The 60,948-nt window shown below is 44.5% G+C and overlaps 1 protein-coding gene across 5 annotated transcripts; it reads left to right on the forward strand.

Moving 5' to 3' along the window:
* Positions 1-45,498: 45,498 nt before the first annotated feature.
* On the forward strand, positions 45,499-59,758 carry LOC121273237 (ADP-ribosylation factor 3-like). 5 transcript variants are annotated; one of them, XM_041180258.1, is made up of 7 exons: positions 45,548-45,575; positions 47,444-47,525; positions 49,458-49,531; positions 51,628-51,822; positions 52,596-52,706; positions 53,834-53,958; positions 55,812-56,516. In XM_041180258.1, exons 4-7 carry the CDS (start codon positions 51,678-51,680, stop codon positions 55,968-55,970), a joined length of 540 nt encoding a protein of 179 aa, XP_041036192.1. In that variant the 5' UTR covers positions 45,548-45,575; positions 47,444-47,525; positions 49,458-49,531; positions 51,628-51,677; the 3' UTR covers positions 55,971-56,516. The 5 variants fall into 5 exon arrangements, with proteins under 5 accessions (XP_041036196.1, XP_041036191.1, XP_041036195.1 ...); XM_041180262.1 differs by lacking the exons at positions 47,444-47,525; positions 55,812-56,516 and adding an exon at positions 59,618-59,758 and having other exon boundaries at positions 45,499-45,575; XM_041180257.1 differs by lacking the exon at positions 47,444-47,525 and having other exon boundaries at positions 45,499-45,575.
* The last annotated feature ends 1,190 nt before the right edge of the window (positions 59,759-60,948 follow it).

The raw sequence follows: 60,948 nt of genomic DNA on the forward strand, positions 1-60,948 counted from the left end.
CTACAACCACACCACCCCCCTACACTTCTCACTCTCTTTTTATATATACCCCTCCCCCCCCCCCCCCCTACACACACACACACCTTAAACCAGCTTATATTTCAACTCTTTCTTGGACTCGAACTCAAGTTCTGTCGAAGGGTCATGAGGACTCGAAACGTCAACTCTTTTCTTCTCCGCCGATGCTGCCAGACCTGCTGAGTTTTTCCAGGTAATTCTGTTTTTGTTTTGGATTTCCAGCATCCACAGTTTTTTTGTTTTTATATTCAAGGCTGCGTTGGACAGTGTGTTGATCTGCGAGGGAGTCGAGGGTTATGGGGGTTGGTGGGGGGTGGGGTGCGGGTGAGGGCAGGAAAGTGGAGTTACCACCGCAATCAGATCAGCCATGACCTTGTTGAATGGCGGAGCAGGACTCGAGGGGCCGAATGGCCCACTCCTGCTCCTAATTCGCCTGATCGTATGATTTTCTAACGGCAAATGATTGGGTTGCAAGGAGCAGCAAAACAACTCTATGCTAAACTACCTATTTTATACAATAATGGGTATTTTTCATTGGTTTGCGGTAAGTAATTAAGCAGCATTATTTAAATGAACTGATTTATGGCTTGAAGGGTCAGGAAATAAAGGAATTGGTGGTTTAATCAGTATTGCTGGGGATAAATGGCTCCACACAGTGGTGATAAGCTGGGTATAGACAGTTCCATCCTTTTACTAATGGCTTTACGAGCGAATGATTTCATGTACGACGAAGAATGAAAAAGCTGCTTTCTTTGGTCGGGACGGATGTTCAGTGTTCTCCCCTTTTATCTCTGGAAACAAGATGTGGGATGTGTCGAGAGGTTCTGGTGCAAAAATCCTTCGCTCCCGTGACCAAAACAAAACAGAAAGGTGACAGTTCTGATGGCCAGTCCCTCTGAAACAGGTCGGCGGACAGGATTCCAGTGTCTCGTTACGCTGGGAGCGGTGTAAAACAAATTTTGCCAACAATTTTTTTTTTTCAAAAGAAAAAGCCCACGTCAAAAGACTTGTCCAACAGTTCGGACACATTCGCTGATGGAACGGGAGCTGCTAAACAAACCTGTCATTTTATATTAATACAAAGGCTGAACTCAGCGCTCCCACAAGGATGAAGCCACTTGGGTACGGTGGGAGCCAGTTTGCACCATACTTTGGAATGGCGAGGTCTGAAATCTGAGGAGTGAGGCGATTTGTTTGCCCTCTAAGGTTATGTCTTGATTGACAAGGGGGGTCGGAGGGTATCGGGGTGGGGAGGGGGGTATAGACAAGGAAAGTGGAGTTACCACCACAATCAGATCAGCCATCATCTTATCAAATGGTGGAGCAGCCTAGAGGGGCTGAATGGCCTACTGCTGCTCCTAATTCACATGTTCGTATTGGACTGGCTCCCATCCCTGACTTTTATTGACAGCATTTTATACGTCTTTAGTTTGAAATGTCTAAAGATCTCCTCTTCCCTTGATGAGTCAGTTAAGCAACAAGACACTTAGGTGTGTATGTAGCTGGCAAACAAATAACGGGTGAGATGATTTCAAGGACCTACATTTCCTGCATCGCCCTTCTAGTTAGCCAATAGTTTTATGTCTTCTAAAGACACTGGACCTGATTTTCGCCCTCACTGCCGGTGGAACAGGCAGTAGGAGGATGAAAATCCCTGCACAGGGCTTCCCACCCTGTTCCCTCTGCTTCTACGACTCCCATATTGGTTGGGGGGGGGGGCTTATTGGAAGCCAGGGATCTGTCAGAAATGGGCAGACCCCTCATTAGCTCCTATAGATTGGTGTCCCATGTGGCCAATAGGACCCTGGTGCAATGCTGATGTTCCAATAGGCAGAGAATATGCTGCGCTCACTGTGCCCATTGCTACTTGGCACTGAGTGGCCTAACCATCAGTCCTTAAAGGGCTGCTGCAGGCTGCTCAAATATCATTTTTAAAAAAAAAGGTTTGTGAATGATTTTTGTGGAATTAGGATGAGAATTAATGCTCCTTTTGGCCTCACAACATTCAACTCCCTTCCTGAGGGCCAACGCTGCTGCCCTCCCCAACACCCCCAAATGCCAGGATTGCCACTCCCCTGTTTTACCTTGTGCTCAAATGTCTGTGCCCTTCTCAGTTGCCTCTTCTAGCCCTGCAACTTGGCCCCAACTTTAATTCCCCCAACTCCTCTGACTCTGGCCTCTTTTGTGCACCTATCTCCTCCCTTTCCCCTGCCATTGGTGGCAGCGCCTTGAATTGTATAGGCCTCAGACTCTGCAATTCCTTCTTTTAGCCTCTCTGCCTCTCCACTTGCCTCTTCTTGGTTAAGACCTTCCACAAAACCTACCTCTTTGACTCATCCTTTTAGCTCACCCTTCCTAATATAAATACATTTAGCGGGGAATCTGGACACACTCATGAGGGAGAAAGGATTAGAAGGATATAGAATCATCAAAAGATTGCAACACAGAAGGAGGCCATTCAGCCCATTGGGTCAATACCAGCTCTCTGCAAGAACAGCTCTCCTAGTCCAACTGTCCTGCTTTTCCCCGTAACCCTGCAATTTTTTTTCTCTTCAGATAATGATCGAATTCCATTTTGAAAGCTACAATTGAATCTGCCTCCACTACACTCTCAGGCAGTGCATTTCAGACCCTAACCACTCACTGTGCAAAAATCTTTTTCCTCGTGTCACTTTTGTTTCTTTCGTCGTTCACCTTTAATCTGTGCCCTCTGGTTCTCGATCCTTCTGCCAATGGGAACAGTTTCTCCCTATCTACTCTGTCCAGACCCCTCCTGATGAACAGCCCCAGCTTCTCCAATCTATCCATGTAACTGAAGTCCCTCATCCCTGGAACCATTCTCCTGAATCTTCTGCAGTCTGCCTAATGCCTTCACATGTTGCTGATAGGGTTAGAGGAAAAGGAATGGGAGGAGACTCATGTGGAGTATAAATGCCAGCATAGAGCTGTTGGAACGAGTAGCCTGTTTCTATGTTGTTAATTTTATATAATTAAATGTAATATTTTCTTCTCTGACTCATTGTTTTTATTAAGCCTCTGTGAAGTCTCCAGGGATGTTTGCCCACGTTAAAGGTGCTATATAAATGTAAGCTTTTCTTGTGTGATTTTCTTCAAACAAAGCATATATTTGACATTGATGCTGTATAGTACACCGTCCCTCCTCCTTTGGAGATTGCTTTCTTGCTGATGTTGCTTCATTGCAGGTGAGCCAAAGCAACGAGTATAACATTGAACTGGGGGCATCCAGTACTGTCCCGTGTACAGTCTGCAAAATGGGGGCAGGCACTGGATGTAGGGGGGAATGTGCTGTACAGCCACTTTGAAACGCTCCATCACACAGTAAGAGAGCATCTCCTTGACATCACATTAGTGGCCCCAATCCCTGTATTGTTGAATCTACCACTAATTTGAATGGGGCAAAGCCAGTCCATTAAATAGAGCAACTTACATTCGTGTACCACATTTCATGTGGTGAGACATTCCAAGGGAAACACAGAATGATCCAGCACAGAAAGAGACCATGCGGCGCATCGTACCTGTGCTGGCCCTTTGAAGGAGCTCTCCAATTAGTCCAGTTCCCCATTACCATACAAATTAGCCCTCGTCATATACATGTCCAATTGTCTTTTGAATATTCCAATGGAATCTATTTCCGGTACCCTTTGGGTGGCCAGTTCCAGGTCTTAACAACCCTCTCTGTGTGAAAAGCTTTCTCTTCACTTCCAGTCGAACTCTTTTGCCAATTATTTTAAGTCTATGACCTTTGGCTCCTAACCCAGAGGAACCAGTTGATATTTTCTCTATCAAAACTGAGGCGCTGTTTAAGCGGGAACCCATGCAGGCCAGCGAACACAGGGGTGACGGGTGGATAGCGCTTAGTGCAAGTTCGGACATGGGCTGCAGCATTTTGGAGGACAGGAGGTGGGAGACCAGCCAGGAGTGCATTAGATTAGGCAAGTTTGGAGGCATGGATGAGGGTTTCAGCAGCTGAGCTGAGGGAGTTGGGGGTGGGTCGAAGTCAGGCGATGTTATGGAAATAAGTGATCTTAGTGATGGTGCAGATGTGTGATCGGAAACTCATCTTGGGGTCGAATGTCACACCGTGAGTCTCGGACAAGATGAGCTCAGAGATGACATGAGGGGAAGTAGGAGAGGAACTAGAGAAAGATACAAGTTTAGGGCTAGGGCAGGGGGGAGCTTTCGAGGAAGTTTGGCCTGGTGGAAGAGAGGGACATGGCAGAGGCAGCGGATCAAAATCTTAGTGACAAAGAAATCTATGAGCTCCTCACATTTGCTATTGGAGGTTAGGGTGAAGGAGATGGGGATAGGGGTTTAAGAAGAAAGTTTGCAGTAGAAAAAAGAAGCTGAGGTTATCTTTGCATTCCAGGATGATCCTGCAACAGTGAGCAGTTTTAGCAGATAGAAACAGGGACCCAATAGTGAATTATGTGCTCCAGCCAGATCTGAGGTGATGGCTAAACCTGTTGTCGGCCTTTCTAGTCTACGTCCCTTGGACTTAAGACAGTGGAAATGACGGCCACATCAGTTGGGGGGGGGGGGAACAGCCAGGATGAGAGAGAGTAATGGTTATATTGGGGACTAGGACATCAAAGGTGAAGGGACAGGGGTGCAGTTGACCTGATTGGTCACTGCAGAAAAGCGGTGGTAAATAGTTTATTAACACTCAAACAGTAGAAAATAAAATAAGGTCAAGGGAGTACAGGGTGATGATGGCATCCTGGGATGTGGAAGATGCCTCTCACTGCTTTCTGCCAAGGCGGAAGTGGCCCCTGGAGCTCCTTGAGCTGTAGACAGGAAATGAGGAAACCTGCCCAGAGGAGGATGCGTGCCATCTAGTGGCCAGAATCAAGACCTTCATTCCCCAGCTGGGAAGGTTTAACCTTCCAGTATTTGGTCAGACTACTCCCTATATTATTACAATCTTATTTTGGCACTAGTGAGCTTTCCCATTTAAGTTTTGTCATTGGAATTTACATTGTCCATTTTTGGCTGGATTTTCTTCTTTCTTTTTAGTGTAAGGTTTTGGTGTGCATCCTTGCTTCATGTCACAATAAACATTTTGACTTCAATAGCTTGCTCCTTGAACAAATGCACTGCCTGATGGGGTACTGACCCACAGAGAGCACAAATGGTCAGGTACGATCCTCGATCTGTGCTAATCACCTGGTCTTGGCTAGGGAATGATGCAACTGGCTGCAGCATTCACAGGCTATCAGTTTTTTTTTCATAGGATGTGGGTGTCACTGGCCAGGCCAACATTTATTGCCCATCCCTAATTGCCGTTGAGAAGGTGGTGGTGAGCTGCCTTCTTGAACCGCTGCAGTCCATGTGGTGTCGGTACACCCACAGTGCTGTTAGAGAGGGAGCTCCAGGATTTTGACCCAGCGACAGTGAAGGAACAGCGATATATTTCCAAGTCAGGATGGTAAGTGGCTTGGAGGGGAACTTGCAGGTGGTGGTGTTCCCATGTGTCTGCTTCCCTTGTCCTTCTAGACGGTAGAGGTCGTGGGTTTGGAAGGTGCTGTCTAAGGAGCCTTGGTGAGTTGCTGCAGTGCATCTTGTAGATGGTACACACACTGCTGCCACTGTGCGTCGGTGATGGAGGGAGTGAATGTTTGTGGATATGGTGCCAATCAAGTGGGCTGCTTTGTCCTGGATGGTGTCAAGCTTCTCGTTGTTGGAGCTGCACTCATCCAAGCAAGTGGAGAGCATTCCATCACACTCCTGACTTGTGTCATGTAGATGGTGGACAGGCTTTGGAGAGTCAGGATGTGAGTTACTCACCGCAGAATTCCTAGCCTCTGACCTGCTCTTGTAGCCACAGTATTTAAATGGTTAGTCCAGTCCAGTTTCTGGTTAATGGTAACCCCAAGGATGTTGATAGTGGGGCATCCAATGAATGTCAAGGGGCGATGGTTAGATTCTCATTTGTTGGAGATGGTCATTGCTTGGCACTTGTGTGGCTTAAAGAAGTAGCTCGGGTTACTTGTGACTGTGATGTGAGGATGGGACTGGCCTCAACTGCGATGGCCCCTGGAGTTTAATAGCCACTTTGGAAGATTGTCCACTTGTGCGAGGCAAACAGCTGAAACCTGTGGTGAAATGTGAGCCAGAGCGAGTCAGCATCTGCAGCAGAGGAGGGAAGCAAACTGAAGACGAATGGAAGTCTCCTGATGAGATGTTGATGTGGCTTGAATGTTAATGCCGTCACATCATCTGACAGGTACAGCGTCTTTGACTGAAATATCATACCTTTTCGACATGATATCATCTGAATGACAAAAAGCTATCAGCCCACCAGGGATACATTACAAAGTGTGAGTGGGTCCTTCATTGAATTTGGGCTTGTGTGCACACTTGTGTCTGCCTCATTTGTGTTCACAATGGCCCCAAACCACCTTTGCCCTGAATGCCTCTTTGTAATCAACTCCTGACCAGTGCCCGTCCATTGTTGTCGACATCTATAAAGGCAGTAAGGGCACGTTGTACTCACAGGGTTAATAATTTTTAAGTCTAAATGTCTCCCTTTGAAGCTGAGAATGAGTAATGGAATACCATAAACATGACACATGGGCCCCAGGGGCTGTTACAGCTCTTCCAGCTGTTTGATCTTTCAGACTTACCTGTGGTTAGGATCAGACTTGCACAACTGTGGGAAAAGCCATCGCACAGACTGCTGGTTATGAAATACAAATTGCTTTTGATTATTAGAGGGGGGAAACAGGGGGGGCAAAAACGTGAAGCTCAGCCCTTTGTTTCCAGCCAGTTTGTTCTGCATTTTAATGCTTGCCTTCAGTTTTACAGGAAATTCACAGATCAGAATCTCCTTCCCTTTTGAATGGAGCATTCAGATTGTGTTAATGATTAAAACGAGTGCAGGAAGCACTGAGTGTACATTTAATTACATCAAACTGCACTATGTTGCTCATAGCGGCAGAGCTAATAGTTCTTTGATGGGGCTAATACCTTTCCGGGGAATGGTGTTATCTGCTGTACAAAATAGCCGCCTCCCAAGACCAGAATTAATTGTGTGTTAACTGTGTTTGACTGACCGATCGCCCAGTGCCCCATCCGTCTTCTATTGATGGACCCTTGTGTGCTCTGCTCTTCTCTGCTGATTCTGGGCTGTCAACTCATTCATTAAATCAAATGTATTAGGGAGAAGCTGTTACCACTGGCAGGAGCGTGGGTAACCCGCAGACACAGATTTCATACAATTGGCAAAAGATCCATTGGGGAAATGAGGAGGGACTTTTTTTGCACAGCGAGTTGCTGTGATCTGGAAGGCACTGCCTGTAAAGGCAGCGGAAGCAGATTCAGTCGGGACTTTCAAAAGGGAATTGGATAAATACTTGAAAAGGAGAAAATTGCAGAGCTACGGGGAAAGAGTCGAGCCAGTGGGATTAATTGGATGGCTCGTTCAAAGAGTCGGCACAGGCACAATAGGCTGAATGGCTTCCTTGTGTGTCATACCATTCAATTGCCTTCCTTTTAGCACTCCCACCTATTGCATCTTATCTCAAAGAATAGTTTTACAAGCATTAGGGTTTCCATACATTATAACATTTGGCTCATTATATTTCCATACTTTTTCCTTCTGGATGATGGCCACTGCATTCCAGTATTTGAAGCGCTTTGGGATGTCCTAAGGACACGATGAGGTATTTATGTAAATGGAAGCTCCTTTTCTCCTTCAACTGAAAATGACCTGAACTACAGCCTCAGATTCTGGAGAAAGCATTTTGAATTTTCTAACAGTGGGAGAAGTGCTGGCAGATGCAGAGATGGGGAAAATTTCAGATGATTAACTAAGATTATGAAAGAATCATATTGATATAACATCAAAGTACAACAAAGTCGTTATTCCCATTGCTATTTCTGGCGCTGCAACAACACTGGTTTATCTGAGCGTAATAACTTTTAATAATTATTATTTTGTGTATGTGGACTCCGAATTCTCTTCTTGTCAGAAGGTCATGGGTTCAAGTCCCACTCCAAATACTTGAGCAATAAAATCTAAGCTGGCAGCTCCAGTGCAGTACTGAGGGAGTGCTGCACTATCAGAGATACTGTCTTTCAGATGAGACATTGAACCAAGGCCTCTGTCTGCCCTCTTGGGTGGATGTAAAAGATCTCGTGGCACTATTTCGAAGAAGAGCAGGGGACCTCTCCCCTGGTGTCCTGGTCAATATTTATCCTTCGCTCAACATCACTAAAACAGATTATCTGGTCATTATCACATTGCTGTTTGTGGGAGCTTGCTGTGCACAAAATAGCTGCCACGTTTTCCACATTACAATAGTGACTGCACTTCAAAAGTATTTCATTGGCCATAAAGTGCTTTGAGACATCCAGTGGTCATGAACGGTGCTATATAAATGCCAGTCTTTCTTGATACACTAATATTCCCTAAATTTCTTTTATATTGAATTTATTTCCCTCAGGATTTCTCCCCTCTTCTCCAAAGAACTGGCAGCTCCCTCTGTTTATGGTAATCCTGCTTCCTGTGAATCCAGACCCACAGCAATGTGGTTGACTCTTAACCGCCCTCTGGAATGGCCTAGCAAGCCACTTAGTTGTCAATACCACTTTCTCAAGGGCAATTAGGGATGGGCAATAAATACTGACCTTACCAGCAATGCCCACACCCCATGAGCACATAAATGAAAATGTAAGCTTGGACAGTGAGCGCTGGTAGCCTATTTGGCTATGGTGTGAATCGCAACCTTTCCTCACCCAGAAAGGGCAGGTGGGGTGAGGGGGCTGCTGGGGGGCTGGGTGGCGGGCACTGAATAGTGATCAAGAGCATGAACCCTATCTTCTATCTTCTACCTTCCTGGGCTAAAGGAAAAGATTGCAAGCAGTTACAGCCCCCTCCCAGCCCCAACTACAGTGTCTTATGACTGGAAGGGACTGAACAGCTATCCATCATCCCTGACACAACATTGTCATGCCCAAGTGACGCAAGAACATTTTTGAAACATTAGAACACATTTCAATGTGATTTGTGTTACTGCATTGCAATACTCAGCACGCACAGGAGAATGAGTCGCCTAGAACTCTTTCAGGAAAGCAATGCCCATCTCAAAGTGTTTTGTTCAACAATGTGATGCCAGTTTAACGTTTGTTTTTGCATTGATTCAGGGCAATAGGGCGTTGGCAACCTCAGTCGTTAACCACAGAAACTGCCAGAGCACAAAGACAATCGCGATTTCATGTGAAATATTGGAACACATGGGTTGAAGTCAGTTTCATGAATTAACCGACTCTTTCTTGCACAAACAGCTGTGTCAATGCATCTCCAGTAGTGCATTCCTCTCATGCAGGCCAGCCTAGTAATCCGCTGAGTGGCATAATCTCTGCGCAAGTCCACTATGCCCTTTGGACAACTTGTCTTTCATAAACAGGAGCAGTTTTCCAATTGTTTTCAGTCCATGCGCAAGGCCTGATTTGCTACATGGAACATGCAATGTTATAATGACATGGTTTTCAAGCTTTTATGTTAATGGCGTTCCCTGCAAACATTGTCATGTTCACAGCCTATCCCAACTTCCAAATGATGGTGTCAGCTCCTCAAAGGAAAACCAACAATGATTGGAGAAAAGATTCACTGTCATGTAGCAACAGGTATAGGTGTAAGTCAATCAGTGCCGGATCCTCGAGGGAGCACACACGGTGAGACCAGCCTCAGACAGACTGGAATCGAATGACTCACCTGTGCCACAGTGCAATCGCCCTAATGTTGTAAAACTCAGAAGACGCTTGAGAGTCTCAACCTGCCTCTGAGGCAGAAAGTTGTGCATTCAAGTCACCATCCAGAGGCTCGAGCACATAATTCCAGGCCAACGCTCCCAGGGCTAAGGGAGTGCTGCACTGTCGGATGAGATGTTAAACTACAGCCCTATCTGCCCTCTCAGGTTGATGTAAAAGACCCTGTGGCACTATTCAAAAAAGATAGAAGACAGACCAATATTTAGCTCAAAATCAACACCTAGAAACAGATTATCTGGTCATTGGCTCATTGCTGTTTGCTCTGAGCTAATTGGCTACCACATTTCCTACTTCACATCAGTGACTACACTTCAAAAAGTATTTCACTGGTTGTAAAGTGCTGTAAGACACTATGAGATCATGAAAGGTGCAATAGAATGGAAACGCAAATTCTTTCTCACTGATACACATCTTGATAAATTACCTCCTTCACACTTTTCCCATGCCTAGGGACACACAAGGCAGACAAAGCACATGCTTATGTCTGTTTCCATAGCTAGTTTATTTTCCTGGAACAGGTCACTAGGCTGTCACCAGAGGTTCTGGAGTGAGGGGTGACACACTGCATCAGGCATGGCTGACCAGGGGACTCACCCACTCTTACCACCTGCCATAGACAGATTGGAAGTGTTTGCTGGTTGATAATCAACCTGTTTGGCTGCTATGAACACACCTTTCTTGGCTGACAAGTCCTGGAGTGGGGCTTGAAGCCAGAGCCTCTGGCTCAGAGGCAGGGATGCTACCCGGTACACCACAAGACTTCCCCTTTATGAATTATACTGACCATATACTTAAATATATGTACTCACCTCTGTACAAATCTGCACCCAATGATTTTAATGATCAGGCTTAATAATAGGAGACTCACTATGAAGAAAACAATTGCTTGCTTATTTGCCATTCCACAGTAAAAGATGAGATCAGAATATCACTCCTGTGATGCAAACAGATACACAAGGAAAAGTCAAAATATTTGAACTTATTCAAGGGACATGTTCAGTAAACACATACTTAGTGTCGATGAATATAGTGATAATTATTTACTTGCCAACCGACTGGGATTTCCTGGAGTGGTCCAAGTTGCTACCCTTGTTTCTCGCGTGATTGCAGGATGAAGATTCAGAATCTGGTGCTACCTGCACAAGGTTAATCCAGGGTGAAATGTGTCTGCCTAACATAGACTGACTTCTTTGAAAGTCTTTTCTGAAGTTTATTCTCGGGATGTGGGCATCACTGGCAAGGCTGGCATTTGCTGCCCATCCCTCGTTGCCCTTTTGAGATGTTGGCCGTAGGTCGTCTTCTTGAGTGGCTGCAGTCTATGAGGCATAGTTAGGGAGGGAGTTCCAGGATTTTGACCCAGTGGCGATGAAGGAACGGGTGTCCAAGTCCAGATGGTGTATGACTTGGAGGAGAACATGGAGTTGATGGTGTTCCTATCACAGGTCTGGCAGCATCTGTGGAACACAAGGACATAAGAAATAGGAGCAGGAGTAGACCACTCGGCCCCTCGAGCCTGCTCCACCATTCAATACGATCATGACTGATCTTGGGCTTCAACTCCATTTTCCCACCCGCTCCCCATATCCCTCAATTCCCCGTGAGACCAAACATCTGTCTGTCTCAGCCTTAAACGTGTTCAACGATGGAGCATCCACAGCCCTCTGAGGTAGAGAATTCCAAAGATTCATAACCCTTTGAGTGAAGCAATTTCTCCTCATCTCAGTCCTAAATGATCAGCCCCTTATCCTGAGACTGTGCCCCCATGTTCTAGATTCCCCAGCCAGGGGAAACAATCTCTCAGTATCTACTCTGTCAAACCCCTTCAGAATCTTGTAGGTTTCAATGGGATCATCTCTCATTCTTCTAAACTCCAGAGGGACAGGCCCAATCTACTCAGCCTCTCATCATAGGTCAAACCTCTCATCCCAGGGACCAATCCAGTGAATCTGCGAAGAGAGAAACAGAGTTAACGTTTCAGGTCAATGACCTTTCATCAGAACTCTGCAGGACGTTTTCATGGTAGGACACAGATCTGAAACGTTAACTCTTTTTTTTCTCTCCACAAGTGCTGCCTGACCTGCTGAGTATTCCCAGCATTTTCTGTTTATACACCCGCTGCCCTTGTCCTTCTAGATGGTAGAGGTCGTGGGTTTGGAAGGTGCTGTCGAAGGAGCCTTGGTGAGTTGTTGCAGTGCATCTTGTAAATGATACACACTGCTGCCACTGTGCATCGCGGGTGGAGGGAGCGAACGTTGAAGGAGATGTCTTTCCTCATATAAATTGTAAATCCTTATAAAGCAAGTAAACATAGTTTTGAAGGATAATCTGAATGTAACGGGTCTTTCCCTTTACTTACCTCCTTATACTAAATTGTTTTGGGATAATATTTCACTTTGTCCTGCATTGTGAAGCATTTCAGTTTTATAAATTGGTCTCCCCTTGCACAATGTGCCAATTTTTGCCTGGGTTTCTCCTTTGGTTACAAATGCAGAATCCCTGGATGCTTCAGGTGACATTATGTAGACAGTGTTGATCTGTGATTACAGACTTGGGGAAAGCCCAACTTTTTGTGTCAGTCCAGTTACTTTATCGTTTTCACTGATGATAAGCTCCATTATCTCAGACTTGCACCATCTGTGGCTAGGTGAACAGATGGGTTACCTCCTCCAAAATCTCCCCATTACTGTAGCTCTGAGCATCCCCACCCCCCAAGAGATGTGGGCCAAATTTCCCAGGGACTTCACATATGTTTATTGCAGAACAATTCACAATTATCATGAATGTAGCACTTTTGACAATCTTTCTCCTGGATTCAGTTATACTCTGCCGAACTTCCACACAATGGCTGAGTCCTCTTCCGACCCCTTCAACTCTTTTAACCTGCCCTTCTTCGTAGCAGGGTGTACCATTATTTTCCACCCCCTCCAGTATGGCCACATCATACAGTGGCTCGCCACCACCTTCACAAGGACATTTAGGGATGGGCAATAAATGTTGGCCTGGCCAACAACACCCACATCCCATGAACCATTGAAAAAATACAGAAAGATACCGGGTAATATGTCCAAATCTTTCAATAACTTGCTTAATGCATTTAAGTGGGCTTTGTTGTTGAAATCAATCTCTTGTTGAAATATTTTTCCCTGGTCTGCCAGTTGCAATTTTGAGGGCTGGTACTAAAAATATCCTAAAGACTCTTACGTTTCTATAGCGCTTTTTACCACCACCAGATGTCTCAAAGCACTTTCCAGCCAATGAAGTGCTTTTTGAAGTGTAGTCAGTGTTGTAAAGTAGGAAACATGGTAGCCAATATTGACACAGCAAGCTCCAACAAACCGTATCACCGGACTGGGTAATCTGTTAGTAGTGATGTTGATTGAGGGATAAATATGGGCCAGGGCATCGGGGAGAACTCCCCTGCTCTTCTTCAAAATAGTCATGGGATCTTTTACATCCACCTGAGCAGGGAGATGAGTTAAATGAAGTGTCTGTCATCATAGCAACAGGCACATGCAATACAGAATGGGACAACATGATAGGAAATGATTAATCACCACTCTGTGATATATTAAATTTATGATGTATGCCAGCTCCTTATTTGGGCATCCCTGTGACTCACGCTCATGCCAGCAGCTGCACACTTCTACCACTGGATGGAGCTTCGTAAGCTGCAGCTACCCAGAACTTTTTCTATCTGTAATTTGCTTTGTTTGTGTTCAAAACCAGGGGAGTCTCAGCCATGTCTTGTGAAAGACCTGGTGATGAGCAGGACTGAAGGTCGGAACGATTGGTCCAGATAAGAGCTGGTCAAATGCTGCGTCAAACGTGGCAAGATGTCAAGGGAAGCAACTCAAACCAATTTAGGGTGTGTAGAAAGAAGTCAAAGGCATTCTGGAGTATTACAGGATTAGCCTTTGGGGGATGAAAGGAGTTTTACAGTTTTTTTCCAGAATGTTAAAGGGATTGACTGGAGTCTATGATAACCTATGATTGGCCTTTTCTCATTCCATGTTGTCTTATATGCTGAAGACATAATTAGGGGCCTGGCTGACCCAGTGGGTCAGAATATGACCTTTCACCTCTGGGATGTGTTTTCCAATAGCTGAAACTTTCACCGGTTGCGTAAAGCAACAGGCGTCTGTTGACCTGCTCTCTGAGCCATTGCACCTTCCTCTGATAATAGGAACAGAGGCCGGAATCTCCTGTTCTGGAGTCTAAGGTCGGTGCGGTTGGGGAAGTGGGAGTGGTTCCGCTGGGGGAGGGATGGGGCAGGACAGCTGACCACACGCGATCTTGTGCTGTTCAGCTCATTACGTGAAAGGAACTCACTGACTCTCACAGTGCGGGGCAGGCAGGAAGTTGCCATCCCCCACCGTTACCTCATGGGGTCGAAGGCGCCATATTTAAAGGGCACACAAACAACCTGTACTATCCCTTCCAGCTTTACCCAGCCGCTGCTCCACACCTTCCCCAGTAACCCTTCCTGCCTTGGTCATCCTCTGAACAACTCGCACTGCCCCTACCTGGTCTCAAGTCTGGGTTGGCATTTACACACGCTCCCCAAAGAGGGCAATGCAGCAGTAACTGACCATTAATCATGGGAGAAGGCTACCTCGCCAGGGCACGCCCACCTTTCTTTCAGGTTCTCTTCCTGTAACGGCTGATCTCCAACAACAGGGTTCACACCAGGATGAAAATCTCGGAAGAAGAGGAGGCCATTCAGCCCCTTGAGTCTCTTCTGTCATTCAATTAGATCACAGTTGATCTGTATCTTCACTCCATCTACTGGCCTAAGTTACACAGCCCTTAATACCTTTTCCTAACAGTCCTAGTCTTCATCTTGATATTTTCAATTGACCCTCAGCCTTTGGAGCGAGTGAGCTCCAGACTTCCACGAGCCTTTGTGTGAAATGTTTCCTGACAACAGCCCATGGAAGGCCTGTCTTCAATTTTAAGGGTATGGCTCCCGTATTCCAGGCTGCCCATCCACCAGCATTTATCTCCTGTATGTAAGCTGTGGCTCAGTCAATAGCAAGCTTGCTTCTGAATCACAAAGATGGTGGGTTCAAGTCCCACTCCAGGGATGTGAACACAGAAATCAGGGCCGACGCTCTGGTGCAGTCTTGAGGGAATGCTACACTGTCAGAGGTGCTGTCTTTCAGATGAGACATTAAACTGAAGACCCATATGCCTGTTTCAGGTGCATGTAAAAGATCCCATGGCACTATTTCAAAGAAGAGTAGGGCAGTTCCTCCTGGTCAATATTTATCCCTTAATCAACCTCACAAAAACAGATTATCTGGTCAGTATCATATTGCTGTTTGTGGGAGCTTGCTGTGCACAAATTGGCTGCTGCATTTCCTACATTATAACAGTGATTGCACTTCAAAAGTATTTCATTGGCTGCAAAGCGCTGTGAGACATCTGGCGGTTGTGAAAGGCGCTATATAAATGCAAGTCTTTCTTTTTCTTATAGTCCTGGCACAGTATATATACATACAATGGAACATGCACACGCTCACTGTGTGCACATATGCATTCTGCATATAACTGTGTTACAAAAAGCAAAAGCTCAAATCACACAGCACATTATTGCAGTTTGGACCCTGTAGTGCAGGTTCCTTTTCCTCCATTTGTTGCAACTTGACTCCATTACATCACCTCGATTGAAACATTTGCTTTGAGGTTTTTTTTAAATACACCATTTATTATTGGATGCATTGTAAAAAAGTAATTGTAAGAGAACATTGCGAGCCAGTAACTTTGCTAATGCGAGTTCAGATGAAGTTTACAAACTGCTCAAGCCCTTGCACTGTTGGTCCTGATAATTGAAGTACTCAGTGTAGTGTGCTGGTTTCTGTTACCCTATATTTCCATGTTTGTATATACACAAGCGTATATGCAACACCCTCATAAGGAGAAGTACCTTCTTCAGTGCACAGTCTCATCATCTCTGCTCACAGAGCTCTGTTCCTTGCCTCCAAACAGGCATTACGAGATTACCAAGCACACTACTTGCTTCAGCCCCTGACTGACTGCTGAAAACATTAAATCCCACTTAATTACTACCCGGCCCCTGGCCGATAATGGAGTCTTCTTAGTTTACCTGAAATTGAGAGAGGGAAAGACAAGCGTTCAAACAATTTGACTTATGTGCAGCTCGCTCTGGCACTTCGTGTCCAAACAAGGAGAGTTGCAGCCTCCCAAGGTTACGTGCAGTGTCTAGGGAACAATGGAGCCCACTGTCTCAAGTTGACAATCTAGGGCAGCAGTGGAGCAGCACTGTGTAACAGCCATTGGCAAGACAGGTATGAGTGAGCAGTACCTTTTTCCTCAGGCTGGTGGAGAGCGTTCGTGCACTCTACCTGACCTGAGCTGCAGTCATTCCAAATGCTGATCAGAGAGAGCTGACAATGCCTTTAACGGGGTGGGTGGGGGGTGGTGGGGTGTGCTGCTACCTCTGCTCCCAAAGAGCAGGAGAACAAAAAAAAGCAGTTAAACATTAACAAGCAAAGCAACTCTGGAAAACAGATAAGCTGTGGAGTTCAGTGAATTCAGGACATTCCGGCTCTGAAATTCTGGTGCCTCCTCATTGTTAACATTAATCATGTATATTGTTCTGTACATCCTGCCTGTAATGGATGCCAATCGCATTCTGTTAGTGTCATAAGTTGAAACGTGTGCAGTTTAGAGTGTAAAATTCAAGGGTGCCATATTATTTTGAAGAATATATAGATCATTAATTTTATGCGATGAAGTGGAATCTTATTCAGTTTGCTTTTTTTTTCCTCTGTAAAAGTGATGCCAGGGAATAGGACTTGGATTCAGTGGATCGGATTCTCGCCTCTGAGCTGGGAGGTTGTGGGTTCAAGTCCCACTCCAGGGCCTGAGTGCAAAAATCTAGTCTAACATTCCTGAGCTGCATTTGGATGTGTTGTTAAACCAAGGCTCAATCTGCCCTCTCATGTGGATGTAGAAGGGCACAACATTTAAGAAGTATTTAGATGAGCATACAGGGCTACGGGCCAAGTGCTGAAAAATGGGATTAGAAGAGATAGGTGTTTGATGGCCAGCATGGACACAATGGGCCGAAGGGCCTGTTTCTGTGCTGTATAACTCTATGACTCTATGGCACCAAATTAAAGAAAAGCAGGGGAGGTCTCCCCCGTGTCCTAGACTATTTATTCCTCAATCATCATCACAGAAACAGATGATGTAGTCATTCAGAGAATGGTTACAGCACAGGAGGAGGCCATTCTGCCCTATGAGTCCATACTGGCTCTCTGCAAGAGCAATCCAGCTAATCCTTTTTCCCATGGCCCTGCATATTTTTCTCTTCAGGAGAAAATTTTTTCTCTTTTGAACGCCTCGATTGGATCATCCTCCAAGGCAGTACATTCCAGACCCTAACCACACCACAAAAAAATCCTTCCTCATCTCACCTCTGGTTCTTTAGTCATTTATGTTAAATATGCCTCCCCCCGGTTCTTGACCCCTTTGCCAAAGGGAATGCTTCCTCTCTCTCTCTCCTGTGATTAGCTCCCTCCTGATTTTGAACGCCTCTATCAAACCTCCTCTCAACCTGCTCTTCTCTAAGTAGAACAGCCCCACCTTCTCCAATCCGTCCACAGAACTGAAGTCTCTCATCCTTGGAAATATTCTTGTGAATCTTTTCTGCACCCTCTGTAATGCCTTCACATCCTCCCTAAAGTGTGGTGCCGCAGAACTGAACGCAATACTCCAGTTGAGGCTGAACCAGTGTTTTATAAAGGCTCATCATAACTTCCTTGCTTTTGCACCGTGTGGGCTGAATTATATGTGCCATCAGCGGGGTTGTGTTTCCTGTGGGGTGGGGGGGGGGGTATACATAAAATAGGGTGGGCACCCATCCCACCACCTCCTTGCCAGCCCCTGAGCTCACCCCCATAATACAGGGGGACCCGCCATATTTAAATGAATAATCAAGGGCCAATTAGCCTTGTTATCAAGCCTATAGACCCTGGTAATACACTGCCTGGGTCATAAAACGTTTGGCATGGGCAGCAGGGTGGGAAGCCTGATTTTCTTTTTTCACTGAAAAGCTGAAAGGGTGGGAAGGAAGGGGAGGGTCGCTTTTCGGGAGCTGCCCTTTGCTGATCGCTTTAGGACGGGTCGCCATGGAGCATGTGGGCTCAACACTGACGTGGTTTCCGGGGTGGGGGGTGGCATGCCATCCACCACCGATGCCACCCACCACCCATGCCATCTACCACCCATGCCACCCACACCACCCACCATCCATGCCATCCACCACCCATGCCATCCACCACCCATGCCATCCACCACCCATGCCACCCACCACCCATGCCATCCACCCTCCCCGGATTATTCAACCCTTTACTTCTATTTATAAAGCCCAGGATCCCAAATGCCCGTTTATCTATTTTCTCAGCCTGCCCTGCCACCTTCAATGATTTGTCTACATAAACCTCCTGCTCCTTCTGTTCCCGCACTCCCTTTAGAATTGCATCCTTCATTTTATATTGTCTCTCCTTGTTCTTCCTACCAAAATGAATCGCTTCACGCTTCTCTGCATGAAATTTCATTTGTCCACCCATTCCACCAGTCTGTGTCCTCTTGAGGTCTCTCACTATTCTTGTCATAGTTCACAATACTTCCAATTTTTATGTCGTCTACAAATTTTGTAACTGTGTTATGCTCACCCAAGACTAGGTTATTAATATATTAATATATCACAGGAAAAGCAGTACCAATGCCTGGGGAACTCCACCTTCCAACAGTCCGAGAAAGAAACATTTATCTCTACTCTCTGTTTCCAGTCAGTCAACTTTGCATTCATGCCACCACTGTCCCTTTTATTCCATATGCTTTAACTTTGCTGACAAGCCCATTAGATGGCACTTTACAGTCCATGTACACCACATCAACCCCATTACCCTCATTAGCACCTTGCTGTTTGTGGGAGCTTGCTATGTACAAATTGGCTGCCGTGTTTCGCACAGAACAACAGTGACTCCACTCCAAAAATACTTAATTGGACATAAAGTGCTTTGAGACATCCAGAGGTCATGGAAGGCGCCATACAAATGCAAGTCTTTCAGTAGCAGTAACTGATCCAATCCATGTCATTGATGAGACAATGTTGGCAGATTGCAAGTCATTGAAAACCGATTGAGTGATAATCAGCAGTTTAATATGAAATAAATACTGTTTCAGATTTGCTATATCCACCGTTAAATTTCAAATTGCCAATCTAAATTTTCTATACCATCTCAGCCATGCTTAATTCTACACAAAACTGCTCTCACCTGCTCCCACTTACAGCAATGTTACTTGGTAACCTAATAACACAGGCCACAATCCAAATAACATCTTGCTTAAGGGCTAATCTCAGAAGTGTTGCAACACCTTGCATCATGGAATGCTGGGATACAGCTGTCACACTGAGCTCCTCGTTTCATTACGTTACATTTAGCTTTTGCACTTTCCCCACAGGATGAGGGAGACATCGATTGGAAGCAAGAGTTTTATTCATTGGTGCCATTTTAATTGGGCTCTTCACTCGCTGTGTGGAAGCTCGGAGGACCCTGTTGCCTAGCAACATTCCCTTTCCACCTTTTGTTGGGAAGCAAGGAAAAAGAGAGGGAGCAATACAGTGGGGAAGTCCAAAACAAGCAGGCATTAACTTAAAATTACCCATTCGGGGGCAATGACAAGTAGTATTTCTCACACAAATGGTGATGGAAACCTGGAACTCTGTCCCTCAAAAAGCTGGCCTTTCTATGTATCCCAGCTCAGTTTTCATGGCATAGCCAGACAGATAGTGAACGATGTTGATCGGGAGCAGCATCTCTGCAGAAAGCAAGGAGAAGTAGGCTACAACTAGGCCCCAGGCCCCGTGATGAGTGCCACTGCTTGGAGCAGCCACCGTAAAGGCTCAATGGGGAAAGGCCACTGTCTAAGGCCCTCCTGGCATAGTACACTGAGGGCTGGAACCATGTAAAATCCCTCGGGCTGTATGCAGCAGAGAATGTTTGACGTGAAATGTAAAATTATATTGTAAATATAATGAAGTGTAGTGAGGTACCTCATGTGCTCTATCAAAATAAACTGACGTGTTTATTTAAGGCTTTCGGGGGGCATTGGAAGATTATTTAAAAAGAAACAACGTGCAGGGTTACAGGGAAAAGGCAGGAGACTGGCACTAAGTTAAAATGCTCAGAGAGCCAGTGCCAAATGGCCTCCTTCTACACTGTAACGATTCTGTGATTCTGTATTGCACTTTATGTAATGTCAAATTTGAACTGTTATGTACCTTTAAAAATTTCATGAATAAAGCATATTTTGATGAAGAAAAAGAGTGCCCTGGTGTACAGCTAATCTCTTTACCTTGGCAGCTGCACCCTTATCCCTTCGTTTCAGAGTTTAAAGTGGTTCTGGACTTTTGCTGAACTACACTGACTCCCAGATGAATGCATATCTGAAGACTTTTCCTTCAGGAACAACCATCGATTTTCTTTGTAGTTTTATTTTTACTTTACTGATGTCACTTCAAACAGGCTTTTGAAGTCCATTTTTTAAAAAAGCGGCGACTGTAATAGATACAAGAAGTAGACCAAGGTTGAAAGTAGGAATGGCTTTGGTGAAGAGGGGTTGTGGCAAATTGTGAATCCTCCTCGAGTTTAATGACCTCTGCTGCTCGACAAGATCATGACCACCGCCCTCTAAGAGCTTGTGGAGTTGTAATCAATCTCCTGTCCCATTTCCATTCCATTAGCTGCTGCAACATGAAAAATGTGGAGGAGTTTCCTTGAGGTTTTTTTTTCATGCTGCGCATTGGATGATCTTTTGGCACATTTCTGCTCGTTTTGGACCCGGTCCAGGGGCTCTTTATTGGTCACTGAATGATGGAAAGTCCCACAGGTTCTACAAACAGTTGTACTGATCTTCATCACCAAACTCCAGCTCTGCACTGTGTTATTCACAAGATTTAACATCTGTGCCAATCGGGCTAATGCCAAGAAAAGAGAGGTTAGCCTTTGCAATCTTCTTCATGATTTGTTTACACCAAAAAAACCAGAAAAAAACCCCAAGAGTAACTTTCCCATAAATGCGGCAAGAAAACAGATTACAGTTCCTTGTCTTTCTCTACCTTACATTTTCTTGAGGCAAATGAGAGGTTTTCATATTTTCCTTCGAGCAGGACTAGAGGCAGCTTTCACATTACTGATTTTCGTTTCTGGGGATGTTATTCTGATGCTTTTGACAAATTTTGAAGGAAAACAAGTTTGGAAGATGATTTGTCCTTCGAGTTAATTCTTGGCAGAGTGCACAGTATCAGAACCGCCCGTCAATATAGTTTTCAACTTGATTGACATGTGTCTGGGATTATTATGACTTCTGTTAAGTTATTTGGCTTGATGCACTCATTTGATGATTTATTGTATGTAAAATAATGTATATATATATATATATATATATATGTAAACACACATTGCAGTTGGCTCCATGCTTAGAGTTAGTTAACTGGATACATTGGGCGGAATTTCCCATTCCGGGACTAAATCCCATGGCAGGGGCGGGAACGGGGAGTGCTTCCCACCGCGGAGGCTGCTGGGAATTCGAGCGACCCTGCCCTCATTAATTGTGCAGTCGGGGGCTCCCTGATGTAGCGCGCGGCTGGATGGCGTGCGTCCCGCTGTCATATCCGGGCGCCATTTTTAAAAAGGCGCCGGGACGATAACTGACCCACCGTTGAAGTCAGGGCATTCACCTCCTGGAAGGTCCTGAAGATAGGAGATCCACGTCGTCGCTGCTCCACTCACCCACCGCTGCATGTGGTGGTCCCGAATCCAGTCGCTGCAGGCCTCCGTCTTCATGAGCTGCCCCAGGCCTTCATGCAGGTAAGTCCGACATTCGCACAGCACGTTAGTCCAGGCATATCCGTCATTTTGTGCTGGCAGGAAACCAACTTTCCGACTCCTGCCGCATTGTGCCCCACCGCCCCCCCCCCCCGCCCGACATTAAACCCACCCTGGAGTGTTGGGGGCGGGTGGGGTGACAGGAAAATTATGTCTATTATCTTGGAGGTAATAGGATTCAGTTGTCGAACGAAAAAATGCTTCACAGGGAGTAGGTGAAACCTGGATGAACTGGGCCTCAGTCCATAGTTCAGGATTGAAAAGAACAGGAGTGGAGACAGCGTAAGTCAAAGGGGCAACAGTTTTCGCGAAGCAGGGAAGACAGGGTGCCAAGGTTGGGTTTTAAAAGGCTGTAGATTGTGGAAAGTCGGGGAGCTTAGGAGTACTATAGTTCTCAGGTTCTGGGACAGAATGAATTAGAGTGGGGAGACAGTGCAACGAGTTTTTGGATTCATTGAATTTATAGTTCAGAGGGGCCATTCAGCCCATTGGTCTTCGATGCTGGTCAGCTGTTCAATTGAGGCTACCTAAACTTGTTCTCAAATTGGTATCTACTTCTTTATTAAATTGTCCCTGCTTCAAAGGCCTATTCTAATATTCCTCTATGTGGCAATGCCTTCCAACAGCCCTTTTTGCCCTTCTAATGATAAACTCCATCTTTACCTCCTTGCTGCTAAGTTGCCAACCAGTGGAAACAATTTTTCCCTATTTACCCTCAAGGTTTTCCATATCTTTGAAAATTTCTACATTTCAACCTCCAACATCTCTGTTCCTGTGCAAAGAGCCCCAATCTTTCAAGCTTTTCTCCGAATCAGTAATCTTTCATCCCTGGTATCATTCTAATGCTGTAGATTTAACACAGCGAGGGTAAATTCACTGATGCCAACAATCCCAGCAGGCGCTGCTACTGTAGGGAGCATGGGTCAGTGATGGAGTGCCAACATCACAGGGCTGATTTGTCCAGCCATCTTCCCTTTTAAACATGGCTCTTCGCTGAGAGCGGGATTGATAAATTCACTCTCCTGTTTAACAGCCAGAATGCAGGAAGGGCAGTGAATTAAAATGTCCAAGCAAAAGCTCTGTGAACCAACTCCCTGAGTCCCAAAGTGAAAACCCCACGATATTAGCTTAATCTCACAATCCAAGCATTGTGTGATCCTATCCAACTGCGAGCTACAAGTGAAATGTCTGTTGTCCAAGGGGCACTGACACCATAACATTCCATACAGTGTTTGACGACCCGTGTCTGTACTTAACTTTTTGGCTTTCAGTTCTGTCATTAACTTGATATTCATGGGGCCCTTTAAAGAAATGAATCTGCTATTGAGGTAAGTCTGATCCATACTGTTGGTGAGGGGAAAAACGTCTTCTAATCTCCTATCTTGCTGGGGCTTGTCCAAGTTGCACCTATGTCTTCCAGTTCTATGATCTGAATTTAAGTTAAATAACTGGCTTTCATCTATATTATCTCTACCTGTCAGATTTAAAATATCTAGATGATGTCACCTCTCAATCTCTTTATCAGCAGTGAAAACAAACTCAGTGCTCTGAATTTTTTCGATGACATCCACGTCTTTAGCTTCATTGGTTTCAGCATGGTGAAATGCTCTCTGCCCTTTCAGGCCCATCTTTTGTCCATTTTACCCCTGCAGTCCAGTTTGTGGCCTGTCAGTAAAGGCATGAGGCTAACTATTTCTTCCGTTAATATAAAGACTTTTAATCTTGCCCCTTAACATGGAGGAGGTGGATGCGCTGTAGTAATGTCACTGGGCTAGGCATCCAGAAGCCCAGGCTAATGCTCTGGGGACACAGGTTCAAATCCTGCCATGGAAATGGGTGGAATTTAAATTCAATTAATAAATCTGGAATTAAAAGCTAGTCTAATGGTGACTCGATTGTCGTAAAAACCCATCTGGTTCACTAACGCCCCTATAGGGGAAGGAAATGGGACCTACATGTGACTCCCGACCCACAGAAATGTGGTTGATTCTTAACTGTCCTCTGGAATGGCTTAGCAAGCCACTCAGTTGCATCGAAACGCTACAAAGTCTCAAAGGAATGAAACCAGACAAACCACCTGGCATCAACCTAGGCACCGGAAACGACAACAGTAAACTCAGCCCTGTCAACCCTGCAAAGTCCTCCTTATTAACATCTGGGGGCTAGTGTCAAAATTGGGAGAGTTGTCTCACAGGCTAGTCAAGCAACAGCCTGACATAGTCATTCTCACGGAATCATACCTGATGGACAATGTCCCAGACTCCACCCTCACCATCCTGGAATCCTGCAGAGGTGGTGGCACAGCTGTTTACATTCAGGAGGGAGTTGCCCTGGGGCAACATTGACTCCGGACCCCATGAAGTCTCATGGCATCAGGTCAAACATGGGCAAGGAAACCTCCTGCTGATTACCACGTACCACCCTCCCTCAGCTGATGAACCAGTGCTCCTCCATGTTGAACACCATTTGGAGGAAGCACTGAGGGTGGCAAGGGTGCAGAATGTACTCTGGGTGGGGGGGACTTCAATGTCCATCACCAAGAATGGCTCGGTAGCACCACCACTGACCGAACTGGCCAAGCCCCAAATGACATAGACTGGGTCTGCGGCAGGTGGTGAGGAACCAACAAGAGCGATAAACATACTTGACCTTGTCCCCACCAACCTGCCTGCCGTAGATGCATCTGTCCATGACAGTATCAGTAAGAGTGACCAATGTGCTGTACTTGTGGAGACAAAGTCCCGTCTGCACTTTGAGGATACCCTCCATCGTGTTGTTTGGCACTGCCGCCATGTTAAATGGGATAGATTTCAAACAGATCTAGCAACTCAAGACTGGGCAACCGTGAGGCACTGTGGGTCATCAGTAGCAGCAGAATTATACTCAAACACAATCTGTAACCAGATGGCCAAGCATATCCCCCACTCTATCATTACCATCAAGCCAGGGAGTCAACCCTGGTTCAATGAAGAGTGCAGGAGGGCATGCCAGGAGCAGTACCAGGTATACTAAAAATGAGGCGTCAACCTGGTGAAGCTATAACACAGGACTACTTGCGTACCAAACAGCATAAGCAGGAAGTGATAGACAGGGCTAAGTGATTCCACAACCAATGGATCAGACCTAAGCTCTGCAGTCCTGCCACATCCAGTCATGAATGGTGGTGGACAATTAAACAACTCACTGGAGGAGGAGGCTCCACAAATATTCCCATCCTCAATGATGGGGGAGCCCAGCACATCAGTGCAAAAAACAAGGCTGAAGCACTTCAACCAGAAGTACCGAATGGATGATCCATCTCGGCCTCCTCCGGAGATCCCAAGCATCACAGATGCCAATCTTCAGCCAATTGGATTCACTCCACGTGATATCAAGAAATGGCTGAAGGCACTGGATACTGCAAAGGCTATGGGCCCTGACAATATTCCGGCAATAGTACTGAATGTTTGTGCTCCAGAAATTGCCACTCTCCCAGCCAAGCTGTTCCAGTACAGCTACAACACTGGTACCTACCCTGCTATGTGGGAAGTTGCTCAGGTATGTCCTGTACACAAAAAGCAGGACAAATCCAACCCGACCAATTACCATCCCCTCAGTCTACTCTCAATCATCAGTAAAGTAATGGAAGGGGTCATCAACAGTGCTATCAAGCAGCACTTGCTTAGCAATAACCTGCTCACCGATGCTAAGTTTGAGTTCCACCAGGGCCACTCAGCTCCTGGCCTCATTAGAGCCTTGGTTCAAACATGGACAAAAGCTGAACTCAGAGGTGAGATGAGAGTGACTGCCCTTGACATCAAGGCAGCATTTGATCGAGTGTGGCATCAAGGAGCCCTAGCAAAACTGGAGTCAATGGGAATCGGGGGGAAAACTCTTCACTGGTTGGAGTCATACCTAGCACAAAGAAAGATGGTTGTGTTTGTTGGAGGTCAATCATCTCAGTTCCAGGACATCACTGCACGAGTTCCTCAGGGTAGTGTCCTAGGCCCAACCATCTTCAGCTGCTTCATCAATGACCTTTCTTTCATCATAAGGTCAGAAGTGGGGATGTTCACTGATGATTGCACAATGTTCAGCACCATTCACAACTCCTCAGATACTGAAGCAGTCCATGTCCAAATGCAGAAAAACCTGGCTTGGGCTGATGAGTGGCAAATAGCATTCATGTCACACAAGTGCCAGGCAATGACCATCTCCAACAAGAACGAATCCAACCATTGCCCCTTGGCGTTCAAAGGCATTACCATCACTGAACCCCCAACTTTCAACATCCTAGGGGTTAACATTGACCAGAAACTGAACTGGAGCAGGCATATAAATACTATGGCTACAAGAGCAGATCAGAGGCTTGGACTCCTGCAGTGAGTAACTCACCTCCTGACTCCCCAGAGCCTGTCCACCATCTACAAGGTGGGAGTATGATGGAATACTCCCCACTTGCCTGGATGAGTGCAGCTCCAACAACACTCAAGAAGCTTGACACCATCCAGGACAATGCAGCCCGCTTGATTGACACCCCATCCACAAACATTCACTCCCTCTACCACCAATGCACAGTAGCAGCAGCGTCTACAAGATGCACTGCAGCAACTCACCAAGGCTCCTTAGACAGTACCTTCCAAACCCACGTCCTCGACCATCGAGCAGGACAAGGGCAGCAGACGCATGGGAACACCACCACCTGGAAGTTCCCCTCCAAGTCACGCACCATCCTGACTTGGAAATATATCGCCATTTCTTCACTATCGCTGGGTCAAAACCCTGGAACTCCCTCCCTAGCAGCACTGTGGGTGTACTACACCACATGGACTGCAGTGGTTCAAGAAGGCAGCTCAACACCACTTTCTCAGGGGCAACTAGGGATGGGGAATAAATGTGTGCCTAGCCAACAATGCCCACATCCCAGGAACAAATAATAAAAACATGGGTTCAAATCCCCCCATGGCAACTAGTGGAATTTAAGTTCAATTAATAAATCTGGAATATAAAGCTCATCTCAGTAATGGTGACCATGACAACTACCGTCATTTGTCGTAAAAATCCATCTGATTTATTACCTTTAGGGAAGGAAATCTGCTCTCCTTACCTGGTCTGGCCTACATGTGACTCCAGACCCACAACAATGTGGTTGATTCTTAACTGCCCCCTGCTATGGCCCAGCAAGCCATTCACTTCAAGGGCATTTAGGGATGAGCAATAAACGCTGGCCTTGCCAGCAACGTCCACACCCCACGAAAGCAAAAAAGACATTCCTTCTCTGGCTACAAAGCTTTTTACTTGTAATTCCCTCTTTATCCTGAACAGGGCTATTTCATTCTTTCTCTTGGTAATATGTTTACCAACAGCTTTGTGCTCCACCCTCTGCATCTAGTTTATAGACTCATAGACACATAGGCGTTTACAGCACTGAAGGAGGCCATTTGGCCCATCGTGTCCGTGCCAGTCCACAAAGATCTGACTACACTAATCCCATTTTCCAGCGCTTGGCCCATAACCCTGGAGGCTATGGCAACACAAATGAGTACAGCTCCAGCATAACCTCCCTACTCTTGTATTCTACACCTCAGCTAATAAAGGTAAGTATCCCATATGCCTTCTTAACCACCTTATCTACCTGCCCTGCTACCTTCAGGGATCTGTGGATATACACACCAAGGTCCCCCTGATCTTCAGTACTTTCCAGGGTCCTACCATTCATAGTGTAATCCCTTGCCTTGTTAGCCCTCCCCAAGTGCATTAGCTCACACTTTTCCGGCTTGAATTCCATTTGCCACTGCTCTGCCCACCTAACCAGTCCATTGATATCCTCCTGCAGTTTACACTATCCTCCTCACTATTTACCACCCTGCCAATTTTCGTGTCATCTGAGAACTTCTTGATCATACCCCCTGTATTTAAGTCCAAATCATTTATGTACACCACAAACAGCAGGAGCCCCAACACCGAGCTCTGCGGGACCCCACTGGAAACAGATTTCCAGTCACAGAAACATCCCTCTACCATCACCCTCTGCTTCCTGCATCTCAGCCAATTTTGGATCCGACGTGCCACTTTGCCTTGGATCCCATGGGCTCTTACTTTCTTGACCAGTCTGCCATGAGGGACCTTATCAAAAGCCCTGCTAAAGTCCATCTAGACCACATCAAATGCATTGCCCTCAACAACACTCCTGGTTACCTCCTCAAAACATTTGATCAAATTTGTCAAACACAACCTTCCCTTAACAAATCCATGCTGACTATCCCTGATTAATCCGTGTCTCTCCAAGTGCAAATATATTCTGTCCCTCAGCATTCTTTCTAGTAACTTCCCCACCATTGAGGTTAGACTGACTGGCCTGTAATTTCCTGGTCTATCCCTTCCTCCCTTTTTTAATAGTGGCACAATGTTAGCAGTCCTCCAGTCCTCTGGCACCTTACCTGTGGCCAGAAAGGATTTGAAAATTACTGCCAGGGCCCCTGATACCTCTTCCCTTGCCTCCCTCAACAGCCTGGGATACATCTCATCCGAGCCTGCGGATTTATCTACTTTCAAGGCCGCTAAACCTGCTCGTACCCCTTCTCTCTCTGTTAAATTCCTCTAATATTTCACAGTCCTCCACCCTGAAGTCTATATTTGTGTCGTCCTTTTCCATTGTGAAGACCGACGCAAAGTATTCGTTGAGGACTGCACCCGTGTCTTCCGGGTCCAAACACACATTACCTTTACGGTCCCTAATTGGCCCTACTCTTTCCTTTGTTATTCTCTTGCTCTTTATATGTTTAAAAAACCCCTTTGGGTTTTCTTTTATTCTACCCACCAATGCTTTCTCATGAACTCTCTTAGCTTTCCTAATTTCCTTTTTAGGTTCCGTCCTGCACTTTTTATACTCCTCTCGGGACTCTGCCATATTGAGCCCTTGGTATTTGCCATGAGCTTCTCTTTTTTTCTTAATCTTAACCTTTATGTCCCTTGACATCCATGGTTCTCCAGACTTGGTCCCCCACTTTGTCTTTACGGGAACTATTTGCCCTGTACTCTTGCTATTTCCTCCTTGAATGTCTCCCATTTTCTCTGACACAGCTTTATCTGCAAGTAGCTGCTCCCCAGTCCACTTGGGCCAAATCGTAGTTCATCTTAGTGAAATTAGACTTTCCCCAGTTTAGAACTTTTATTCCCGGTCCAACCTTATCCTATTCCATAACTAATTCTGACTGAGTTATGGTCACTACATCCAAAATGCTCCCCTACTGATACGCCTTCCACTTGTTGGGCTTTCTACGTACTGACTAAAGAAGTTTTCCTGGATGCAACTTAACAATTTTGCTTCCTCCCTACCTTGCACCCTAAAACTATCCCAGTTAATATTTGGGTAGTTAAAATTCTCTATTATTAGAGGATTACTGCCTTATTCTTCTTACACTTCTCTCGATATTTGTTTACATATTTGATCCTCTATCTCTCCTTGACTACTTGGGGGCCTATAGGACGTACCCAACAGCGTGTTTGCCCCTTTTGTGTTTCTTACTTCTACCCATATGGCCTCATTTGATGATCCTTCCAAGATATCATCCCTCCTCACTGCTATAATTGATTCCTTGATCCATATTGCAACCCCCACCCCCCCCATCCCCCTCTCTATCTAGTCTGAATACCCTCTAACCAGGAATGTTGAGCTGCCAATCCTGCCCTTCTTTTAGACAAGTCTTGGTCATAGCTATGATATCACACTCCCACGTGCCTTTCTGTGTCCTCAGCCCGTCTGTCTTATTCCTCAGACTCCTTGCATTAAAATATATTCCATTTAGCCTTGCTAAACTCACTTCTTTCTTCTCTAACCTATGTTTCCTCTGCCTTCCAGACTCACTCACTAGCGTTTTAACTTCTAATTCCATCTCAGCTTCTCTTCCCTCTGAACTACTTTTCAAGATCCCATCCCCCTGCCAATTGTGTTTAAATCCGCCCCAACAGCATCAGCAAACTCCCCATGAGGATGTTGGTCCTGTTCCTGTTCAGATGTAACCCATCCGACCCGTACAGGTCCCACCTCCCCCAGAAACGGTCCCAATGCCCCAAGAATCTAAAGCCCTCCCTCCTGCATCATCTGCTCTATCCTTCTGTTCCTATACTCACTACTGTGTAGCACCGGGATTAATCCAGAGATTGCAACCTTTGAAATCCTGCTTTTCAGTTTCCTACCTAACTTCTTAAAGTCTGCTTGCAGGACCTCGTTTCTCTTTCTTCCTATGTCATTGGCCCCAACATGGACCACGACCTCTGGCTGTTCACCCTCCCCCTTCAGAATGCCCTGCAGCCGTTCCATGACATCCTCGACACTGACACCCAGGAGGCATCCTGGAGTCATGCCTATGGCTGCAGAAGCGCCATTTAATTGAATCCCAATTTCCAGCTCATGTTTTGAGCCAACAGCGTGGCTCCCACTCTCCTTAACTGCAGGTCTGTCTTCCTGTGTTGGTTAACAAGCCCCAGAAAAACTGCGTTATGTACAAAGTTAATCTACAAAAGCCAATTCCCTCCTACACACAAATGCACATCTCCATGTCTGCCATAAAGTGTCGCCGGGCAATGTGTTGTACATTTACTTTGGGCCCCTGACAAAACTTCACACAACATTACAACTGACCCTTGCATGCTTAGAGGGCACAGGTTACAGTTGCAACACACAATTGGCAGTTGTAACACGCTCGTCTCTTCAGAGGGCTTCACACACGAAAGCGCTGTTACACAATCAAGCCACACAATGTATGGGGGCTTAATGAAACACAGGATGGACTGAAGCTGCAGCTCAGGCCTGTCATGGTGCATGTGCTCCTCATAAACTTACAACATGCCAGTAGACAGATAGAATTCTGTTGGGCAGGGGTGTCAAGGGTTTCTCAACCAAGATGGGAAGACGGAGTTAAGATGCAGATCGGAAATGATTTAACGGAATGGTGGAACAGGCTCAAGGAGATGAATCACCTGCTCCTGTTCTTCCTATGTGAAGATTGCTGCTCTCAAAGCAGCACAAAACATCCCAATGCAAGGGAGCAGACCCAACAGGAGGAGGACTCGAAAATGATAAATCTTTCACACCAATTGAATGACCATTCTGCTGCTTCCCTCATTATGTTAACATCTCCTCCATGGCTTGGTCCAGAAAAATCATAGATGGGTTACAGCACAAAAGGAGGCCATTCAGCCCTTTGTGTCTGTGCTGGCCCTCTGTAAGAGTGACTCAGCTAGTCCCACTCCCCTGCCTTTTCCCCGTAACCCTGCAAATTTCTTTCTGTTCAGAAAATTATCCAATTCCCATTTGAAAGCCACGATTGAATCTGCCTCCTCCATGATCTCAGGCAGTGCATTCCAGATCCTAACTACTCATAGTGTAAAAAAGGTTTTCCCCATGTTGCCTTTGGTTCTTTTGCCAATCACCTTAAATCAGTGTCCTTTGGTTCTCGATCCTTCCACCAATGGGAAGAGTTTCTCTCTATCTACCCTGACTGTGATTTCGAACACCTCTATCAAATCTCCTCCTAATTTTCTCTAAGGAGAACAGCCCCAGCTTCTCCAAACTATCCCGATAACTGAGGTCTCTCATCCCTGGAACCATTCTCCTGATTCTCTTCTGTACTCTGTCTAAAGTCTTTACGTCCTTCCAAGGAATGTCCAGGATTGGACACACCACTCCAGTTGGGGCCAAACCAGTGTTTTATAAAGGTTTACCATAAAAACTTCAAACATGAACTTCTTTTGTTCCATCCCTCTTAACCTGGAATTTAACAGGTTTCCCTTGGATGCCAGGTTATAAAGGCTGGAATTACTGTCGGAATAGGCTTCCAGCCAAGCACTGTAACTTTGAATGAGTCTGCTTATGGTCCTCATTAGCATGTCAAACACATGCGTAATTAGGATCTTGCTCTAATGGATGTAAAGCCCCACCGAGAACACGATTGTGACATAGGTTCGCCCAGGGCCAATTTCTCAGTCACTAGTAATCCAGAGTCCCAGGCTAATACTCTGGAGACATGGGTTCTGATCTCACCATGGCATCTGATAGAATTTAAATTCAATTAATAAATCTAGAATATAGAGTGAATCTCAGTAATGGTGACCATGACAACTATCACCAATTGTTGTAAAAACCCATCTGGTTCACTAATGCCTTTTTGGGAAGGAAATCTGCCACCTTTACCTGGTCTGGCCTACAGACCCACAGCAGTGTGGTTGACTCTTAACTGCCCTCTGAAATGACCCAGCAAGCCACTCGGTTTAAGAGCAATTAGGGATGGGCAACAAATGCTGGCCTTGCCAGTGATGCCCACATCCCATGAAAGAATAAAGTGTAGCAATACTACTGATCAAAAATTCACTATAGCTGAATTGAAAATAGGCTTATAACTGGAATATGATGAGGTAAATTGAATTGACAGTGGTAACTACACAACCATTATATTCAGCCTATAGAAATTTTCCACATAATGCAAATAATTTATGGACTTTCAAAAGAAAATATTGGAACATAGGGGAGCTGGAAATCTCCCAAAGGAACTTTATTGTTCTATTTTTGTCAGCAGCAGAAGTCACTTCCTCTCATTATGAGAACAAAAATGCTGGAAACACACAGCAGACTAGGAAGTATCGGTGGAGGGAAAGAGAGAGAGAGGTGGGGGAGGGAGATAGACGAACAGAGTTGATTATTTCACCCCGCTCCTTAGATTCACTCAGTTCTGTGGAAGGGTCATGAGGACTCGAAACGTCAACTCTTTTCTTCTCCGCCGATGCTGCCAGACCTGCTGAGTTTTTCCAGGTAATTCTGTTTTTGTTTTGGATTTCCAGCGTCCACAGTTTTTTGTTTTTAGAACAGAGTTGATGACCTTTCATTAGAACAAAGCCGGCATCCACAGTATTTTGTTTTTATTTCTTCTGGCATTGATTTTTTTTTTAGAAGTTAAACTGAGGATTTGAGCACTGCTGTCGTCCTTAGCTGTGGATTTTTATTTGTGCAGGACAGCTGAATCCTAAACTAAATCCCTGAACAATGTGATAAAGCCAGCCGTTTATGCCCTCAGCTCTAGAATTCTATCTCCTCTCCTTCAAGGTGCTCCTTAAAAGCAACCCCTTTGCCACCTATCCCTAATGTCACCTTATGTGGCTTGGTGTTAAATCGTGCTTGGCAACGGTCCTGTGAAGTGCCCTGGGACATTTTTACTACACTAGTGGTGTTAAACAAGGTGCTGTTTCTGTTCACTGCTTCAGCTCCTCTGCTAAGGTAGTGGGAAGAATTGCAGCCTTATCATGACTGCCACTAATCCGGCTCAGCATAATTCTGTTTAACTCACCCATTTTGCAGAACCGTCCTTCAATGTAAAAGCTGTCCCTGGCAAATTAGGATAAGGCAGGCAGCATTTCCTGCTGGGTGTCGGAATCCTGATGTTGGGACCATATGTGGACGCTGATGCTAACGGCGTCCAATTGGCTAAAAGCAAAATACCACGGATGCTGGAAATCTGAAACAGAAACAGAAAATGCTGGAAAAACTCAGCAGGCCTGACAATATCTGTGGAGAGAGAAACAGAGTTAACATTTTGAGTCCTTGTGACCCTTCATCGCTCGGAAGAAGAGTCAGACGGACTCGAAACTTTAACTCTGTTTCTCTCTCCACAGATGCTGTCAGGTCTGCTGAGTTTTTCCAGCATGTTCTGTTTTTGTTTCAGTGTCCAATTGGCCCTCTTGCCTGCCCAATCTTCCCTGAGGCAGCCAATTAAAAGGCTGCACCTGGGAGCTCCGCACAATTCGGGATGGCAGTCAGGCTGCACAGGCGGGAGGGCCAATCAGAGCACCAAAGGGTGTGGGCATTAGCCTGTGTCTCTGGATTACTAGTCCAGCGGCATTACCACTATTCCACTGTCTCCCCACTGATAAATTCTTCATAATAATGCTATTAATTAATTATATATTTTTAAAAATTCATTCACGGGATGTGGGCTTCGCTGGCTGGGCCAGCATTAGTTGCCCTTGAGAAGGTGGTGGTGAGCTGCCTTCTTGAACCGCTGCAGTCCATGTGGTGTAGGTACACCCACAGTGCTGTTAGGGAGGGAGTTCCAGGATTTTGACTCAGCGACAGTGAAGGAGTAAATTAATTGGTTAATTTTGTCTGTAAGACCAGCACCAAGAGGTTTAATTGTGAGCTATAAATCTCAGACTGTCATTGTGTTCTCTCTCGCTCTGTTTATGACTTCATTTTATAAATTCCCCTATTTGCCAGGCTTCCCTTTGACAAGATGCATCACTATCTCCTGTTAACTTCAATGTAATTTGATTGAACTTGGAGTACCTTACAATCTGCCCCCGATACATGTTTACTTACCTGTAGGATTGACATCTGGAGACATCTGGTGGAGCTCTGTGGATCCTACACACTGTGCAGAATACACAAAGCTCTACAGTGCCTCACAGCATCAGTATTTTGGGGTCAATTTAATCTTGTCCTGACTAGTATAAAGAGGGTGACAATACAGTTAAAATGGCGGTGCATGGCACCCTGTCCTGGTTGCACCGCTGTTGCAGCTGTCACCAGTTTGAAAGAGGCCTACTGCTGGGGGTTGAAGCAGGCAACTGGTTCAAACAATAGGCCCCATTTAAAGTACAAATTGATGTTCTATGACTTAGATAGGCCCCTGAGTGCCATTTTAGGAGAGAACTCATTGGTTTGTGTATTGTGCAGTCTTTGACCGAATGGTGTGAAAAGAGGCCCAGCAAAAGTAGGTTTGAAGTTATTTTAGTGGACCTATAAAATCTGCTGTTGGCCACTTGGCGCTTCAAGCCTGCTCCACCACTCAACAAGATGGCTGATGTGTCTTCCTTTCCTGTCTATCCCCATATTCCTTAATTCCCCTTAGTAGCCTAAAATCTATCGATCTCTGTCTTATACTCAACATTGGGGCATCCACAGCCCTCTGGAGTGGAGAATTCCAATGATTTGCAAACCTTTGAGTGAAGAAATTCCTCTTCATCTCAGTCCTAAATGGCCAACTCCATATCCTAGGACTGTGGTTTCCCAGCCGGGGTGGAAACAACCTCTCGAAATCAACCCTGTGAAGTCTCCTAAGAATTTTATCTGTTTGAATGCGATCACCTCTTGTTATTCTAAACTCCAGATAATATAGGCCTAGTCCACTCAATCCCTTCTCATAGGAAAATCCCTTCATCCCAGGGATCAGTCTAGTGAAATCTTAGTATGTTCTTCCTTAGGTAAGGAGACCAAATTGTACATAGTATGATATTAGTAAGGCCCTATATAATTGCATTAAGACTTTACTCTTATACTCTGATTCTTTTCTTAATAAAGCTTAAGGCATTAGGTTAAAATCAGGGCACAAGAGAGTGACAATAGAGGATAGGAGCAATTCTTTTATCCAGATAACTGTTACAGTGTGGAATGATTCTGTTAGTATTCAGCAATTATGCTCCAACATTACTGATTCTTTCGAATTTGTTGTTAACAGTTTTACATCAATATGGCCTCTGCTTAATAAAATGCTTGGCACCCATTGTGCCACTGGAAGTCTTGGCTGGCGAAGAAATATTTGTGGCTGGAGTTCTAATATTCCATACCATGGGAGCTTGCACCCAATAATCTGATCTGAATCATCCCTCAGTGCAGGGGCACCAGGCAGAAGCTGAGCAGCTCCCCACGCAAAAGGTCAAAAATCGCACTAAGAAGTCTTCTAGGGAGGCTCTCCCGTGCCTCCTAGTGACTGGCAACAGAACAGCATCATCCTCCCATTGACGACAGGGTAGTGAGGCAACAGAAGGAGAACAGGAGAAAATATGAAAAACCTTAAATCGTGGGTTCTGGTTGAACTATTATTTGACAGCCACTTGGACCACACACGTCTCCTTTCTGTTTCAAGCGTTTGGACAAGTTTATTTGCCTTGCTGTAAATCTTACGACCTAGAAAACATAAGGGGCTTAAATCAGAGGTTATCCAAGATGCCCGGAGCTGCACATTCCACCATATTGAGTTCACTATAATTTTCATAATAATCAAGCTTCCCAACAGATTTTGAAAATTTAGATTTTAAACCACTCAAAAACATCCCCCCATGACGTGTCGAAGAGGTCATTGCAAGGAGAGCTCGCAGCTCCAATGTAGGATCTAAATGAAAGAAACAAAATGTGTGATTTTTCCACTGGGTTTGCAAATTGCAGCTGTAAATCCAGAGTTGTGCCAGTAATGAGACTGTTTTTAATGAAATATAAGCAAACTATAACTCAAAATTAGCTTTATAACTGTTTTCAAAAGGACAGTACATTGAAATGGATTTGTTATTCCAATAATTCACACCAAAACCAAGATGGAAGTAGAGGGGTAACATGTGAACAAAAAGGATATGGCGTAGGTTTGACCTCTGGCTTCCCACCTCTTGGTTCTGGGGTTTAATTCAGTGGCTGAAAATCTATTCTTTTTAATTAGTGTACCGGTCCAAAATGAGATGGAGGTTACATTCTAATATACAGGTACATGTAAAGGGAAAATGGATGTGTGGCATTGCCTGTGAATGGTGTTAAGATCTCCATAGAGGCTGATAACATTTAAAAAGAAATTTGAACTTCCAGTTAATAGTTGAAAGAATGACATGTCAAGATTTCACATTTTAAAACTTTTACTGTAATAAATGACTAAAAGCACTAGTGACTAAACACTATTTTTTTATAGGCAACTAATGCTTTCTCCTTTTATACCTATCACCCATTCTACTCTCCACAGAATTACAGCCCTTTTAGAAAATAGTCCACTGTTACTCCCAGCTTCCAATGGGTTCCACTATCTCTGTTTCACGAAGTAGTAACTTTGAGTGACTGTCTCCAGGCACTTTTCTCAGTTTTCGGAGTTTCTTAAATCTACCACCAGCAGTAAAGCCTGTTCTAATGATTCTTCTTCCCACTGATCATGCCAGAACAAATCTCCTGGAATCCTTAGATGGGCTGCAGGGTGCATCTCTACTAGAGACTGTCTCCCTCCTGCATCTGGCTGTGGTAGCTCACAAAACCAAATAGCTTTTTTCTCTCCGCTGACCACGCAGAACTTCTGCTGTCTGTCTGTGATATTCATTTAATTGTAGGGAAGCCTGTAAGCTTAAAAATAGCTTCCTCTGCCCTCTTCCCAATGGTAATGTGAAACACATTAATTAGCATTTCTACCCAGATACAAGGTTAACTGCCTTTGATCTATAGTCCCCTTCATCTTAGAAGTAAATGGATAATTTACAGCACAACTGACCACAGCCCAATACCAACAACAGCTTTCCAGGATTTTGGAAGACTCAGGGTCTACTCATGGTAAACTCAGGGACTGCTGCCATTGTCTCCCGATGTAAATACCTTGCATCTTCTTCTCAGTAAAACAATCTAAGCCTTCCTTTAATCTCTAACAATCAAAACACCCAGGCTTAGTGTTAGGCAGACTACAGGACAGGTCAAAAACAGAATTACCTGGAAAAACTCAGCAGGTCTGGCAGCATCAGCGGAGAAGAAAAGAGTTGATGTTTTGAGTCCTCATGACCCTTCAACAGAACTGAGTGAATCTTAGGAAAGGGGTGAAATATAAGCTGGTTTAAGGTGGTGGTGGGGGGGGAGAGAAGTTGTGGGGGTGTTGGTGTGGTTGTATGGACAAGCAAGCAGTGATAGGAGCAGATAATCAAAAGATGTCACAGACAAAAGAACAAAAGAACACAGAGGTGTTGAAGGTGGTGATATTATCTAAACGAATGTGCTAATTAAGAATGGATGGCAGGGCACTCAAGGTATAGCTCTAGTGGGGTTGGGGTGGAAAGGCTAGCAGGGCATAAAAGATTTAAAAATAATGGAAATAGGTGGGAAAAGAAAAATCTATATAAATTATTGGAAAAAACAAAAGGAAGGGGGAAGAAACAGAAAGGGGGTGGGGATGGAGGAGGGAGTTCAAGATCTAAAGTTGTTGAATTCAATATTCAGTCCGGAAGGCTGTAAAGACAGGTCATATGAGCCCCTTCATTTACCCTAAATTTCAAGCTAAGTCCCAAAATACAATGATCTTATAAACTTTGTAATTATAACAATAGGGGGAAATGCAATACAACTGGGAAAAGTTCCTCTGCATGCTATTTGGAGCAAAGCTGTAAATATATTCAGGGGGAATCTTCCACTCCCCATGTGGCGTTAACAAGGTGCTAATAGTAACTGGGTTTAAGTGGACAGGCTGAACATACAAATAAGGGCAGAGCTTTGTTCAAGAGGGTTATTAAGCTGTACTGTGCTTTCATAAATGCTTACTTGAAATCAGAATTCGCTTGTGCTAACATGCTGGAAATATCTTTTGATGGCAATCATGTGGACAAGAAGAGACTATTTTACTGACACTATGTATATATATATATATATATATATACACTGCAAGTTAGTAAGCATTGTGCCTTAGATATAGTTCAGTTTTTAGCACTTTCAACTTGGAGTCAGAATGTTTGTGGATTCAAGGCCCACACCAGGGCTTGCACACAAAAATCAAGGCTCACACTCCAGTGTAGTGCTGAGGGAGTGCTGCACTGTCAGAGGTGCCATTGTTTGGATGGCATGTTAAACTGAGACCTAGGCTTCCGTTTCAGATGGACATTGTGTGGCACTATATTAAAGAGGAGCAGGGGAGTTCTCCCTGGCCATATTTATCCTTCACTCAACATCACAAAAACAGATTATCTGGTCATTATCACATTGCTGTTTGTGGGAGCTTGCTCTGTTCCCTACATTACAACAGTGGCTGTCCACAACCCAATACCAACAACACCTTTCTGGGACTTTGGAGACCCTGGATCTATTCATGTTAAAGTCAGAGATGACTGCCCTGATCTCCAAGCGTAAATACCTTGCAACTTCTCCTTAGTAAAACAATCTAAGCTTTCTTTTGGTCTCCTTTGATCTCTAGCAACAGGGGCTGTACTTCATTGGCTGTAAAATGCTTTGGGGCATCTGGGGCAGAATTTTCCCCTTGTTGGGCAGGCCCGGGAAATGGTCTGCCACCCGCGATCAGGCCCCAACCACAATTTCACGTTGGCTGGCCAATTAACCGCCAGCCAGCATGAAACAGGAGGCAGGAGGAGCGCAAGCGCTGAAGTTTGCGCATGCGCAGAGGTGCGCTCACTGAAAGCTCCCTGAAGGCACAGAGCTGCCTCAGGGAGCTGAAGATTTTTAAAGTGAGAAAGAAGAATCTACAAATAATATAGACATGTCCCCACGTGTGACTCAATCACGTGAAGAGGGACATAATAAAAATGAGTTCAAGAAATGTTATTGTTTTTCTAAACTCTATTCAAAGCCTCATCCCGCCTGTGGATGAGGTTTCGATAAAAAGTGCCAAGGCTGCCTGGCCTATTCGCCCAACCGCCAATTATAAGGTTGGATGGGCAGCGAAAAATTCTGCTTAATTAGCTGCTTAAGGGCCTTAATAGGCCTCTTAATTGTTGTCAGGCACGCTGTCAACTCTCGCACGTGCCCGCTGGCTGAAATGTCCCATGAGTGCGCGATGACATCGGGACGCTCGCCCAGTGTCATCGTGAGCTATTTCACGCACGGGCATGTCAGGTGCCCGTCCGCATGCCGAGCTGGAATTCCTGGCCCTGGTGGTTGTGAAAGGCTCTTTAGAAATGTAAGTCTTTCTTTTTTGCTCCCCAAGGCTTCTCACACAGATGCATGAATCGACATCCTGGCTTTGACTGAAATCTGTGATGACACCTTTCTCCTTACCATGCCTCTCTGCCTGGATTAACTTTCCACAACAAGCATTGGCCAAATTGCCGTGGCAACAATGTTAAAATCAAGTCCATAAAGTAATTTCTTCTAAAAGCCTAGATTTATAAAATGGTCGTAAAATATCATTACATGACTAGCTACTTTTACATAAACTGGGGATCCTTTAATAAAGTATTCTACATCAAACACGGGAACTAACAATAGCTCGGTGCAGGCAGGTTCAATCAAGGCATTCGAAAGGGAATTAAACTGTTATTTGAGAAACATCTTCTCCCCAGCATCCCCCTCCATATAAACTCTCCTAGCTTGAACCGCATCCACTCCCTTGAGCTTCCAATCTCATTAGGGCCTCTATTTCCCCCAGTGTCTCAATCACAAACAAGACCGTCTGTAATGGCTCACATTCCCCTACCCATTTCCCACCCCACTCCCTCCTGTATCCATACTTCTCCCCTAAGTCCATTATAATTGCTGCCAACTTCCTCGTCTTTGTGCCTTCCATTTGCCATGACACTTCTTCAGCTGTCGGTCTGCTCAATGACCCCGACATCCACCTTTGATGTCCTTGTATACAGCCTTTAATCTCCCCCTCATGCTACCTCTGAGCTCATTGTGTCCACTGGACCCACTCACTGCCTGCTCCCTTGGCTCCTCCCCCCTCCCCCACTTTCCTATTACACTGCCAACCCCCTGACTTTCCTTCCTGGCCCCCATGTTAGCTGACAATGTAAATGCTTCTCGGGTATTGTTCCCAAGTCTTTCAAAACTACCAGCACTGCACCCCCTTAGAAAAAGGCCTCCTTCATTGCACTGTCCTTGCAAACTGCCATCCCATCTCCAATCCCACTTTCCTCTCCAAAGTCCTTGAATGTGGACATTTGGCCCACAACAATCTCTTCCATCAGCTTTCTACACTGGTCACAACACCATAATGACCTCCTATAACAGTCACAAATGGCATCCTCTGTGACTGTGAAACCTTTTCCCCCACTGACCCATTCCCTCCCTAAACATCTCTGCTCTTTAAGAGAAAAACGGAAAATGCTGGAAAAACTCAGCAGGTCTGAAAGCAACTGTGGAGAGAAAAACAGTTGACGTTTTGAGTCCATCTGACCCTCCTTCAGAGCTAAGAGCCCTCTGATATGGCCTAGCAAGCCACTCAGCAGCACCAAACAACTGCAGAAAGGTTGAAAAGGAATGAAACTGGCTTCGGCCTAGGCATTGGAAACAACTACAATGCACCGTGCCCTGTTGACCCAGCAAAGTCTTACCAACATCAGGGGATTGTGCCAAAATTGAGAGACCTGTCCCGCAGACTAGTCAAGCAATAGCCTGACATAGTCATCTCCTTCGACAGCACCTTTCAAACCCGTGATCTCTATCACCTAGAAGGACAAGGGCAGCAGATGCATCGGAACACCACCACCACCTGGAAGTTCCCCTCCAAGTCACTCACCATCCTGACTTGGAAATATATCGGCCGTTCCTTCACTGTCACTGGGCCCAAATCCTGGAACTCCCTACCTGACAGCTCTGTGGGTGTACCTACACTTCCTAGATACTTGAGGCAGGCCAGCACCAGAGAAGGAAAGCAAATCCTGCACTCCACAGCCCACTACCTCATGGGATCATACTGCCCCATGTGACCAAAGATCTGAGAGTTGAGAATCGGCCTGTTCAGTCACATAAAGATCCATGGCAGAAACTCAATCCTGAGTAGGTGTCATTCTCGAATCAAGGGACAGCCGATGATGATGTACCTACACAAGATGGTTCAAAAAAAGTGCCTGACCACCACCTTCTCAAGGGGCAATTATGGATGGGCAACAAATAAGGTTGCCTACTCTCTGGCTGGATGTATTCCAGGAGACCGCCCCACCCACTAAACAGTCTCTGGCTCCAATAATTTTATCACTAAGAAACAAAAGTGTTCAAAGGAATTGAAAAAAAAAGCACAATTTTGCTTTTAGAGCTTCTATGTTTTTTTTGTCTCCCAGAATTGCTCACAGTGGTGTCCTGGAGCTTAATTTTCCAATCCTGGAAACTCCAGGACAAAGCTGGAGGGCTGGCAACCCTAGCATTAAATGCTGGCCTAGCCAGAGATGCTCACATTTAGGGTTGCCAACTGTGATTAAATGTAAAACAAAAACAAAAATACCTGGAAAAACTCAGCAGGTCTGGCAGCATCTGCGGAGAGGAGCACAGTTAATGTTTCGAGTCCAAATGACCCTTCAACAAAACTAAGTAAAAATAGAAGAGAGGTGAAATATAAGCTGGTTTAAGGGGGGTGGGACAAGTAGAGCTGGATAGAGGGCCAGTGATAGGTGGCGATAACCAAAAGATGTCACAGACAAAAGGACAAAGAGGTGTTGAAGGTGGTGATATTATCTAAGGAATGTGCTAATTAAGGGTAGAAAGCAGGACAGGCAAGGTAAAGACCCATTCTAACCTGTCTCTCTCTGAACTTACTGCACTCCATTCTCTCAGGTCCAATCCTGACATTGTCATCAAACCCGCTGACAAGGGTGGTGCTGTTGTTGTCTGGCGCACTGACCTCTACCTCATGGAGGCTGAGCGTCAACTCACAGACACTTCCTCCTACCTCTCCCTGGACCATGACCCCACCACTGAACATCAAGCCATTGTTTCCAGGACTGTCACTGACCTCATCTCCTCTGGGGATCTTCCTCCCACAGCTTCCAACCTGATAGTCACCCAACCTCGGACGGCCCGCTTCTATCTCCTACCCAAAATCCACAAACAGAACTGCCCCGGTAGACCGATCGTCTCAGCTTGCTCCTGCCCCACAGAACTCATTTCTCGTTATCTTGACTCCCTTCTCTCTCCCCTTGTCCAGTCCCTTCCCACCTACATCCGTGATTCCTCTGACACCTTACGTCACATCAACAATTTCCAGTTCCCTGGCCCCAACCGCTTCCTCTTCACCATGGACGTCCAAACCCTCTACACCTCCATCCCCCATCAGGATGGTCTGAAGGCCCTTAGCTTCTTCCTTGAACAGAGGCCCGAACAATCCCCATCCACCACTACTCTCCTCCGTCTGGCTGAACTTGTTCTCACGCTGAACAATTTCTCCTTCAACTCCTCTCACTTCCTCCAAATAAAAGGTGTGGCTATGAGTACCCACATGGGCCCCAGCTATGCCTGTCTCTTTATGGGGTATGTGGAACATTCCTTGTTCCAGTCCTACTCCGGCCCCCTTCCACAACTCTTTCTCCGGTACATCGATGATTACTTCGGTGCTGCTTCATGCTCTCGTCGGGACTTAGAAAAATTTATTAATTTTGCTTCCAATCTCCACCCCTCCATCATTTTCACGTGGTCCATCTCTGACACTTCCCTTCCCTTCCTTGACCTCTCTGTCTCAATCTCTGGTGATAGACTATCCACCAATATCCATTACAAACCCACCGACTCCCACAGCTACCTCGACTACAGCTCCTCACACCCCACTTCCTGTAAGGACTCCATCCCATTCTCTCAGTTCCTTCGCCTCCGTCGCATCTGTTCCGATGATGCTACCTTCAAAAACAGTTCCTCTGACATGTCCTCCTTCTTCCTTAACCGAGGTTTTCCACCCACGGTCGTTGACAGGGCCCTCAACCATGTCCGGCCCATCTCCCGCGCATCCGCCCTCACGCCTTCTCCTCCCTCCCAGAAACATGATAGGGTCCCCCTTGTCCTCACTTATCAGCCCACCAGCCTCCGCATTCAAAGGATCATCCTCCGCCATTTCCGCCAACTCCAGCATGATGCCACCACCAAACACATCTTCCCTTCACCCCCCCTATCGGCATTCCGTAGGGATCGCTCCCTCCGGGACACCCTGGTCCATTCCTCCATCACCCCTACTCCTCAACCCTCTCCTGTGGCACCACCCCATGCCCACGCAAAAGATGCAACACCTGCCCCTTCACTTCCTCTCTCCTCACCGTCCAAGGGCCCAAACACTCCTTTCAAGTGAAGCAGCATTTCACTTGCATTTCCCCCAACTTAGTCTACTGCATTCGTTGTTCCCAATGTGGTCTCCTCTACATTGGAGAGACCAAACGTAAACTGGGCGTCCGCTTTGCAGAACACCTGCGGTCTGTCCGCAAGAATGACCCAAACCTCCCTGTCGCTTGCCATTTTAACACTCCACCCTGCTCTCTTGCCCACATGTCTGTCCTTGGCTTGCTGCATTGTTCCAGTGAAGCCCAACGCAAACTGGAGGAACAACACCTCATCTTCCGACTAGGCACTTTACAACCTTCCGGACTGAATATTGAATTCAACAACTTTAGGTCTTGAGCTCCCCCGTCCATCCCCACCCCCTTTCTGTTTCTCCCTTCCTTTTTTTTCCAATAAATTATATAGATTTTTCTTTTCCCACCTATTTCCATTATTTTTAAATATTTTAAAATCTTTTATGCTCCCTCCACCCCCACTAGAGCTATACTTTGAGTGCCCTACCATCCATTCTTAATTAGCACATTTGTTTAGTTAATATCACCAACTTTAACACCTATGTGTTCTTTTGTTCTATTGTTGTTGACATCTTTTGATGATCTGCTTCTATCACTGCTTGTTTGTCCCTACAACCACACCCACCCCCTCCACTTCTCTCTCTCTCTCTCTCTCTCCGCCCCCCCCCCCCCCCCCCCCCACACACACACACACACACACACACACCTTAAACCAGCTTATATTTCAACTCTTTCTTGGACTCGAACTCAAGTTCTGTCGAAGGGTCATGAGGACTCGAAACGTCAACTCTTGTCTTCTCCGCCGATGCTGCCAGACCTGCTGAGTTTTTCCAGGTAATTCTGTTTTTGTAAGGTAAAGATAGCCCTAGTGGGGGTGGGGTGGGGTGAAGGAATTGAAAAAGGCTAAAAGGTAGAGATAAAATAATGGATGGAAATACATTTAAAAATAATGGAAATAGGTGGGAAAAGAAAAATCTATATAAATTATTGGGAAAAAAGGGGGGATTGGAAAGGGGGTGGGGATGGAGGAGAGAGTTCATGATCTAAAATTGTTGAACTCAATATTCAGTCCGGAAGGCTATAAAGTGCCTAGTCGGAAGATGAGGTGCTGTTCCTCCAGTTTGCGTTGAGCTTCACTGGAACAATGCAGCAGGCCAAGGACGGACATGTGGGCATCAGAGCAGGGTGGAGTGTTGAAATGGCAAGCGACAGGGAGGTCTGGGTAATGCTTGCGGACAGACCAAAGGTGTTCTGCAAAGCGGTCACCCAGTCTGCGTTTGGTCTCTCCAATGTAGAGGAAACCGCATTGGGAGCAACGAATGCAGTAGACTAAGTTGAGGGAAGTGCAAGTGAAATGCTGCTTCACTTGAAAGGAGTGTTTGGGCCCTTGGACGGTGAGGAAAGGGGAAGTGAAGGGGCAGGTGTTGCACTTTCTGCGGTTGCATGGGAAGGTGCCGTGGGAGGGGGTTGAAGTGTAGGGGGTGATGGAGGAGTGGACCAGTGTGTCCCGGAGGGAACGATCCCTGCAGAATGCTGCCAGGGGGTGTGAAGGGAAGATGTGTTTGGTTAAATGTATTCCTGGAGGTTTCATCACATGATTTGCCCCCCAACTTCAGCCATTAGATAGCCAACACATCCATCCTTGTGAGGTACTGCCTTCCTACACCAATTGGAAAGCAAAAAGACTCATTACCCAATTGGATGATGCTTGACTGTCAGCCAAACAGGCTTTTTTACCGTTTTCAATATCTTTATTTCTGGTAAAGAGAAATGTTCAAAGTAAATTTAAAAAAGCAATATTTTTTAAGGTCCCTATGATATTTCTCCAGCAGTGTCTTGGGAGATTGGTCTTCAATTCCTGGAGACTCCAGGCCAATCCTGGAGGGGTTGGCAACTCACATTCCAGGGCCGATGACGGGAAAAATGCAGCGGGGAAAGAAAGAGTGACCTGTCACTGGGAATGACTGACAGGCAGCGGGCACGCCCCCTACGCGTGACGTCAGCGCGGCGTGACGTGAAGGGGCTCTAAATAGCTGGTCTCGCGCGGTTTGGAGGAAGCGAGAGTGACGTGTTTGCTGTGAGGAATGGGTGGTGAGTGAGGCTGGGGCTGAGGGAAGGGAGGAGGAGGGGGAAAAGCACGGTTAAAAGTGGTTTCCCCTTCCCTTCGGTTGAGTGCAGGACTGGGGTAGAGTAAAGATTCAGAGTTCAGATCGTCCGGTCCGCTTCTCTTTCTCCGCCCCCGCGCATTAGGGCCGTCGAGTGAACAGGGCGGGACTTTATCGGGCCGAGCGCGGCCTGTCCTGAGTGACTCCCTCGGGGAGGGAGGCGCTCTCTTATCCCCCCCCTCTCCGGGCTCCTACCCTAATCCTATCCATGGGCCCACTTTATAATTGACCTTTGGATGCACTCTGACTTGTTTTCTTCCCCCCATCTCATCTCTATTTTGGGTATGAGTGAATCATTCCTGTAGGACTTGATTTCATGAAGGCCTAGTTTTTTTTTGTGCTCACAACTACCGTCCTCCCTGGATGCTTAAAAGGAACCTGCAATGAAACTTTAAGGATAGCGCTGTTAAATGGCTGCTGGTTTGCACCCTCATTGTTTTTAGGTTTTGCACTTTTCTTTTGTCCCGATGCGATTTCAGGATTAGGCGATTCCTTTTTTAAAATTCCTTTTTCGTGCAAAAGTTCAAGGCGCCTGCTTTATGCTACGTGCTTCTTGGTTACTGGGGATTGGCTGCTCCCTTGTCCTAAGGTGATATTGCAGCTTTCTAATTTCGCATGCACACTGCTAGTGGAAGTGGTGCTCTCCATTTTGAGAGTGTGTATGTGTGCACCTCAAGAAAGCTGGCTGTTTCCTGCAGTGCAGTTGATTCTGAAAGATGTGGTTTCTAGTATCTGAAAGTTCAGACTGGAAGCCACTTGTAAACCTGCTCTGTAGCTTCTGTGGTCTTGTTTTAAGTTGGTATGAAATTGACCGTTAGTGAAAAACAATCCACATCTTTAAAAAGTGCGGTGATGGAGCAGTCACCTGTTGTCTCATTGTTTCCGTGATGGAGAATTTGCTGCTCGCAAGGTCACCAACATTTGAAAGTCATTTGTTCACTTTGGAGTATTTTTAAAAATTGCTTTTGTTGGAAGAATTATTAGGCTTTCAAGGCTGCAGTGAGTTGTTAGTTATTGAAGCTAACGCTTGTGATATTTTTAAAATAAATTTGATTGGTCTCTGCCTATCTGCTATTTGTAGACTGCACCAGCGGATATGTAATAGAATTTGAGGCTAGCTGATCATTGACCATGACTATTAGGCTCCTTTTTACTATCTGAAAGTTACTATACTTCAGTTTAAATATCGTAATTTTGGCTGAGTGTGTAAACTGGAGCTAGTAATCTCTTCTGAACAAGTGTTACAATGTCTTAAGGTTTGTTTTCTTGTGGAGTGTGTACTGAATGTCACCACCAGGCACAGTGACTGTGATGTACTATTAAGAGCGGTTTGTTATTTGGAGAGAATGCAGTTCTGAATAGTTCATTCATAATTGACTGCAGCATATTTGAGCAAGATCATTCAGTGAGAAAACACCTGTGATAAGAAACTGGAAGGGAACTCATTCTGTAGTTAAATTCATTTGTGTGCATCTAAGAAAATGAACTGAATGGGCCCAGATAAATTCTTCTTTAAATGTCTGTTTATTTATAATGTACTTGTTGCCTTCCTGTAAAGGAGGCTTATGCCAGTGTGCAATAGGGACTGTACTAGAAATCTTTCCAAGAGCTATCACAGGTACGATAGGCCAAAGGGTCACGTTCTGAGTTGTATCATTCTATAAAGCCTGTTGAAATCATTCTATTAGACAGGAAAGAAGTGCACACCAGCTATTTAAGTAGTGCAGTATTGCTTTTATTTGTAATAAGCTGAATTTTTTTTACCTGCTATTTTATTTTGCCCTGTTTCCGAAGCACGGCACGTTACGTTTAGATCAGATTAAGCGGAGCTGCCCTTCAAATAAACGGATATCAATTCTTCCCACCTAATGGACATGTAAGGAATGCATGTTTGGAAAAGCTTTAAATTGGCGCATGCTAGATACCATAGCTTGTGTACCTGTGCGACAGTAATTGTCTTTTTTTTCTGCAACTTTATTTTCAGATTATTAACATTTTTTTATCCTTATTCAAGAGAGGTTAGAGACTTAGGATTTTACACATCTGGCAAAGGGCATTGTGGTTCAATAAGCCACCCCAAGCGATGCTTACATTTGGTCCTTCATACAGTGATATATCTTTGAGAACTATTTGGATGCTGCAACTCAGCTGCTAACAGTTTGGTTAGAGAATGCAGAAGGAAGAAATAGGAACAAGAGAAATTGCAGGATGTAAAAAGAGGGAAGGAAATGAAACTTAAAATGTCGGATTGAGAAATGCGCATCTGAGATGAAGGGTTACATTTAAGTTGTAATGAAGGGTCATAGCCAAAACAGTAACATGTTTCATTCCGTTGCCCTGCAGTACTTTGATTCTAGATATCCGATGCTGAGTTTTACTTCTGGTTGATTGGCGTGCTGACTTCAATCAGATCTGTACATAAGACTCAAACTACTTGTGAAAACCCATATGGTGTAAATTACAAATCTCCTCTTGCTTGCTACTTGGATCTGACATAACTTGAACCTATTTTTATGTAGTACTATCCAACGCAGCCCTGAGTTTGCAAGGGGGACTGGACCTTTCTTTTATAGAGGAAAGTGGAACTATTTCAGAGAATGCTGTTGTCATTCTAAGATAACTATACTGCTTGGTACGGCATTTGGGGGAGGGGAGCCATGTAGGTGCAGGAAATGGTGGGGGAGGGGTAGTGGGCAGGGAAGTGCTTAAAGTATAATGTGAGTAGACCAGATGACACAGATGAGTACGAGAAGGTTGCATCTCAGATCACTAAGAGCCAAACTAGAAGCAGTCAGGATGACTGAGCATAAAACTTATTTGGGAAGGCTTTTGTAAACCATCTGGGGAACAGTGGCACCTCCTGAAGGGCTTCAAATGTGGGTGGTGTAGCATCTGTTCAAGCAATGGCAGGTATTCAAAATGAATTGAGGTGATTTATGTTGGTACAGAGTACTGAGGTGTCCAGGCATTGGAGAGAATGCAGTAAGGTTAACTAAATTGACGACTGTAGTCTAACGCTAGTTATGAGAGAGGCTGCACCCATGCGATCTCATTGACAATCCCAAAGGCTAGAGACAAAATCATCAAAATGTTAACTGTAATAGCAAATTCTGCAACAATTGTGGGCATAGCTTCAAACTTGGCAGGATGAAAGGACAGTTTAGATTTAACTTATACTGTACTGAAAGTTGTGGATGGCTTGTCCATGGAAGCAATGTGATTGCATCAGCAAGTTCAAGAAGGTTGACTATCTAGCAAAAAATGGTGTGAGCTATCATGGGGTTAGGCCATTTCCGAGCTACTGGGAGCATCCTTTTTTATTCATGTGCATTACAACATTAGTGCTTCCCCAAGTCTTGGTCAAATTGCAAAACTTGGAGCCATGAATGTAACCCCAAGGGTCATTAGATTTCAGATTGTGTGGGAATATTGTTGGGTAAATTAAGACTTTTTTAAATGGTACACAATTGCTTTTTAAAAAGTTACATTATGGCAGCTGTTGCTTTTTGCTGGAGTCATTGTTGTCCAGTCCAAAGCGAACTGTTAATTTCAGGATTTAGTGGTTTGAAATAGGCTGGCAAGTGCATACGGCCTCTGATTTTTAACAGTGCTCCCACTGAACAGTGAACAAAAATGTACTGAATGAGGTGGTGGATGGAAGAAGTCAGTGTGTGTGCATATGAATAAAATTACTATTTCAACAGTGACAGTTCCTAGAATTGCAGAAGCTGAAGAATAATGTTGCAGCATATTTCGCAGAATGCTGTGCTTTCTTTTGACACTTTTTTTTTGCTTGTTTTATTTGCAGTGGGTGAAATCTCTGACCAACTGTGTTGACATCGGACTTGGGTGAGCCTGTGCAGTGCACATCTGTATGTTTTTGTAAGTTTTTTTTTCACTCTTTCCTGTGAAACTTGCATTTAATGCCATTATTTTAACCCTGATATAATCTCCAAGGCAGTTGTGGTTAATGTGCTTGATTCCAAACTGAGAGCTGCGTTTAACCAGAAAGTTCAGTTTATTGGGATTTCTTTTTCAAAAGAGCAAGAGGTTGGCGGATTTAACCAAAATTCTAGTAGGTCAGCACAAATACACTTCAGGTAAGCTAGCCCACTGATTAGTGTAGGCTTTTGAGAGATTGAAGACCTGATGAGGGTTTTGGATTCAGCACCTTTGTAGCTTTCAGTTTCTGTATCTACGAATGCTTCTCAGTTCTGTAATGAGTAATACTTTCCAAATTTGAGCTCAACTGTCTTGATCAGCACGTTATTGCTGAATTGTTAGATCATGGTACCTATAGTTTGGAAGAATCTAGACTTTTTTGTATGCACTCTGCAAATGATTTGTATAAAATCCTATTAAGATCTGTCTCTGCACTTCTCTCAATGTTCAGGCAGGTTACAGTGTTGATGCATAGTTTCAAACCTAATTTATGTTAGAAAATTAACAGCTCCCAGGGAACAAGAATTGCACAAGGAGATGATGTGTCAGTAAACAGTCCCATCATATATGTAGTCAATATTGTGGAATGTGTATATTAAATAAATCCCAGCTATTGTGTGCCTTGTCATTCAGAACTCTGCTGTACAGAACCAGTTGAGAACCAAGTAGGTAACTGAAGGAGCTGAATGTTCTGTAAAAGTGGTGCTTTAGGGGCCATTAGTTCATTGAAGAGGAAATCAAGAAGTGATGGTCACCTTTCTTCTGTTTCCAACTTCTGTTTTTTGAAAAGGGATTTGGTTTTGTTTTCTGGATTACAGTCTCAAGGATGACTGCTTCTTCCAGTCTGATATTTACAACACTAACCATTTTCTGTTCTCCTTTTGAACAGAGAAAGTGAAAAGGAGATTTGATAGGAGTGTTCTTAAAATCATGAAGGGTTTAAATAGTGCAAATAGTGGCTGAAGGCTCATGCACCACAGGGCACAAGTTTAAGGTGATTCTTGTGTTGCCTTTTGGGGGAGGGGGAGGCCAAATGTTTTTTTTTTACACAACCAAATTGTTCCTTTTGGAATATGCTGCCTGATAGGGTAATGGGTACAGCTTCAGTAGCAGCATTCAAAGGAGGAAAACTTGAAGGGATATGGGGAAAGAGCAGGGATGGGACTAATGGGCTACTCTTCATGGACTGAGTGACCTTCTGTGCTATTTTATTGGTTCTACCCTGTGGATCTAGGAGGGCTCTTAGACATGTTTGAAGTGGCAGTGTCTTTCTTAGGTGAGATTTGAGGACTGAGTTGCCTTTCGTAAACATCCTATAAATACAGGACCACAGAATGGTTCCACTGTATTTCTGATGTGCCAACATCGAAACAAATGTAAACAGAATTACCTGGAAAAACTCAGCAGGTCTGGCAGCATCGGCGGAGAAGAAAAGAGTTGACGTAATCCGCAGTTTTTTTGTTTTTATCGAAACAAATGTTCTTTGCAGAACCATTTCTACAATCTTATCCAGATTTGGATCGGAATTTTCCATGTTTTAGCCTATTTACAATTCACTTGCATATTTTACATTTGATTTCAGTGAATACTTCATTGGCAGTTTGTTTCAAGAACATTGAAGGTGTTAAGTCCACTTGCTTGCACTCAACAGCTGTGCTCATTTTTTTTGTTCAGAAGCTTCATTGACCCTATCACTGCAGTGATCAGTTAAGCTTTTTCTGTGCAAGATAACTTTTAAGATGCAATTTTTTTTAACCATTTGTTATTATTGGTTGGAGTTTTTGAATCCTCGAATATCACTGGGGATGGGGAACACATGTACACAAGGAAATGATTTGTTTCCTGTACTGGGTATTCTAGGACCAGCTCTAACTATCCATCTTTCTGCCACAAGCTATTCTCCATCTAGTCTGCTCCAGGTGTCCATGTCACTTTATTTGGGGAATATTGAAGAAGCTCATGCCAGGTTTTACAGCATTTTCATTCAGGAACTTCAATGACCCCATCACCATATTGATCTGTTTTTCCCCTTTCAGGAAGTTTCTACCTGCTTTTCTTTGACGCTCATATCAACAAGTGATTGACCATGGGAGTCATTATGTCTGCCTTAAAAGGCTTGGTTGGAAAGAAAGAAATGCGAATTCTGATGGTCGGTCTTGATGCTGCTGGAAAAACCACCATTCTTTACAAATTAAAGCTTGGAGAAATTGTTACCACAATACCCACCATAGGTATGTTTAGCTAATTTTCCTATCCAGAATGATTGACATGAAGCGTTAGTATTAATATCAAACTGCCTACTCGATATGGATTTCACCTTTAGCAACATAAATGGAAGTTCTTCTAGAAGTGTCGTGTATGTGCTGAATGGCATTCATGATCCAGTGGTTCTAGCGCTCAAATATTGATTGGAAAATGTGTAGAATCTGTCTGCAGCTAAACTGCTTTAAAATTATTTTGCACGTAAAAGCTGGGACTTACTTGGGTCTTTTTAATATTTATTGCATGTTAGCAATTTGGTTCCTTGAATAACTCCCATGAGGGCATGCTGTGTTCTGATAATTGGCCTTTGAGCCAAATCCTCAATCTGAGTAATTACAAGAGGAAACAGTTCAGGGCCTCCTGCATTCGGAAGAAAATCCCAATAGTCAAGCTACCGTGCTTCCAAGATACCGAAGCAGAGGTAAGCCTGCCTGTGCAGGGATCCTCTCCCTGTCCTTGCCTGAGGACAGCTCTTTAACATTCAAAAGGAAGAGAATGTTGTTGGCTCTCGGGAGGATCTGTGCTTTGCAGTATTGTAGCTGCAGGTTTTAAAATACAGCACTGGCTAAATACATGGCTTACCTTCTTGTGCCTGGTTTTAACTTGTGTAATTGAGCTCTAGAGACGTCTGCGGTCGTGCTGATCAGCTCTTCTGGCTGGATAGACTTGAGGGATCTGGAAAAAGTTGGGGGGGGGCATGACCTGTATAAGCAGGAAAGAATAATATGTCTTGTTTTTGCAGGTTTTAATGTTGAGACCGTGGAATATAAAAACATCAGTTTCACTGTGTGGGATGTGGGTGGCCAGGATAAAATCCGACCACTGTGGCGTCACTACTTTCAGAACACACAAGGTAAAGAGGTGATTCTGCTTATACCTTCTGAATAAATGGCCTTTTGGTATAATTATCAAGAGAAGGGAACAGGCCTCTTGTATCATATTTGACCTCTAGATTTTGTGTAGGGTTCAGTGGTTTTATAGAAAGGTGAACCAAGTTTTAATTACTCATTTAAGGGATGGTATTGAGTTCGATGCTGATATTTTTACTTCTGGATCCTGGGTTTAAATCCAGCCAAACCTAATTGGATAAAAAAAGTGAGGTCATCATTTGGTTCTGAGTTTCTAACTCTGATTTGGTAGTCCAGGTACACCTCACTAAAGCTTGTGGGCAGGTATGCAGAGTAATCATAAAAGGCTAATGCTATATTGGCCTCAGTCGCAATGGGACTGAAATACAAAAGGTAGGAAATGGTGCTTCATTTGTAGAGTCTCTTGGTCAGATCCCATCTGGAATACTGCATTCGGTTTTGGGGCACCAGACCGCCTGCGGGGACATATTGACCTTGGACGATGTACACTGCAGATTCATCAGAATAATACTAGGGCTTAATTGGTTAAATTGACAGCTTACATAGGCTAGGCTTGTAGTTCCTTGAGGTTGAGATTGGAATCAAATCAAGTTATTTAAAATGATTTGAAGTATTCAATGGGTTAGATACAAAAAAATTTTCTCTAGTGGGTGAATCCAGAGCGAGGGAGCACAATTTTATAGTTGGAGCTGGGCCATTCGGGAGTGAAATCAGAAAGTAATGAAAGTCTCTCAAACGCTGTGGATGCTGGAACAGCTGTAATTTTGAGATTGACATCTTTTATTTGATAAGGGTATTGAGGGATGTGGATCAAAGGTGTATAAATGGAGTTGAGATGTAGATCAGCCATGATCTGGTTGAATAGCAGAACAGACTCAAAAGGTGTTGAATGGCCAACTCTTGTTTCTATGTCCCTGTATGAAATAACAGTCCCATCTCTGTTCCTAAAGGGCCCACAACAATAAACCTATCTATTTGCTTTTCCATGTACATTGTTAGATTTCCTGTCTGCCGTTGGTTAGGGAATTGATGTGGTGGGTTTTTTTTTGAGGATATGAGCAGGAGAAATAGTGACCGTCGCATGTTGAGTTTGTTGTTTTTGCTTTTCTAGGGTTGATATTTGTCGTTGACAGTAATGATAGAGAGCGTGTGACTGAAGCACGTGAGGAACTGATGCGAATGCTTGCAGAGGATGAATTGCGAGATGCTGTTCTACTCGTCTTTGCCAACAAACAGGTAAATGAGCCACAGAGTGAGAGGTAGTTCAACTGTCTCACTGGACAGTGGCAGGAAGATAGCCCCAGTGTCAAATCTATATTTCACATGAAGTGGTTAATCTCTGATCATGCCTGTTCGCCACAAATATTTTGTGTATCCCAGTCGGGTGAAATGAGCTCTGAACTTTAATGGAGCAAATGGATGTGTGAATTTTCCATTCTGGCCTGATGTTTCATTCCAGATGCAGTAGCTACTTGTGACAGCAGATGAGCCAGACTTTCCCTATCGAGACGGGAATATGAGGAACCATTTTTTCCTATGGACCCACTTCTAATTTCTGTGGCTGCATCGCAAAAACTGCATAATTAAGAATAAGGCATTTGCAATTTGGCGCAATTTATAGCTGCTTTATTTCAATACTTTGTTTTCTGACTATTCTGATCAGCAAATCAGAAGCGGCTTTTCTTTGCGCATTTGAGCTAAAAGAGCCAGCAAATTAATTTCTCTTGCAATCAAGATATCCGAATTGAATCGTTTACCTAAGTTTCGGGGATTTTAAGAGTGCATAAATAAATCTTGAAGCAATTGGAATAGTAAATCAAAAACTTCCCTCCATCTTATTCACAAAATGATGCCATCTGGCCCATTGTGCCTGTGCTGTCATTTTACAAGAACTTCCAATTACTCCCATTCCCATGCACTTTGTCCTTGGCCCTTCAGTTTTCCCTCCTTTTCAAGTATTGACCTGATTCCCTATTTTTTCGTTTTGACAATTACTATTGAATCATCTTCCCAAATACTTTTCAGGCAGCACATTCCAAATCATAACTCATATTGAAATAAAAATCCTCCCCCATCTTGCCTATGGTTCTTTTGCTAATTATCTATAAATCTGTATTCTATGGTTACTGACCCTTCTATCCATGGAAACAGTTTCTCCCTTATTTACTCTTATCAAAGCCCTTTGTGATTTTGAACACCTATTAAATCTTCCCTTAGAGCAGAGAAAGTTAAGGAGAACAATCCCAGCATCCATCGTCTCTACTTAACTGATGTCCCTCAACCTTGGTGGTATACTAGTATATCTTCTCTCCGTAGCCCCACCTCTGCTACTGAAACCCTCACCATACTTTAACCACCTCCTCCAGGGTTGAGTATTCCAACATGATAGTTGGCCAGCCTCCCACTTTCTATTCTCTGTGAACTTAAGGTTGTACAAAACTGTGCCCCTGTCCTAACTTGCACCAAGTTCAGTTTGCCATCAACCCTGTACTTGCTAACATATTGACCTGTGTTAGCACAAAGTTAAGCACTGCCTCAAAGTTAAAATTCGCTTTCACTATGTGAAAGGCGCTAAGTAAATACAAGTTGTTGCACCTTTTGAGGCCCAGAGGCACTTCCTAAAGTGTGGTACCCAGAATTGGACACCACTCCTCCAAGTGAGGCCTAACTAGTAAATTGGAGATTTGGTGTAACCTCCTTGCTTTATGCTGTCTCTCTCTTTATAAAGCCAAGGACTCCTGTGTGCCATTTTAACCAGCCTTCTCAACAAAACATTCTGCATGTAAACCCCCAGGTATCTCTGTTTCTTAAAATGTACCTTTTTTAATTTTATATTACCTCCTTTATTCTGCCTTCCAAAGTGCATCACTCAACACCTATGTTAAATTCCTTCTGCCACATGATTGTCCCTTTCACTGGTCTGTCTCCCCCTGTATTCTGCTATCCCCACTGTTTACAATGGTGTTTTGTGGGGGGTGGGGGGGAAAGCTTGTTTTAATCTTGCGGAGCGTTTGGGAGTAGGGACAGTTTCACAAGCTTCTTGTGAAGCAATGTAACCCTGAGGTATAAATGTTGCCTCTTCCTCCTAGGATCTGCCGAATGCAATGAATGCGGCTCAAATCACAGACAAGCTGGGCCTGCACACCCTGCGCTGCCGACTCTGGTATATTCAGGCCACGTGCGCCACCAGTGGTGAGGGGCTCTGCAACGGTCTGGACTGGTTAGCCAGTCAGTTGAAAAAGAAGTGATGACTGCTTTCCAAGGATTGTGTTTGGAAAGATTGACTGTCCTGATGAGGTGAATTTAGCCACACTGACTTTTTTTTTTTACTTTCATCATTTCCTTGGGGTGTGGTGTCTTCTGGTTACTGTCTTGAATCGGGGATGCAGGCAATAGTGTCTCTTTGACTTTATTGTAGTCTCTCTTCCAAGACTCTCGTCAAGCAGCTCCTGTTGGCTTAATGTGAGAAACTCAAATCTGAACTGGACCTGTGCAGAAAGATTTAACGAACCAACAATGCATCAAGATTTCATTCGATCAACAGTGCATTTGCCACATTCCGATAAGTGGAACGTTTTGCTCGTGTTTTTAAATTGCGCTTTTTGAATACTGCTTTAAAAACTACAACAGTTCTGTTCATTTTCCCCATGCTTCATTGTTGCAGTCTCTTTCTGCTGTGGATTAGTAAGTTGTTCTGGGTATGTTTTAGATTTTTGTTTAATGCATAGCCAGTGACGGAATAGGTACTGTAAAACTGGCCTTATTAAACACTTTACCTGTCCACCTCTGCAAAATAGTCTGGTTTTGGTATTTTTGCATGGTTGAAGTTGTAAATTGTGACTTTTTTTTTACAGTGAACACACCCAATACAGTAAAAATTTGTTATCTGGAACTCTACCAACTGTAATTCTCTAACTGGACTTCTGGGGCCAGGTCTGTCTTTTTTGATTTGGAGATGCCAAACTTACCAGTAATGGTTATTGGCAATCTGTCCTCACTCCAGTCTCAGCCTCCCATTGCTCCTTAGCACCGTTCACTTGATTCACGTGCTTCTGCACCTCTTGAGACCTCAACTCCAGGGTGATTTCATGGGTGTTTTCTCAATTGTATGAAAACGCTGAACTCTCCTTTCATCTCGGTTAACCGGCTTCTTCCATTCCCGGAGTGTGCCAGATAAGAGATTTTCCTGAATTGACCAGAGGTTTGCATAAGAACCTTGTTTTTTTTAAAATCTTTAAACTGTTTATTGATGGGTAAGGGAAGGGGGCATCTGGCTTTGCAGTGTGAATGAAAAGGTGGGAGTCCTTGGATTGGTCTGAAGCTAACACATTCTCTGTAATAATTGCTGGTCAGCTGCCAACAGTTGGAATTTGGCCAGCTTCCCTGCAAATCATTGAGGCTGGGTGTATGTCTGGAGTTGCTCTCTTCACACATTTGACTGCCTTCTGAGGAGTGTAATATTCAGACTAACTGGAAAGGGATCCTTTACTTATATGGGTTTTTAAGGTTGCTGCACCTTTGTTAAAGAAATTTAGAAGGTTTAATTTCCAGTCTGAACTAAGTTTGGGGTAACTGGTGTGAGAATTCTCCCCCTCAACACCTTAACTTTCCTGTTAAGGTGAATAACTTTTTTGTTGTACAAAGGAAATTCCTATTTCTAATAGAGGCACAGTAGGTTCATCCCATAATTTCACTTCTGGGCTCCAGATTTGGATCCAGTTTCAGCCTGACGTGAATGTTTCCTCCTCTGGATAGAAGGACCCTAGGTGAGGAATGCCAAGGAAGATCTGTTGGCTTACAGAAGCTGACAACTAATCTGGCGGAAATTTGTAACCTGGTTCAAAACTTCTAAATTATCAGGCAATATCCGATTTGAGTTGAGTGGGTTTTCTGCCTCCGAATAGCAAATTGACTGTAGCAGGAAATATCATGTAACAGGAAAGCATTTTCTTTGATCAGTCATCCAATATTTAGTGCCAGCCCAGAAGAACACGTTGTGTAACTCAATACAGATCAAGTGGCCAAGTGCAAAGATTTGGAAAAATTGGTGTTAATCAGGAGACTAAGTGGCAATTTAATAGACGTTTAAAATTGGAGGGATTGGACAGATGGAACCTGATTTTTACAATAGGGAGTGGGCAATAAATGCTGGCCTAGCCAGCACTGCCTACACCCCATAAAAATGAATTTAAAAAGAGGGCTGTGAGGCAGTGGAATGAATTACTGGAGTTGATTGTCTTAAATTGCAATGTCAGCTTCAGGAACAAGTTAAATAGGTGGTTGAAGAGAATGGAGCGATGGGGAACAGAACAGGCACTTGTGATGTTTAGACTCCACCTGAAAGTTAATTTTAGCCCCATGATTGGGTTGAACAGCCTGTTAGTGTCTATTGAAATTTACACCACTACTTTATCAGAAATTTTAACTCCTGACCTTGTCATGATGGCACTGAATTATTTTGAACAGCTTAACCCCTCTAACACTCAAATCTGCTTGTTAACCTGGTTTGTATTCTATTTTAAATACCAATTATGTTGAACAAGGTAATTGGCCATGAAACATTTCTGAACTAAAATTCCTCAAGCTGGGCTAGTCATTGGTATAAAACCATAAAAAGTCCATTCCATTTGGACCATGATTGTAGACAGCACTTCTTTTGATTTGCTTGCAGATTTCTTTTATTGTTGACTTTTTTCATTTTTGCCCTGCTGTAACCTTAGCCTAAATCAATAGCAAGTTTATCACCTTTTTTGTATTGTCCTTTTTACTTGAACCTCCACATCAAGCATTTCTATGTTAGGTACACTATGCTGCAACCCCTAGAGGAGGAGCCATTCATCACACTTGCTTGTAAAGCAGTCTTAAAATAGTGCTTCTGACCTGCAGCCTCAACTGAAAGCATATTTCATTTGCAATGTTGCCTGACTAAAGAGTAATTACATTGAGCTGAACCTCTTGTTTGTTTAGCAGCAAATATCCTTTTTTTTGGGGGGGGGGGGGGGGGGGGGGGGGGGGGGGTGGATGACTCTTTGTGATGCTATATATAATACACAAGATAACACCCCTGTCCTTGAGTCTGATTGCTGTGTGCAATGCCACAGGACATGACTAGTGGCTTTTTTAAAAAAAAAACAAATATTCCATTGATTCTTTTGCTGCTCAGCGTAAAATTATCTGAATTTTGTTTGATCAGCCGCTCCCAACTCCCCTTATTGTTTTGTGTTTGAGAGAAGATGTCACTTTGTTTTCTCTTGGTAAACCATGCCCCTGTGAGAGCTATTTACTGCAGGCAAAGCTCTCCAGAGTGGGAAAATGACTTTTCTCTTTGGGCATGTACGCATTGAAGATGAGCAAATTGACTAGCCTTAAATGTTTGACTTTTAAAAAAACTCGAGTACCTGTGTGTTTTGGAGATGATTCTGGCACTAGGCTTTGGTGAGTAGCCCATCAGCACCAACAGTGGATAGTGATAGAATTGTCTGGACTTCATTTATAACCATGTTTAATTCCAGTCCTTCAAGGAGTATGGATTGCTACTCTGCTGGTTCTCTGTGCTGTGTGCACTTTCGCACAACTTGACTGGACATGGGGTAGGGAAGATATAAAGCTAGCCTTAAGCAGGGCTGAGTAAACCAGAAACCTCTTTTTAGGCTCTCGTCACCACTAATCTCATTCTCTGATAATCCGGCTCATTTTGCAGATGTGGCAGGAGTGTTTTTAAAAAAAGCTCTCTGCCACACAGAGTCTCCTTGATCAGCTGTTAGGTCCCAATGGTGCTTGTGTACCAGGGAGAGATGGTCAAGCAGAGAGTGTGAGCAGGGGCTTTGGGAGCCATTCCCATCTCTGGCCTATTCAGGGGAGTCATCACTCATCTGTCTGTCTCTCTCATTTTCAGCCTGTTCACATTGTTCCCTGTGCAACCTCTCCACATCACATGTCACAACAGTGTTGACCCAGGCAGTAATCACATTAAATCACAAGAGGATTCAGCCATTCTGTCTTTTCAAATGCACAGCAACTGACAGTGGTATGTAAGTGGGGAAACACTTTTTTAATTGAGGAAGAAGTGCACAAAAGACTGAAGGCTGGCAGAGAGCAGCAGTCCCTGTGAAGAATTGTCCAGATTCCCCTTGTTGCCATAGATGCAGAGCTCGCCAACAGCCCTCTGACTTTCCTGAGACATTTCCAGTAAGATGCGGATCTCATGTATTCAGATGTTAAAATGGAGCTTGCTTCTCATTCAGCAGAAATGTTTTGGGTTTACCACTAATGAGGTGGTGAGCTCTGAAAATAGGCTCAGTCTTCAACTTATTTTGTTATATAATTCTCATTCCAAAAGTGGAGATTTACATTCCTAAATGTTTATTTGGAGACATTGCTGACCAGTTTTCTTTTTATGGATTGATAGGCAAGGAATAGTGCAACAGGATTTAATTTCTGTCTGAACATGCATGTTTGGGCTGAAAGATGCCACTTGTCTTGAGTACTGAGCTAGAGTATCTCCCTTGGTTTATATGCTTTAGAGTTTGAGGCTCGAGTCCACTATCCCTTTGGAGGGATGGATTGGATAAGGCAATTTAAATATTTTGGGGCATTTTTCTCCTAGTATGAAAGAAACAAGCAGAGCATCATAACACATGTAGCACCAATCCAGTTTTGTGCATGGGTGACTACAGATTTATACTAGCATTAAATGTTCATACACTCCTCTACTTTGCAGCTCATTTGTGGTGATTTGAGACTCATTACACTGGCCCTTAGTGAACTCCTTGTTTCCAAGCACATTAATTGCTAACTCCTTGTTTTCCCTCCCTGCTAACATTTGTCAGGCACATTGCTGCTTTTTGGGATCCTGCTGTGCGCAAATTAGCTGCTGTTGACTTGCACAAGTGACTATGATGCAAAAGCAATTCTGTGCTTCATGAAGCACTATGGGACTCTTGTGGAAGTAAAAGGTGCTATATAAATTGAAGTCCTTTGCCTTGTTCCACTGTCCCTCTAGCCTCAAAACATGTCATGGATTGAGCTCAACATGTTTATCAATGTTTGATTTTTGGTAATTTTGTTGTTTTTCCAGAAATGGTCAGTATTAGGAGCTTTAGAGTCTCTGATTTGGAAAGCTATTTGCTGTGCTGCATGTTAGGGAGTTTATTCAGATTAATTTGTGTTTTTAAGCTGGAAATGTATTGTCTGTTCTTGATCTGCACTGTCCCATAGTGCACATGG

Source organism: Carcharodon carcharias, chromosome X, assembly GCF_017639515.1.
Source record: "Carcharodon carcharias isolate sCarCar2 chromosome X, sCarCar2.pri, whole genome shotgun sequence".
Classification (NCBI taxonomy): domain Eukaryota; kingdom Metazoa; phylum Chordata; class Chondrichthyes; order Lamniformes; family Lamnidae; genus Carcharodon; species Carcharodon carcharias.

What these genes read in the sequence shown, in the direction of transcription:
- LOC121273237 (XM_041180257.1), top strand. Translation starts at nt 51,678, where the DNA reads ATGGGAGTCATTATGTCTGCCTTAAAAGGCTTGGTTGGAAAGAAAGAA. An exon ending in CTACTTTCAGAACACACAAG is followed by an intron (nt 52,707 to 53,833) that starts GTAAAGAGGTGA and finishes TTGCTTTTCTAG; the next exon opens with GGTTGATATTTGTCGTTGAC. An exon ending in TCGTCTTTGCCAACAAACAG is followed by an intron (nt 53,959 to 55,811) that starts GTAAATGAGCCA and finishes TCTTCCTCCTAG; the next exon opens with GATCTGCCGAATGCAATGAA.